Source organism: Lycium ferocissimum, unplaced genomic scaffold, assembly GCF_029784015.1.
Source record: "Lycium ferocissimum isolate CSIRO_LF1 unplaced genomic scaffold, AGI_CSIRO_Lferr_CH_V1 ctg12515, whole genome shotgun sequence".
Classification (NCBI taxonomy): Eukaryota; Viridiplantae; Streptophyta; class Magnoliopsida; order Solanales; family Solanaceae; genus Lycium; species Lycium ferocissimum.
In genome coordinates, this window is record NW_026714391.1 from 1 (window position 1) to 53,743 (window position 53,743).

Consider the following 53,743-nt stretch of genomic DNA (forward strand, 5'->3'; position numbering starts at 1 on the left):
TTTGTCAAATAATTACATGTATTTGAAATATTTGGTTGTATTTAGCATATGCAGTATGTATGTATGTCACGACCCAACCCCGTAGGCCGTGACTAGTGCCCGAGCTGGGCTCCCGTACCCGCCTACCAATTATAGTCAGATCACAGCATATATAATAAGAACTCATACGTACAGAAAGGCACGACGCTGCGCACACGTATATATACACACATCACATATATACAACCTGAGAATATACAGAACTCAACTGTACAGTGCTACCCACAACCCACGTACATGTCTACAGGCCTCTAAGAGTAATAACAGAATCATATGGCGGGACAGGGCTCCCGCCGTGCCTGGATAAACATATATATACATAGCAGAAAAGTACGTACCAAAACGTGGGCTCCGGACAAGGAGCACTCCCAACAACGAGTAAGGTCCTAAAGCGGCGGCTCACCGAAATAGTCATCCACAACGGGCATGAAACGCGACCCCGAAGAAAGGGGTCGCACGGAATATCCGAGTGTGTAAAGCACGGAATACAATAAACAAAATCATAACTGAACCGGGGTTTGCGTAACAAGCATAGTAATCGAAAAAATCGGATGACGTAAAATCGGAACACACTTTAAAACATATATCATGTATGTCCGTGTCATATCATAATGTCATCATATACACATACCGTACCCGGCCCTCTAATGAGGGACTCGGTGAGTGAAATCATATAGTCATCATACCCCCGCCATCACATAATCATATATATACATATATACCGTACCCGGCCCTCTAGTGAGGGACTCGGTGAAATGTCATATGCATACCGTACCCGGCCCTATATGAGGGACTCGTTCGTACCCGGCCCTTTCGGGACTCGGTGAAATATCACATACATGCCGTACCCGTCCCTCTAATGAGGGACTCGGTGAAATATCATATATATGCCGTACCCGGCCCTCTAATGAGGGACTCGGTGAAATATCATACTCAAACGTCTGTGCACGAATACATACCCGGCCCGGGACTCGGTGAAAGACATATTAAGCTTGCACGAGCAGAGTAGTGCGAAAACCATATGCAATATAAAACATACAATGTTTGCCAAGACTCAAAAGAACCATCCAGACAATAGATCATTTAAAGGAAATCAGACAATAGCCATAGATCATACCTTCCGGAGTTACGACGAATTATGTCAAAGACAAAACCTTTGGGATCGTTTGTACATGGCAAAATATATCATAGAGCTCAATGGAATAGTCAATACGATCACTTTTTTAATAATCGGAACTTAGTCAAAAGTCGTACTTGCATAACGCTCAAAATAAGTCAATTAAGTCACCGTGGAAAAATCTCGGAAACTCGGGGCCCACCTCGGGTCAAGTCGAGGTGGCGTACGTAAAATTACGAACATTAGGCTTTATGGAGCCACCTATGAAGGTCTCAAGGTAATTCGGTTCCATTTGTGAGAGTTATAGATATTTAAGCTATTTTTCCAACAAAACATAAAGTATCTAATTCAATTCCATTGAATGAAAAAGGGCCAAATCTAAGCTCGAATTCCTAGGAGTAGAGTCGTTCCCGAGGCTCGTATCAAAACCTATTATGCCTAGGACATGCCAAGAGAACAAAAGGTGAAGCTTTACATACCTTATTCGTCTTCCTCGCTTGTCCAAACTCAAGTCCCGATTTCCGAAAATCTACAAATGGTCATAGTTACCAAACATTACTATAGGCCTTTTAGGAATGCAATCTTAACTCAATATTTGTCTACAGAAATTTGGGCAGCATCTCCCCTGTAAATGCGCCATCCTCGAGAATCCAACTCGGCCAAAAATACAATAACAAATCCAAGAATTTAACTCGGCCACAATATCAACAACAATACCAACAATTATTCTAACAATATCCATGACTCGATTCAAAACGCATACTAGCATTAGCAACTTCTTTCCACAACTTCAACGGCGTCTCAATTATATTCAATTCATATTTGATCACACATTCAAGTATCAATCCAAGATCATGCAACATAATTCAAAAGCATTTTAAACAATCTACAAAATATTCAAACGATCCTACCGACTCCATATTCCACCCGAAACTTCTACAATGCAACAAAACTACAAAGTTGTATCGTCTTCTTCCAAATTCGTCAACGACAACAACCATTCACACTTTAGAGCCTCCGTTCCCATAATTACATAAGAAAAACTACATTAAAATCACATACTTTCCTATAGCAACCTACAACCAATTTAAATGCCAACTTAAATCGTTAAACCTCTATTTACATCACAAAGGTCACAACGACACAATTAACAAGCTAAATAAAATTAATCCATCTTTCCTTCACCATAGCAACATCACACGGCCACCTACACTTGTACACACCCACACGGCTCACACCACACACATCACCATTCCATGATTTCCATTCAATTCTAATCATTATAACACATACACTTCTTCCATAACATAAAAGGATAGAATTCTTACCTTTTCTTCAAAATCTCCACTTGCCACCAAAGTGACTTTCTTGCTAAAATAATTGCACCACGTTGAACAAGGACTTGAACTGAGTAAGAGTACTAGAAAATTATAATTTTTGGGTCAAGGATTAAGGCTTCAAGAATTTCTCTTCTTCTTCTTTTTTTTTTTTTTTTTTTTTTTTTGTGTTGGCCAAATGTGCTCCTTCTTTTTCTTTCAACTTTTGTGTTCTTGGTTGTTCTTGAAACTTCATAAAATGAAGACTTGGTGGCCTTTTATTTATCACATGGATTAAATCCATGTGGGCTTGGGCCATCTCATGGTCAATGGCCGGCCACCCCTCTTTAAATTGGGCCTTTTTTTTTTTTTTTTTTTTTTTTAATTTTCCAAGCCCAATTACTTTGTGACTAATTCTTGAAATTCATGAAACCATTTCCAAATTTCCAATTTTGCCCCTAACCTTCCTCGATATTTCCGCCTCCATAACTCCTATAACCAACTTGTGTACTAATCAAGGTTGGGATGTAGGCCTGCACTCCACCTCCCGCAATTGCCTTGAATTACCCGAATGCACAAAATGCGGGATATAACATCCTTCCCCCCTTTAGAACATTCGTCCTCGAATGTTTAACTAGTCTCAAAAAGCCGCATAAAGATCTCGGGGGTTTCCTTTATCACCATAACATGCAGTTTTCTCTACTGATTATATTTCTTTTTCTTTTTATCTTCAGCTCCTCAAGTCCTCTCCTTTCTGTTGTTATTCACTCATCTAGTACGCTCATTTTCTACTATTGAAGGTTTTTCTATTCCTATTTTTTCCTCTTACCGTCCCTAAGACGTAGCATCTTTAGCGACTAACCTTATTGCCCGTATCTCTGCCTTTAATCCAGCACAGTCGTATTTCTTTTCACACGTCACTACTCGTTACCCATTATCATTCTCTTGTCGTATTCTTTCCTGTAAACCTCCACTTTCTAATATCATTGTTATACCCGCGTTTTCAGAGCATGAGTTTGACATGTACCTCATCATAGTATATGTGGAGTTTTAAGGTGTTTCAAAATCCTAAAATGAAGTTCGTCGAGTCTAGTTTGTAATGCAACAAACCGTTCATTGATAGGACATCGGAGTAGAGAATTATAGACGTTACAAAGGCGAATCGTCGACGCGAAACAGCTTTCCCGCGGTACGGCTACGGTACGGTACGATCGTAGCTACGAAAATCGACTTCGGCGAGTCGTTTTAAGGGACAAAAATCTCATTTTTTTTTCAGCCAAAAGTTCCAAAACTTTCCAGAAAAATTCAGCAACAAAAAAAGTGGAGCAAATTTATGTTCTTCAAGTATTTATACCAATTCAAGTGTCCTCTTCAACATGGTATAATTATTGAGGCAAGAAAACCGTTCATTTTTGTAAGCTCACAATCATAGTCGTGTGAAAAATTTGAAGAAAAGGTAAGAATTTCTCTTCTTTTTCATGTTATGGGTGCTTGCGTATGTTGTAGTATGTGAAAGTGGTTGAAATTCAAAAAAAATATGGAAGTTGAAGTTGTAGCCGTGCATGGTGTGTGTGTGTGTGGCCGTGTGTGTGTGTGTGGTATTGTGTGGTGATGATGAACCAATTTTATTTAGCATTTTGGTTGTGGTTGTAATGTATAGAAGTGGATGAAAATGCATGAACACATGTATGAGGTTGTATGGCCGAATGGTAGGTTGTTTGGTAAGTTATGATGAATTGATTCTATTCAATATTCTAGTTGTTGTATTGTGAATCCTATGATGAAAAAAAAAATGAATATGAGAATTGAATGATTAGAAGTGAAGTTGTGGTTGTTTGTGGATTATGGGAAACAGTTAGAATGACATTGGTATGGTTCTTATGATTGTAGTAATGATATTGCTAATTTGTCGGGTGGAGTAGTATGTCGATGGAGTCATTTTGAATGTCATGCGAGTTGAATTGAATATGAATGGAGTATTGTTGAAAGGTTGTGCGGGTTGTTGGAGCGTTCTTGAATATTATTGAATGGTTTTGGGTTAGTATTTGAATATGCGAATTGCTTGAAATATTTTTGAATTGGTTGTTGAGGTTGTTATTATGTTTGTTGGTATTGTTGGTAATGATTTGGCCGAGTTAAATTCTCGGGGATGGCGCATTTACGAAGTGGGAAATGCTGCCAAAATTTTTGTAGATAAATGTTAATTCAAGATTGAATTTCTAAAGGCTCTAATCAATGTTTGGTAAATGTGACCATTTATAGATTTTGGAGAGTTTTGAACTTGGATTTGGAGAAGCGTAAGAGACGGAAAAGGTATGTAAAGCCTTACCCTTCTTTCTTTTGGCATGTCTTAGGTGTGATAGGTTTGAATACGAACCCCGAGGATGACTCTACTCTTAGGAATCCGCATCTAAAGTTGCCCTTTTTCATTCAAAAGAGAATTGAATTATACATGCTCTAAGTAGTTGGAAAAATGGCCTAAACATCTGTAACTTTCACAATTGGAACCGGATTGCCTTGAAACTTTCGTAGACGACTTCACAAGGCCTAATGTTCGTAATTTGTGTACGCCACTTTGGCTTGGCCCAAGGTGGGCCCACAATGTCCCTAACTTCCATAAACGGTCTCGAATTGCTTGGAAATGGTCGTAGATGTTTTATAATGAATGATGTCCATAACGATACTTGAAAAGCATTTAATTTCTCACCACTTTGCATGTGCATACGGTTGTTAACCTTTTTATGCTAACCCGCATTTACTTGAAACGTGTTTGCGGTTTATAAATGATTTTAAGGAAGTTTGTTTTGTATTAAAGAAAATATAAAGTTGACTTTTCAAAACCACTCCGAAGGGGGTGCGAGATTTTATTATTTAAACTTTTCAAAACCACTCCGAAGGGAGTGCGATATCTTATTATATTTAGACTTTCTAAAACCACTCCGAAGGGAGTGCGAGGTTTTACTATTTCATTTCGTTTGCTACTTATGTTTACATTACTATCACTACTATTATTACGCCCGAAGGGGCTAGGATTAGTATTATGTCACGAGTGGCATGCCCGAAGGGGGGGTAGCCGTATGTCACGAGTGGCATGCCGAAGGGGCTAGGAATATTATGTCGGGGCCGCATGTCCGAAGGGGCCGGGATAGACGTATGTTGGACCGGCATGCCCGAAGGGGCCATCATTTTATTTCGGGACCGGCATGCCCGAAGGGGCCAGGATAGACGTATGTCGGGACCGGCGCACCCGAAGGGGATTATTATCATTATTATCATTATTATCATTGTTGTTGTCATTATTATTACTATTATTATTATTATTATTATTAGGCCGGAAGCGGCTGTCCGAAGGGACTGTTGTGATACTATATTTAGATTGTGCATTCTAGAACTGGTGTATTTCGTATTTATATCGTGTATGCTTGAAGAACGTGTGTTCACTCGCATTATTTACTTAAGGATTGTTCTAAGACCCCATGTGTATATTTATGTTTCCTCCGAGGGCCGCATGTAATGAGCTTGATTGTGGTTTCTCTCTCTTCTAAATTAAGCTATGGTTATTATTTGTTATCGCTTTACATACTCGCACCTGTTCCGTATCGACCCTCCTTCTTCGGAAATTGCGTTTCATGCCACGCAGGTACACCCGGATGAAGAGAAGACTTTGCTAGAAGTTGTTCCCGCGGGATTGGCGAGCTCCATTTCAGTTCGGAGTGTTGCCGAGTCAAGTACTTATGTCATGGTAATTGTATATCCTAGAGACTTTGCGAGCGTTGTGTCCGTGGATTGGGTGTCGAGGAACGCGAATCGGTTATAGATGTTAAAAGGGTGTGTATTTTCAGATATTGTCAGATGGTAAAAGTTATGTGATTGACTGCAGGTTTTCATAATCTGTATAAAGACAGTGATCTCTATTTTGAAAAGTTTCATGTTTCTTAAAATTTTTCGAAATGACAGGTTTTAGTAACGCGAATGTTTAAGGGTTCGCTCGACTCTGAGGAGGGTCGGGTGCCCATCACACCCTAGTAAGGTCGGGGTGTGACAATCATACCGTTCAAGATCTCCACATTTAATTCTCGACACCATCCCAATTGCTCCTATCCCTTTTTTTTTTGGCTCATTGAATTTTTGCCAACTGGTCTCGGCGAGGAATCCTATCTGTAACCCGAGTATTCGTATCCAATATTTGGTGGTATTGATTGCCTCTGTCCGGTACTTGCATTTCCCGTATCCGCTTCCCCCCCTTTAAGGGGTGCACTTATATTATTACCTGATTATATTCGCCTCACGCCTGCATTTTCACTCTCGGTCGGACTGTACTTTTGTTTCAACATTCCGATTTCCCTTTACTATTTATCTGCTTACTACCTTTCTCTTCCTAACATCCTTATGTCAATACTTCCCAGACCTACCCTATGACAAAACGATATCAAATTGCCTTATGACATTCGTACCACTCATTTTTCTTTTCACTTGGACTCGTTGTTCCGTCCGATTAATGCCTTCCGTATACCGTCACGTTAGTTGCCGGAATACGTTCACCCGCCAACATAGTCACGCACAGAGTATCACACGCTTTCCGGTACACATATATAATTACCAACATCTTACTCACAAAAGGTCCCCCCAAACACTACTCAAACTGACCCTGACTCTAGTGCCGTGATGCACCTTCTTTTTCTTTACCCGTTCTAGTCCACTCCGGCCTACGCGACCTCCTAAGATTTCCGCCTACTCAGTATATTCTAAATCCCTTTAGACCACTCTAACTCCCCATTTGCTTCTTGGCTGAAGTTGTAAGACTTTCAGAAACTTCCCAGGGGGTCACCCATCCTGGAATTTCCCTTACTCTAGCACGCTTAACTTCGGAATTTCGATGAAATACGATGCTCTAACTCCAGTATAATCACGTTCAACTCACCACAGGACCTTCGTCACGTAATTTGGAGTAAAATAAAGTTTTGACAGGTTTCCGGACGCCCTCGTAACACAATTACCATTTTGCCCCTCTCTCGATTTTACCTATTCACCCATGGATATTACTATTTTCCATCCCCAACTCCCAGGTCCGTAATGACAATGAACACGCCTTAATCACCGTTTCTTATAAATACTTGGTCATCAACCCTCGGATTCCGCCTACCGCTATTAAGCAACAATTATACAACAGATACGCACATATAAGAATATAAATTCTAGTAAGGATTCATGTACCTGTAGCTGCATCTAGTGCCGCCTCTGGGTCCTGTCTACTCGCCAAAGCATACATGCGGTTCGAACGACCGCCAGAACTGGGAGCTCCGCCGCGGCCCCTACCACGGCCTGCTGATGCCGGCATATCCCGCCCCGTAGGGCGCATGGCTACTGAAGGAGACGAACCAGCGACTGACCCAGTAGGCTGGGCTGCACCACCTGAACCACCTCTGTACGGGCACTCCCGCATAATATGGCCTGGACGGCCGCAAAAATAACAAGCATCAGTGGCAAAACGGCACTCCCCAAAATGAGGCCTACCACAGCGAGAACACCGAGGCAAAGGTGGCCTCGACTGACCCGAACTCCGACGCGTCTGTGAACCTGAAGCCCTGGAGCTCTGTCCGACTCCTGAATACCCAGTACTGTCAAATCTCCTATCCGGGAACCGCGGGGGTGCACTCTGCGCGGGCTGAGAAGAAGACCCAGTGTACTGTCGCGGCTGCCCGCCTCGGAACTCCCCCGAATAACCGGCTGATCTAGCCCTCTTGGGCTGGCCCCTATCATACTCCCTGCCGGGCTGACGTCCCCTGTGCCGGTCCTCTATGCCCTGGGCATATGCCTGGACCCGCGCGATATCCACCCCTGGCTGGGCCGCCATCGCCGAACAGCTATCAATCAAATACTCATCCAATCCCATCACATACTGATGTACTCTGTCCGCCATATTAGCCACAATGGTAGGCGCATATCTAGCCAGAGAATTAAACTCGAGGCTATATTCCCGAACGCTCCTGCCGTTCTGCTTCAAATGTAGAAATCTATGAACTCGGGCTCGCCTCGTCTCCGGCGGCAGAAAGTGGCCAAGAAAGGCCTCCACAAACTCATCCCATACCGCTGGAGGAGCATCCGCGCCCCTCGATAACTCCCAGGACTCGTACCGCTAGGCCTACATCATACAACCGATACGACGCAAACTCGACCGACTCGGCCTCCGAAGCCTTAACCAATCGCAACGTACGCCGTATCCGTTCTAATGAACTCTCGGGGGTCCTCCTCGGCTTTGACCCGAAAAACTCTGGCGGATTACAGGTCAAGAAGTAGCGGGCCCTCTGACTGTCGCGTCTGTCTATATAATCACCCCCTAAACCGTACCTGCGAGCCTGCCCCACCACGATCCTAGTCAACAACTGGACCGCGTCTCGCATGGCCCTATCCTCCGCCCCTACCGGGGAGCTGGAGGCTCGGTGTGCTGGGGGTGGGGCCGCCCTCGTCCCGGCACCGCCGTCGCTCTATGCCACTCGATGGTGACGGGGTGGCGAACCGACCGACGGGGGGGTACAATCTCCGCTCGGGGGCCGGGCACGGGCCCTAGTAGTCATCCGGCCTCGGCTAGTCTCTCCCGTCGCTGTGGATTTGTCCTTCTGGGCAGCTGTCGCCTTTCTCGGAGGCATCGCTGAAAACATAACAATTCGTTAGAAGGGGATCATCCTGATAACACAGCTCTATCGCACGATCTAAGATAAAAAAGAAGGGTAGTATCCTAAATGTCCTGTAGCCTCCAGTTTATAGATGTGGTGCACAACACACCGATAAACAGGAATCTACTAGACACGGCCTGTAGACATTCCGAGAACGAACCGCTCTGATATCACTTTTGTCACGACCTAACCCCGTAGGCCGTGACTAGTGCCCGAGCTGGGCTCCCGTACCCGCCTACCAATTATAGTCAGATCACAACATATATAATAAGAACTCATACGTACAGAAAGGCACGACGCTGCGCACACGTATATATACACACATCACATATATACAACCTGAGAATATACAGAACTCAACTGTACAGTGCTACCCACAACCCACGTACATGTCTACAGGCCTCTAAGAGTAATAACAGAATCATATGGCGGGACAGGGCCCCGCCGTACCCCTGGATAAACATATATATATACATAGCAGAAAAGTCTGTACCAAAACGTGGGCTCCTGGACAAGGGAGCACTCCAACAGCAGAGTAGAGGTCCTAAACTGGCGGCTCACCGAAATAGTCGTCTGTACCTGCGGGCATGAAACGCAGCCCCCGAAGAAAGGGGGTCAGTACGGAATATGTACTGAGTGTGTAAAGCACGGAATACAATAAACAAAATCATAACTGAACTGGGGTTTGCAGAACAAGCATAGTAATCAGAAAAATCGGAAGACAGAAAATCGGAACACTTGCCTTTAAAACATATATCATGTATGTCCGTGTCATATCATAATGTCATCATATACGCATACCGTACCCGGCCCTCTAATGAGGGACTCGGTGAGTGAAATCATATAGTCATCATACCCCGCCATCACATAATCATATATATACATATATACCGTACCCGGCCCTCTAGTGAGGGACTCGGTGAAATGTCATATGCATACCGTACCCGGCCCTATATGAGGGACTCGGTCGTACCCGGCCCTTTCGGGACTCGGTGAAATATCACATACATGCCGTACCCGGCCCTCTAATGAGGGACTCGGTGAAATATCATATATATGCCGTACCCGGCCCTCTAATGAGGGACTCGGTGAAATATCATATATATGCCGTACCCGGCCCTCTAATGAGGGACTCGGTGAAATATCATACTCAAACGTCTGTGCACGAATACATACCCGGCTCGGGACTCGGTGAAAGACATATTAAGCTTGCACGAGCAGAGTAGTGCGAAAACCATATGCAATATAAAACATACAATGTTTGCCAAGACTCAAAAGAACCATCCGTACAATAGATCATTTAAAGGAAATCGTACAATAGCCATAGATCATACCTTCCGGAGTTACGACGAATTATGTCAAAGACAAAACCTTTGGGATCGTTTGTACATGGCAAAATATATCATAGAGCTCAATGGAATAGTCAATACGATCACTTTTTTAATAATCAGAACTTAGTCAAAAGTCGTACTTGCATAACGCTCAAAATAAGTCAATTAAGTCACCGTGGAAAAAGCTCGAAAACTCGGGGCCCACCTCGGGTCAAGTCGAGGTGGCGTACGTAAAATTATGAAAATTAGGCTTTATGGAGCCACCTATGAAGGTATCAAGGTAATTCGGTTCCATTTGTGAGAGTTATAGATATTTAAGCTATTTTTCCAACAAAACATAAAGTATCTAATTCAATTCCATTGAATGAAAAAGGGCCAAATCTAAGCTCGAATTCCTAGGAGTAGAGTCGTTCCCGAGGCTCGTATCAAAACCTATTATGCCTAGGACATGACAAGAGAACAAAAGGTGAAGCTTTACATACCTTATTCGTCTTCCTCGCTTGTCCAAACTCAAGTCCCGATTTCCGAAAATCTACAAATGGTCATAGTTACCAAACATTACTATAGGCCTTTTAGGAATGCAATCTTAACTCAATATTTGTCTACAGAAATTTGGGCAGCATCTCCCCTGTAAATGCGCCATCCTCGAGAATCCAACTCGGCCAAAAATACAATAACAAATCCAAGAATTTAACTCGGCCACAATATCAACAACAATACCAACAATTATTCTAACAATATCCATGACTGATTCAAAACGCATACTAGCATTAGCAACTTCTTTCCACAACTTCAACGGCGTCTCAATTATATTCAATTCATATTTGATCACACATTCAAGTATCAATCCAAGATCATGCAACATAATTCAAAAGCATTTTAAACAATCTACAAAATATTCAAACGATCCGACCGACTCCATATTCCACCCGAAACTTCTACAATGCAACAAAACTACAAAGTTGTATCGTCTTCTTCCAAATTCGTCAACGACAACAACCATTCACACTTTAGAGCCTCCGTTCCCATAATTACATAAGAAAAACTACATTAAAATCACGTACTTTCCTATAGCAACCTACAACCAATTTAAATGTCAACTTAAATCGTTAAACCTCTATTTACATCACAAAGGTCACAACGACACAATTAACAAGCTAAATAAAATTAATCCATCTTTCCTTCACCATAGCAACATCACACGGCCACCTACACTTGTACACACCCACACGGCTCACACCACACACATCACCATTCCATGATTTCCATTCAATTCTAATCATTATAACACATACACTTCTTCCATAACATAAAATGATAGAATTCTTACCTTTTCTTCAAAATCTCCACTTGCCACCAAAGTGACTTTCTTGCTAAAATAATTGCACCACGTTGAACAAGGACTTGAACTGAGTAAGAGTACTAGAAAATTATAATTTTTGGGTCAAGGATTAAGGCTTCAAGAATTTCTCTTCTTTTTTTTTTTTTTTTTTTTTTTTTTTTTTTTGTGTTGGCCAAATGTGCTCCTTCTTTTTCTTTCAACTTTTGTGTTCTTGGTTGTTCTTGAAACTTCATAAAATGAAGACTTGGTGGCCTTTTATTTATCACATGGATTAAATCCATGTGGGCTTGGGCCATCTCATGGTCAATGGCCGGCCACCCCCTTTTAAATTGGGCCTTTTTTTTTTTTTTTTTTTTTTTTTTTTTTTTTTAATTTTCCAAGCCCAATTACTTTGTGACTAATTCTTGAAATTCATGAAACCATTTCCAAATTTCCAATTTTGCCCCTAACCTTCCTCGATATTTCCGCCTCCATAACTCCTATAACCAACTTGTGTACTAATCAAGGTTGGGATGTAGGCCTGCACTCCACCTCCCGCAATTGCCTTGAATTACCCGAATGCACAAAATGCGGGATATAACAATGTATGTGTCAAATTCTTACATGTATTTGGTACATATGACTAGATTTACCAAATACAGTTAGTCAACTATGAATAGAATTAGCGGTATGTTTATGACTATAATGGTTTTATCTTATAAACATGAACTTATATGTATTTGAATATAAGTAATATGTGTTTTTATTTGTATTTGACTGATCTTTTGTAGGTCGAACCATCAACCGAATACTTTTACACAGTACATGCTATAGGAAGGCATTCATAGTTAACTTGGACAGCAAAACTTACAGTTGTCGGATGTTTCAAATAGTTGAAATTCCATGCCCACATACATGCATGGCTGTCATTAAAAAGAAAAATCTAACGGCTGATGATTACTGTTAAGAATTGTTCAAACCGCACCCCGTGGTGAAGACATATGATGTAGCCGTGGATCCTCTCCCTGATGAGCGTGAATGGAAGGTTCCCACATATATATCAGAGGATGTGGTTTTGCCACCGAGATACAAGAGACCTCCTGTTAGGAGAAAAAGCGTGATAAGCTGTTAGTTGAATTGTTTCTTGGGAAAAAAATACATGCTTGCAGTACATGTGGACAGACTAGACACAATAGACGTTCTTGTAGTAATGCTCCTAGAAGGAAGCAATTGTTTTTTGTTTGTAGCCGTTTACATTTGTTAGACTAAATACGTTGTTGGCTTGCAATATTTGAATAAAAGGGAAATCTGCTTGAATACTACTTGTGTGATATCTTCATTTAGAATTGTATTATACAGTTATCTTTTAATTTGTTCACAGATGAATATAAAAAGGATGATCAGTTCTTTAAAAATAATAGTCAATAATATAAAAAGGTGTATTTCAAAACTTCAAAAACAATGTTTAATAGAAAATCTTCGGTTTATTTCAAAACTTCAAAAACAAAGTTTAATAGGTAACTACAAAATGTATCTGAATGTACTTTGAGTAAATTTCACTGTGTACTCTGAGTAAATTTCACTGTGGCCCAATACATAAACTTGTTTATTATTGTTCAATCCAACATACAACAAATACATGTAATTGAATGTATCTGACTGTGTCATCTTATTAAATTGAAACTGTATTTGAGATATTTGAATGTTCATGAATATGGCACATTTAAATACATACAGGCCCACTTGTTCAGGAGATAACAACACGTACATCCAAATACATGTTCTTTTTGATGTATTTGAATATAGCTGACTGTGTCACGTTCAAAATATAGCCAAATATACATGTACATCTAAATTTCAAAAACAAAACACACAACATTGATAATTAGACTAAGCTAAATGTTCCAATTAAAACTTTAGGAGATTGATAAGACAGTCATAATCTGTTTTCTTAAACTAAATACATCTAAAATATTTGCTATAAAAATAGCCATAGTCTGAAATTAAAATTAAATATTACGACATCACTCCTAAGTAACATCAATTGTTTCAACTTTGTCATAATCTACTGTTGGCCTAACTGGTTTTGGTGGCGCCTCAATGTCGCTCATAGCATGTTCATCGATCTTCCGTGCAACGTAGTCCCAAAGGAGTGCACCGTATCTAGTGCGGAGCATCTTTGCATCGATTTGTGCTGGAATACCTTCACCAGAGCTTAGATATTCAGCGAATGCTGCAACATACACACCGCAATCCCTGCAAGATATATGATAGAATTATTAGAATGAATAACGTATATGAAAAATTGCAATACAATAAAAATACGTACATGCTGGTAGGGTCTTGTTGCGACAAATTTTCTACATACTCCACTTGAATGTTCTCATTCTGTGACATGTCCATATATGCTGGGTGATTCATCCAATTGATGCCAATTTTTTGGGTGTAGAATCCACTGATGTGTAGATAATGTGGCAGGAGGGCAGCAAGCTTTTGTATTTCCCTTTTAACAATTGCATTGTGGCCTGCACTGCCTCGGTATGAGTTGTACACATAAAGTCGCCTGTCATAATGAAAAGAAAATACATAAATACATAATTCATTAAACAGTTGAATCTGAAAAAACTTAAACTTAGAGAATACAGATACATAAAATACCTGTCATTGAATGAGAGTACAACCAAAATCCAATGATTATCCCTTTGATGTTGACAGGCATAAAAATATTGTCAATTGAATGCCACGGGACATTTGCATGCAACTTGTGACCCTTAACATATTGACATATGTCGTCTTCTTCGTTAGCTACATTGGCTGCAGTTTCCGGGTTGTTGTACACAAGATACGTTTGATCAACCTTTTGCATGAAGAGACAGTCAACTATGGTGTATTTGAAAGTGCTCCTTGTGTCATGCTTGCCCTTTTTTGGCAAGTAGTAGAAAATCACGTCAATGTGCTAAAAATCGAAACACACAAATAGTAAGAACATCAAACATAATCTAAAAATTGGAAAAGTGTATTTTACGTATCTATATATTTATTGAACCTCATCATTCCACTGCTGGCCACTCATTAATAACTAGTAGAACCAGTTTTTGTTTTCAACTACTGTGATGCAAAAATTATAGGTATAATCTGCATCATTCTCAAAAGCTGCCATCTTCTTTCTGTAATGATCTTCGTTGTTCTTTCTACAAAAGGAGTATGCAAAATACGTACAGTTAGTTGATTAAAATATATAAATGATATCTACAAATATTTAATAGGTGAAAAACATACTTGTTTTCATGCCTGACATACAGTCCCTTACGAATCCACTCCACGTATTTATCAAAGAGCTCTACGTCGACTGGGCCGGTGATGGGATCTTCCGCGAATAGATGCTTTTTTTAAAAAATGCAGACAGTGATGAATTGTGAACCACCTGAAATATACAAATACATATGATCAAAAAATATACTTTGGAATACACAATATTAAATACATTAACGCTTGTTTATAAATAATTTCCTGAAGTAGAGTCGTAATCCTCCATGAAAGGGGAAACTTGATATTTACTAGGACGCCTATTCCGGGCCACTGATGGATGCAAAACTATTCGTCTTTCGGGAGTTTGGCTTGGAAGCAGCTCGTCGGGCAAGAGAAACTGAGATAAAGGTATCATATTCTCACCAACTTTGTGCGATATCTCAAAAAACAGAACGATCTTCATGCTGTACAACACTCTTATCATGAGAGGGGCCCGAAGAGAAGCCTGTGTGAGAAATATCAGCTAGGACCTCTGCTATGTCGGTGGAGTTCGCTGATACGACTGGCGATTTGTCAGAGTTGGCGTCTTTAGGAAACTGAACTATGTATTCCTATTCATGAAATGGAAATACATTAAATACAAATATAGATTTTGAAAAAATTAGATGTATTTGATTTATTGTACCGTTGATTCCTTTTGTTCTCCAGAATTATCACCACTTTCTTGAATCTCTTCAGTAGATGCCTTTAATGTTTCCCCACTCCCGTTGCCATGAAGCATTCCAATATCAGGCACATCAAACTGTTGCATACCAACTCCCTTGAAAAAATAGAGAAATTAAACAAATAAAGAAGTCAAATACATTAAATCAGTTACATAAATAGATTATAATACAAATATGCCTATAAACAAAGTCATGGAAATACATGAATCAATAAATATAAGTATTTTCAAAGTACATCCATATACATGAAAGCAGAATTCAAGATACCAATAAACACATGACCCAGCAAACTGTATTTGTATTTGAAAAGTACAATCAAATACATGGATACTGAATTCAAAAATGTCAATAAATACTTGAACCAATAAACTGAATTATTGTCAAATACATCAAATATTAACTCTGATCTACAACCAAATAATTTGAGGGGAAAAAATACATTCAAAAACACCAAAAAAGTCTAAAAACACAACTAAATATAGGAATCAGAAAATACAAGTACGGTTCAATACAGTGAATTCACCAACAAATACCTCTGTTGACGCTGCATGACCCGTGTCCGTTTGCATTTGTAATCCAGCATCCTGGTGAATGTAGTCGTCGGCTGGCTGATGTACGTAAGAAAAATGTACATGAATCGGAGCGGCGTTGTCAGCACCCTAGCGAAACAGTATTTTTGTTAACTTTCATGTATCCATTGTATTTCAAAATTTCAAATAATTGTATATGTATAACTTTTTAATACCTTTTTTGAAGTTTGATTCACTTTCATATATTTAAAAACCTTTGCAAAGTTTTCATTAATGACTTTGTGAAGATCCTTGAATTCGGCGAAAACCTAAAATTTCAAATAAGAAAATCATAAAACTGCATTCCTTATTAAACAATAATATATTACATACATAAATAAGATAAAGAACAAAAAATAAGACTTACATTCTTCTTAAACTCATTAAGTTCTTCCCCCAGACCAGAGATATCATCAGATTTGCTGGTAGATGGGACGTCAACAGGAACAGCAGGGGGGGGGGGGGGGTATTGGAGCTAATTGTTCCCTTGTTGAAGCATACCGAGTTGATGTGAAACTAGGACATTTGGTCAATCGTCCACCACTCGGATGATTACCAGAACGTGTAATTGGAGATGTTGTCTTCTTCGCTGGCGATGGTACCATTGGCATCTGTCTTGGCTTCTTGTGAGGTGGAGATTGTGATACACCTTTATTTTGAGGTTGGTTAGCCGCAACCATATGGGGTGGTGTGGAACTAAAGTCATCATAGTCATCCTCAACCTGTTGTTGAAGTGTTGATGTAGACTTACTGGAGAGATATGGATGTAATCCAAGTTCCTCAATCTCGTTGATGGTCGGTACAATGTTCTTATAAGTAAGACGGTCCTGGAAAAGGATCATACTTAAATATGTCAGATACAAAATACTAAATAGATGTGAATTTATTTTCATGTATTTGATTTAATGGAGAATTTCATATACATTATATATGTTCAAATACATAAGTATGTTCAAATACATGTGGATATCTGAATTTGAATGACTGTGAATTTGATTGACAGTTCACTGTTTGGTTCAAAGTGCACAAATGCAGTCAAAAAAGATTTAAACATATGTTCAAATACGTGATTAATCAATTTGTTCAAACTCCATGTATTTAACAGAACTTGAACATACATGTTTTAAATACATATAACTGAAGTACACTTATATATTTGTCAGATAGTATATAAAAATAACTGTATAATCCTTGTATTTGTGCATTTAAATAATGAGTGAAAATTACCTCTGACTCGTCATCATTGAACATGCCAGTCATGAGATCTTTAAATGTGGTGATTCATCTATGGTTTTCCAGTTGAATATTTTGGGAATACGATCTCCATTTTTTACTGCCAAATTTGGGTAAACATTGGAGCAGCACTCGTATAGCCATGCTTGCATAGCAAACGGAAAACCTCGAAGACAGTAATACTGTTTTGTCTTATCCATCTTATGGTGAAGACTTCTGATGAAATCATCAAACGCTTCCTTTCCCCATGTATAGTCTTTGTACCGCCCACTCGCTAACAAGTCAAAATGAAGCCTTGGAATGATGACATTGTGTTTCTCACCGGATAAGATGTATGTATGGATAAAAAACAGTAGTGCAATCTTTACAGCATCTCCGTCTGCATCATCATCAACGCCCCAATTCTGATCCGTGAAGCATTCAAGCAGTTCACCCTTTTTCACACTTTTATTGGAACCCCCAAAATATGTAATCAACAGTCTATTTTTCTTAGTGTGAAAAACAATTTCTTCACCATAACACTTCAACCCAGTCATTAATGCAAAATCGAAAAGATTAAAATTCAATTTGAAACCATTAACATCAATAACAAAAGCAGTGGGAGTACTTTTCTTCAGCTCTCTGACCATAAAACACCTGAACATTTGTGGTTGAACTTCACAGTGCTAAAATGTCAAGGTATTTTCCAAATATAGTCTCGAAAAATAGTTCAAACTGTCTATCGGTAAGCTTGTCCTTCAATTCTTTTTTAATTTTCGGGTTCATGTACGAAGCATATCGTATTGCATGACTGGGAGGATATTGGACAAAGAATTTATCATCCTGAATAAATACAAACAGTTAATGAAACAGACATAACAAATATATGTATACGAATATCATAGGAAATTGATAAACAAAATTAGAGTCAACCATACATATATTCAAAATACTTGTATACAAATAATTAAATACACATGTGTATGTGTATTTAAATATGTCTGTAGTTGAATATCAATTGATCAGTTGTTCAAATACACAACTACCTTCAAAAAAAAAATGTATACATGTGTTTAGATACATCATTCGTTAATGTTTACAACTCACATATATTTTCAACATCACAATAAATATACATGTAACTCAAACAGAAAATTGAGATTCAACTACACTTACATTCAAATACATGATTTCTTAGTTCATCAACTTTTCAAATACACAAAATACATTAAAAAATATACAACATAACTTTTCAAATACACAACATACATTCAAATACATGATTCTCAGTTCATCAACTTTTCAAATACACAACATACATTCAAAAATACACAACATCACTTTTCAAATACACAACATACATCAAATACATGATTCACATATACATATGTTCTAATATACATATGTTCAAAATACCTGCTTCACCGCTGGGTCAAACTCTTCCTGTGCTTCTACTTTAGGTTGTACGACTTTTTTTCATTTTCATCTCTTTTCTGGTATCTATTTTCTTTGTTGATTTTCTAACTACCGGTTTTTTAAGCCTTTGCATGTGGGAAGGATCATGAATATTCTTCGTCCTTCTTTCAACAGCCACTCTTTCGGCCCAACCTGCAACAACATCATGTTGTTGTTGAGAAATCCCCAAATCAAAAAAAGGATAATCAAAATTTTGAAGAGTAGAAGGTATACCTCGAGCAACCATGCTTGATTTTGTTCCGTCTACCATTAATGTATAAGTTTGATACTTTAGTAGAAGGTATACCTCGAGCAACCATGCTTGATTTTGTTCCGTCTACCATTAATGTATAAGTTTGATACTTTAATTTGCTTGAAACCCTAACAATTTAATACTTCAATTGGCTTGAAATTGGTGGAAAGAAAAAGACTAGTAGAAGAAAATACACTAATGGAAGAAAAAATCTACCGAATTACACCTTCCCCAAAAATTACGGAATAATATTTTGCTGATGTTGAATAGTGACGGAGATAATGGAGCAAAACACGGTGAAGATTAATGAAGAATGAGAGAGAAATCAAGTTGATTAATGATGTATCTATTAAAATTGGGATATGGAATATGGGAGCGTCTAATACGGTAACTTGCTAAGTGTATTTAACCGTGTATGTGTACCAGTAACTCTAAGTTACTGATATAGTTATGGATGGTAAATAAAAAAAGTAAATTAGTTACTAAATATAAATAAATAAAAGGGTAGTTATTATCATTAAATAGGTCTTATAAGAAGCTACAACAAGTAATTATTCCTTTAAAAAACTGGCACTCTCTCTAGCTAGCAACCCACTGTTATCTTCATAAACTAGATCTAGCACGGGCTTAACACAAAAAATAGTACCACACCTTTTTTTTAAGTCTGTCTAAAGAAAATATGATATATTTTTATGTTTAGAAATTATTTAACTTGAAACTTCCCCTTTTATCTTTAATGAAATGATTTAAATCTACACAAATATCTATGACTTGTTTTAGACCACAAGTTTTAAAGATTTTTTCTTTCTTTATTAAACTTCGTGCCTAGTCAAACTATGTCACATAAATTAGGACAGAGAGAGTACCTTTTAGTAATATAATTATGGAATTTTTATTATAGAAAGTATTATAATTCGATTAATTGAAAATATCAATAAATTATTTTACTTAGTTCGCTTCTCTCATGTATGACTTTCCTAGTTTGGTTCTTCAATTGAAAGATTTGAAATACACCTCCTACCGAGTTTCATGCCATCATCTCTTTCTACTCAACAACACTAAAAAGCGCTTTCATATGTTAGCATCTGTTGTAGTCTTAAATTTTTATGTATATGTGTATACGTTTCTTGACCGTTTATATTTCGTCTTCTTGATGTTATTCCTCATTATTTGTGTGAGACGTATGTGTCTAAAATTAGTGCATTTTTATCCTTACCCAAAGGTATAAGTTTTAAATCTTTTGATTTTATGACTTCTTTAGCGGTTTTTGTGTTCAGTTTAAATCGTTATTTCTTTTTTCCTGAATTTCTCTAAGCGGACCTTTACCATTTTTTGAACTTATTATTATTATTATTTAAATGTCCTATTTTTTTATTTTTTGCAATTGTCTCCTACCTCTTCACGTGGACCCCGCCTTAATTTTTTTTTAAAAAAAACTATTAACTATTATAGAAGAGTGGGTTGACGACCAAACCAACTCTTTTATAATAGTAGAAAAATGTGAAAGAATCAACACAAGAGAGAATGACAAGGTCAAACTGATTCTTTCAATTTTCTTAGAGAAATATTATGAATTCAAGAATGTCTTCTTCATAGGAATTTTATTGTGATATATTATAAGAAAAATCATATAGTTCTACAATCTTAATGCCATGTTTAAGATTTGTTATTGTTCATGATTTACCCTCGGAAAATTTCTTGAAGCTTCTGAATTTGTTTTACAAAGCATTTGGAGAGAATTGTTTCCAGGAATGGATAAGGGATGTAAATGGTGGTTTTCCAACTTCTTAGAAAGCCCAATTTCAAATTTATAATTTAGTAATTACAAGATGCTGTTTAATATTGTTCACTTTAAAGGGAAGAATAATTTGAGCAAAAAAGAAAAGAAAAGATTAAATAGAAAAGAGAGAGAACAGGTGATACGGTATTAATTTGCGGATAAAGGCAAACAAAATGATGCTTGATTCTTGTACAAGATTTATAAAATAATTGTAGTCAATCAAAGTCCCATGTGAAACCTAGTTGCTATGGTCTAGAAACTAACACTTTAATATATCTTGAATGGTGTACTTCAATTAACCTTACCTTTTAGATAATTTATGGAACTTTATCCTTTTTTTTCTTTCACTTCCCTTCATTTCCTTAATTAAACGTTGTATTTTTATTTACTCCCTAGTTCAAAATAAGTGGACACTTAATCTTTAACACACTTCTTAAAAAAATATCAATTTCAAAAAAAAAAATAGTTATTTTAACTAAACTGCACTTAATTAATAAGACTTCAATATTTATTTTCTTGAGAAAATAAGAACAAATCTGAAAAAACAAAGCTAATTCCTTTTAAATTATGTAAGTGGACACTTATTTTGAATTAAAATAAAAAGATTAATTAGTGGACACTTATTATTTGAAAACCAGGAGTATATTAATAACTTCATTTATACCTTTACCTGAAGACAAGTAATAAATATATATAATTGAGATGATAACCTCACAAAATATCTGACACGATTAAAAAAAAAAAAGAAAAATTACGTGACTGACACCCGGCAGCACAATTTTCACTGAGGCGAATCCATCAACTTTGTGCATCTTGCATGAAAATAACTATATATTGAGATCCAGGTGTCTCGTATCATCATGCGCTAGTTTATATAGTTCAGTAATACATCATAAAATAACACGCATCAATACATTTATAGAAGACAAGAGAAGGATGTCGCGTCATATCTACCGAAAATAATATACACAACGCACTAGATATATGATCAAAAGCCTCTTAAGAATTGTATGAAATGTAATTAGACTGTGATTGAGAAATCTGTGTATTTAACTAAGAAGAAAGAGTACCTATTTATATATGTATCCAACTATGAATAAAATAATAATATTTAATCCTATACAATTTTATCCAAATTCTATTTGCTAGCTTATAACTAACTTTATTCCTTTACAATGTAATTTGAAAGTGACTCGTTCTTGTTGATCAAGAATAGTTGATCACACGGCTCATATCGTTTTGTTAACTTTGTGTGGCTGAGATATAATGTTGAGGGAATTTTGATATTGGGCTGAATTCTCTTCTGCTGAATATTGGACTGTGTAAGTTTGTTTGAGCCCAATTCTTTAAGCAGTCCAATATACTGAACAATTGCTTCGGCCCATATTTCTTTATACTGAACTTAGGACTTTGTTCGATGAGTCCTAAGTTCCTAACCCTTTTTCCTTTGTCTTCTTCATTCATCATCGAAGAAGATGATGATGTCGAAACCATGGTCTGTTGTTTATCATCATGTTGTATGCCATTAATTCCTACACCCCCCCCCCCCCCCCTCGCGCAAGTTGGAGGGGATAGTAGTGATACCCAACTTGCTAAGAAGATGATGATGAGACGGTCCGGATAAAGATTTGGTAAAAATGTCAGCAAGCTGATCTTTTGATGGCACAAAAGACAGTGAAATCAAGCTGGAGAGATATTGTTGCCGAACAAAATGGCAATAGCTCGCGTATTTCGGAGAGATATCGATGTCGCCTCTTCTTGTCGGAGTGAATATGAATCGGAAAATGGCGGTTGGAAATTAAATAGCTCAACGCCGTAGCGGTGTTCGTTCGGTGGAGGATAAAGAAGGCAGGCTTTGTTTCTTGGATGAAACCACCTAAGCGATAAAGAAATTTGAGGTGTCACGACATGTCGCCCAATCGGCATCGCAAAAGACGGATAGTGAAAAAATCGGTGAAACATTGAGGAGGATGTACATATACATGACCTATCCTTGATCCTCCACGAATAGTGAAAAACTCGGTGAAGCATTGTGGAAGATGTACATGTCCATGAGCCTATCCTTGACCCTCTACGAATAGTGAAAAACTCGGTGAAGTCTTTGATCCTCCAGAGATTTCGTTAGTTTAGCCTTTCCTTCACACACACATGTACATAAGCAGCATACAATTACATGGATTGCATCTAGTTCATCCGATAGTCTCTTGAGTTTGGTAAAGTACTTAGCAATGTCATCATTACCTTGAACCAGAATTGTGATCTCCTTTTTGCCGTGGAATTTTGGCACTAAAGAGACGGAAGTTCCTTTGCTATCTTTTTAGTGTATCACACTGTCAGTAATGTCTTTTGTTAGTGCATTTGAGATCCAAAAAATGACCATATAATTGACACAATCATGCCGTTTATATTCAGCGAGTTCGGAACCACCGTTGATGAAAACTTCTTGGTGAGAGATAAAAGGATAGATCTCACTTACGGGTATACTTCCATCAAACACAGTATTAACTAGTGTCATTCCTGGTGAATCTGAAATATTGAGTTGATAGGGGCGATTAAAGTCATAGGTGATTGCCTTCTCAAAAACTTCTAGTTTCAGCAGTAATTGGTGTTGTTTCAGGCATTTGGATTTACTAATCCTAATTAAGATTCCAAAGGCATCCGAGTTGAAGCAAGAAAGTAGTTAAGGGAATCGAGTTATAAGTTAGTATATTGGACGCAAACTAGGAGTATTGAGTTAATGATGCCTTAAGAATGTTGTGGAGAAGAGTTATGACGACCCCCCGAGATTCATAATGAAATGATAAACAAGTGCTAAGAAGGTTCCATAAGGATTAGAGGTCAAACGAAACGACGGGAACCATTCGGTGGAGCGTGAGTTCCACGACCATGTTCCACGGACAGCACAATGTTCCACGACCCGTGGATGTGTCCGTGGAACAGCCAGCAAGAAAGTGTGGCTGGCTGGTCGTGAACCACGACCAGTTCCACGGCCAACAAAGGGTTCCACGGACCGTGAAGCTGTCCGTGGAAGTCCCTTCGGTGAACATCTCCAAGCCTTTAAATGTTAAGTCCACTTCATTTTATTCATTCTCAACCACGACTTCAACCTCTCCACACCTCTAGAAACTTCCAAACATTTCATCCACAAGAAAACTAAGGAGATCAAGGATCAATAACAAGATTTGAGGAGAATCAAGCTTAAGAAACTCCATTAAAGCTACCAAAGGCAAGGAATTCCAAGAGAGAAGAAATAGGGTTTTGTGCTAGAAGGTGTATCATCATTCAAGGTTTATTCCTCTACCATTTGAGGTAAGTTTCATGAACTTTAGATGTTGATTGAAGTATTATTAAGATGAAACACTTAGATTATGAAAGAGTAAAGAAAATGGGTCATAAATGGGGGAAATAATGTCATTGTTGAATAGTAGTTGCGATGAATCACGAAAATGATTATGTGGAGATTGTGAGTATGTTATAAATGATATTTGGAGCATGGAATAAGTATTACAAGTGAATGAATGTGATAATAAACCTTAGTCATGAATATGGAGAATTTAAGTGAAATTATGAAATGCAAATCATGGGAATGAGTGACGATTGTTATTAGCGATATTGTGATGGTTGTTATGAGTGTTGGGAGTTGATATGGAATATGGCGGAAAGTAGTATAAACAAAGGAAACGCTGCCCAATTTTCTTTAGCCTTAAGAGGCATGGTTTTATAATTGCCTAGCTAACGACGATACGAACTCTCTTGAAGGTAAAGACGAGGACATCAAAGGAGGACGAGCAAGCTATAAAGTAGTTAACGACAAAAGGTATGTGAGGCATTACCCTTCCTTCTAAGGCATGAATCTTATATACGATTTCCCTCTTCCTTCCCGGATCTTTTATGTTCCTTGAGATGAAATGTTTACGTCCATGAGTACGATATTGGATAAGAAATACGCTATGAACGCAATAAAGGCTCTAGCGACCACGACATAATGTCCCTATGAGATCAATGATGAGATCACGATCCATTGGCATTTCTCTTATACGTACTCGCCTTAAATCGTAAATTCCTCCAAGGTGAGCTATGACTCTTATGCTAATCCATAACATGACCGGGGGTTTACGACCTTACGTCACCCCGATATAAATATAGCCACTCGTAAGCTTAATGTATGTACATGTGTATATAACTAAGAATGTTAAACTATGGTAACATCATGATAAGCCACGATATGTCTATGAATTGAATGTTAATGGTGACAAATGTATGAAATGCATGGTATGTGTGATAATATGATTCCACCGCGCCTAATTGGCCGGACATGTCACCGCTACGGCGGGCTGCTATGATTCCACCGTGCCTAATTGGCCGGACATGTCACCGCTACGGCGGGCTGCTATGATTCCACCGCACCGAGAGAAGGGCGGACATGTCACCACTAGTGGGCTGCGCAGGATGGTTACCGGACGCGGGTAACGATATAATGACATATGATTGATGTAACAATGCTTGCATGCTTTGTGATTATGTATGTGATGTATTTACGTATGATGAATGTACATGAAACTGGTTCATATGTAAAGATGGCACAGGTTATGCCCTCATCTCATGATTTACGATTTCCAGGTTATGTTTGCTTCATTTCTGCCTTACATACTCAGTACAATGTTCGTACTGACGTCCCTTTTCTTTGGACGCTGTGTTCATGCCCACAGGTAGGCAAGGAGACGGTCTTTGATCCCTAGGAGTCGGTGGGCTGATTTGTGAGCACTCCATCGTCGGAGGTGCTTTGATTATTCTTTTGGTATATATTTGTATATTCACATTTTGGGCACGACGGGGTCTGTCCGTCTATATGTCTAGTATTCCATTAGAGGCTCGTAGTCACGTATGTGTGGGTAGTATGGCCCCATGGTCTCCATGTATATGTATGTGTATTTGTATATATATTATTTTGATAGCCGAAGGGCTTATGTTTATAAAAGTTAACGTATCTCAGAAAATGACAGTCTTATATGATTACGAGTATATAGTATGAATGATAGCGAGATAAGCGTAATATGAGCGGTGTTCGGTGGTCGGCCCGGATGCCGTCGCGGCCCGTAGCTCGGGTCGTGACAAAAGTGGTATCGAAGCGATTCAGTCCTAGGAAGTGTCTACGAGCCGTGTCTAGTAGAGTCTTGTTTATGGTGTGTTGCGCGCCACGCTAATAAACAAGGGGCTACAGGGCATTTAGGAAAAATGACCATCCTTCTTCATATGAGATCGTGCGATAGAGCGTGTATAAGATATACTCCTCCCTAACGAATGTGCTATGATTTCAGAAATGCCGCCAAAAGCTAAAGCCGCCCAGAAGGGCAAGACTACGACAAAGAGGCGGGCGGAAAGAGAGCCGCCTATGAATATAGAGGAAGGGGAATCACATCACGAGGCTTTATCTAATGCCTCCACTACTCCTCCTATCACAGAGGGGCAAGAAGGGGGCACTGTTCCGGCTCCTATCCCTCCGGTTCCTCCCCGGTGCTTCGGGCCAACAAGTAGCCGAGGCTATTAATTTATTGACCCAATTGGTTGCTGCTCAGGCACAGAGGCAAAATGCGGGCCCAAGTGATCGTTCATCTAGTACTAGAGCCCGTGACTTCATGAGCCTTAATCCTCCGGAATTCTTTGGGTCCAAGCCGGATGAAGACCCGCAAGGCTTTATTGACGAAATGTTGAGGACGTTGCAGATTATTCATGCTTCGAGACCGAATCGGTGGAGTTGGCATCATATAGACTCGAGATGTGGCGGTTTTATGGTATAATAATTGGAGAGCATCGAGGCAAGAAAATGCGCCTCCTCCCGTGTGGCAAGAATTTGTGGATGCTTTCATTCGCCACTACTTACCACGAAGTCCGCCGAGCTAGAGCGGACGATTTACGAATTTAAAGCAAGGGAATATGAGCGCCCGGGAGTACAACCTTCAATTCAACTCTTTGGCTAGGTACGCTCCTACAATGGTAGCCGATATGGGCGACAGGGTATACAGGTTTGTGAGTGGCTTAGGACCACATCTGTTTAAGGATTGTTTGACGACTTCTCTACAAGACGGGATGGACATTTCCCGCATCCAAGCCCATGCCCAAAATTTGGAAGGGCAGCAGCCTCCGCAGAGGGTGATCGTGACGTTGATAGAGGGCAAGGCAAACGGGCAAGATCTATGGGCGCGGGAGGTGATTATAGAGGTGGATCCGGCGGACATATTCGGACACTCGGGTCGGTCGGTGACGAGTGCACCTCCCGGTTTACGGGCGGGGAGATCGATCGTTCCTATCGATCCCGACGGGGTCGAGTTCGAGAACCCCGGGTCCCCGGTTTGGGGGAGATTACGGTCGGGGGAGACCACCGGTTCCCGATGCAATCGGTGCGAGAAAATTGCACTCGGGGCCATGTCGCCGGGCACCGATGCATGTTACAATTGTGGGCGGGTAGGACATTTGATGCGAGGCTGTCCCTCGAGGTATGACGAGAGGTGGGGCTCGGCCCACGGGGTCGCGGCGGGTTCTTCTTCCGTACGCCCGACGGGGCAAACTCCCCGACTTCGTCGGGCCGAGGTAGGGGCCGGGGGGGGAGCATCTACGTCGGTGCCACCCGGCCCGATTATATGCTTTAGCGGACGGCGAGGATCTCGAGTCGTCCCCGGATGTGGTTACGGGTATATTGTACGTATTCTCTCATGATGTATATGCATTGATAGATCCGGGTCTACGCTATCTTATGTCACTCCATATGTTGCTAATCGTATTGGGGTGAAGCACGAGCCGATTAAACCTTTTGAGGTATCTACTCCGGTTGGTGATCCCGTGATAGCGAAACAAGTGTATAAAGATTGCATAATTGTCTTATGCGGTCGCCAAACCAAGGTGATCTAGTAGAGCTTGAAATGATAGACTTTGATGTAATTATGGGTATGGATTGGTTGGCCTCGTGTTATGCTAATGTTGATTGCCGAATGAAGTTAGTTCGATTCCAATTTCCGGGAGAACCCGTGCTAGAATGGAAAGGTAATACGGCAACTCCGAGAGGTAGGTTTATTTCCTACCTTAAGGCGAGAAAAATGATAGCTAAAGGCTATATCTACCATCTAGTCCGAGTGCACGACACGGAAGCAAAGTCCCCAACTCTCCAATCCGTTCCGGTGGTGAATGAATTTTCGGATGTATTCCCAGATGAGCTCCCAGGCCTTCCTCCGGAAAGGGAAATTGAGTTCACTATTGATGTGCTGCCGGACACCGAACCTATCTCTATCCCTCCTTATCGAATGGCTCGGCGGGCTTGAAAGAATTAAAGGCCCAGTTGAAGGATTTGCTCGAGAAGGGGTTTATTAGACCCAGCTTCTCTCCGTGGGGAGCACCAGTTTTATTTGTGAAAAAGAAAGATGGCTCCCTACGAATGTGCATTGATTATAGACAGCTCAATAAGGTGACAATAAAGAATAAATATCCTCTTCCCAGGATTGACGATTTATTTGATCAGCTACAGGGTGCCAAGTGGTTTTCAAAAATAGACACGAGATCCGGTTATCATCAAGTTAGAGTCAGAGAAGAAGACATTCCCAAGACAGCATTCCGAACGAGATATGGTCATTATGAATTCCGAGTGATGTCATTCGGGTTAACGAATGCCCTGGCAGTGTTTATGAATCTAATGAACAATGTATTCAGGCCTCTTCTAGATCTATTTGTGATAGTATTCATCGATGATATTTTGGTGTATTCTCGCACGGAGTCGAACATGCGGATCATCTACGTATTGTCCTTGGCATTCTTCGAGCTCGAGAGCTGTATGCTAAATTTTCGAAGTGCGAGTTTTGGCTAAACTCGGTGACATTTCTGGGGCATGTGATTTCGCATGATGGCATTAGAGTCGACACTCAGAAGATTGAAGCAGTAAAGACTTGGCCAAGACCTACGACACCTACAGAAGTTCGCAGTTTCTGGGTTTGGCGAGGTTATTATAGAAGATTCGTAGAGGGCTTTTCTTCTATTTCGGCCCCATTGACGAAGTTGACCCGAAGTCGGCCAAATTCCGGTGGAATGACGCTTGTGAGCGCGGCTTCCAAGAGTTGAAAAACGGGTTGACCTCGGCCCCGGTCTTGACACTCCCGAAGGACCGGATGGCTATGTGGTATATTGCGACGCTTCGGGTGTCGGGCTGGGATGTGTGTTAATGCAACATGGAAGAGTCATTGCTTATGCTTCAAGACAGCTGCGAAAACATGAAAAGAACTACCCAACCCATGATCTCGAATTGGCCGCAGTTGTTCATGCGTTGAAAATGTGGAGACATTACTTGTATGGTGTACATGTCGATATCTATACGGATCATAAGAGTCTTCAATATATTTTCAAACGAAGGAGTTGAACTGCGAGAGGCGGTGGTTAGAATTATTGAAGGATTATGATGCTAATATTTTATACCACCCGGAAAAGCTAATGTAGTCGCCGACGCACTTAGTCGCCGTTCAATAGGCGGCTCATGTGAAGTTCCCCCGAGAGAAGAAGAGGTGATTCATGAACTCCACCGGTTGGCAAATGCGGGAGTGCGTATAATCGACTCGGGTGATGCGGGAATTAGTGTTAATGATCCTACGGACTTCATCCTTGAATATGGAGATAAAGGAGCGACAATGCGAGGATCCCAAAGCGGAATATTATAAAGGTGTGAAATTTCCAAGAGAAAGGTCACCATTTGAAGTCTCGGCGGATGGGGTTCTTAGATATCAAGGCGAGGCTATGTGTGCCGAATGTGGCGAGACTACGCCGTCGAGTCCTAGAAGAAGCTCACTACTCTCGGTACTCCATTCATCCAGGAACAACAAAAATGTACCATGATCTTAAAATGATGTATTGGTGGGACAACATGAAAAGAGACATAGCAGAATTTGTGGCCCAATGTCCAAATTGCCAACAAGTAAAGGTAGAACACCAGAAGCCAGGGGGATTATTGCAAGCGATGGAAATTCCTACATGGAAATGGGAAGTGATCAATATGGATTTCGTTGTAGGACTGCCTCGTTCCCGAAGTAAGTATGATTCTGTGTGGGTGATCGTGGATAGATTGACAAAGGCAGCTCATTTTCTCCCAGTCAGAACTACGTATTCGGCGGAGGATTATGCAAGGTTATATCTTAAGGAGATTGTGAGGCTTCATGGTATTCCAATATCTATCATTACGGACAGAGGAGCACAATTTACAGCCAAGTTCTGGAAATCCTTCCAAGAGGGTCTAGGTACTCAAGTGAAGCTCAGCACGGCATTCCATCCGCAGACTGACGGGCAAGCCGAGCGCACTATACAGACCTTGGAAGATATGTTAAGGGCATGTGTTTTAGATTTTGGTGGTAGTTGGGATGACCACTTACCCTTAATCGAATTTGCCTATAACAACAGTTATCATTCCAGTATTCAAATGGCTCCGTATGAAGCTCTGTATGGAAGAAAATGTAGATCTCCGATTGGATGGTTTGACGTCGGAGAAGTACAATTGATAGGCCCCGAATTAGTTCAACAAGCGGTGGAAAAAGTCAAAATGATCCGAGATCGATTTGACGACGGCCCAAAGTCGCCAAAAGTCTTATGCGGACAACCGCCGACGAGATCTAGAATTTCAAGTCAATGATTGGGTATTCTTGAAAGTATCGCCAATGAAAGGAGTGATGAGATTTGGCAAAAAGGGAAAATTGAGTCCGCGATATATCGGACCCTACAAAATCATCCGTAAGGTGGGTCAAGTAGCATATGAGTTAGACTTGCTGCGAGCTCGAATTAGTCCACCCAGTGTTCCATGTTTCAATGCTCCGCAAATGCGTTGGGGATCCTACAAAGATTGCACCCGTCGAGGATGTTCAAATCACAGAAAAGCTAACCTATGAAGAGGTCCCTATTGCCATATTAGACAAGCAAATACGAAGGCTTCGGAATAAGGAAATAGCTTCAGTGAAAGTCTTATGGCGAAATAACAACCGAGAAGAAGTGACTTGGGAAGCGAGAGGAGAAGATGAAATCCGCATACCCGCACCTATTTCAAACCCCAGAAGAGATACATGATGAAACATCGGGACAATAAGGTATGTATGTTTTATTTTTATGTATATGGGTCGTGTGTGGCCAATCTATATTGCTGTTGTGTTGTAGCCCTGTGAGGCAATGATATTATGGGCTGTTGTGACAGGATGGTATCGCCATATTACAGGGGAAACTCTGGCGAAATTTTTCCAGAACCCTCGATGACTTAACATTCGAGGACGAATGTTCCAAAAGGGGGAAGAATGTTACACCTCGGAAAATTCCCCTTAGTATATAAGCGAGTAGGCTCGCGAAGGACAGGACGTATACGAAGTTGGATAAGAAGGAAGTACAAATTGATAGTCCTAATTAAGATTCCAAAGGCATCCGAGTTGAAGCAAGAAAGTAGTTAAGGGAATCGAGTTATAAGTTAGTATATTGGACGCAAACTAGGAGTATTGAGTTAATGATGCCTTAAGAATGTTGTGGAGAAGAGTTACGACACCCCCGAGATTCATAATGAAATGATAAACAAGTGCTAAGAAGGTTCCATAAGGATTAGAGGTCAAACGAAACGACGGGAACCATTCCGGTGGAACTGTGAGTTCCACGACCATGTTCCACGGACAGCACAATGTTCCACGACCCGTGGATGTGTCCGTGGAACAGCCAGCGAAAGTGTGGCTGGCTGGTCGTGAACCACGACCAGTTCCACGGCCAACAAAGGGTTCCACGGACCGTGAAGCTGTCCGTGGAAGTCCCGCTCAGTGAACATCTCCAAGCCTTTAAATGTTAAGTCCACTTCATTTTATTCATTCTCAACCACGACTTCAACCTCTCCACACCTCTAGAAACTTCCAAACATTTCATCCACAAGAAAACTAAGGAGATCAAGGATCAATAACAAGATTTGAGGAGAATCAAGCTTAAGAAACTCCATTAAAGCTACCAAAGGCAAGGAATTCCAAGAGAGAAGAAATAGGGTTTTGTGCTAGAAGGTGTATCATCATTCAAGGTTTATTCCTCTACCATTTGAGGTAAGTTTCATGAACTTTAGATGTTGATTGAAGTATTATTAAGATGAAACACTTAGATTATGAAAGAGTAAAGAAAATGGGTCATAAATGGGGGAAATAATGTCATTGTTGAATAGTAGTTGCGATGAATCACGAAAATGATTATGTGGAGATTGTGAGTATGTTACAAATGATATTTGGAGCATGGAATAAGTATTACAAGTGAATGAATGTGATAATAAACCTTAGTCATGAATATGGAGAATTTAAGTGAAATTATGAAATGCAAATCATGGGAATGAGTGACGATTGTTATTAGCGATATTGTGATGGTTGTTATGAGTGTTGGGAGTTGATATGGAATATGGCGGAAAGTAGTATAAACAAAGGAAACGCTGCCCAATTTTCTTTAGCCTTAAGAGGCATGGTTTTATAATTGCCTAGCTAACGACGATACGAACTCTCTTGAAGGTAAAGACGAGGACAACAAAGGAGGACGAGCAAGCTATAAAGTAGTTAACGACAAAAGGTATGTGAGGCATTACCCTTCCTTCTAAGGCATGAATCTTATATACGATTTCCCTCTTCCTTCACGGATCTTTTATGTTCCTTGAGATGAAATGTTTACGTCCATGAGTACGATATTGGATAAGAAATACGCTATGAACGCGATAGAGACTCTAGAGACCACGATATAATGTTCTTATGAGATCAATGATGAGAATCACGATCCATTGGTATGTTCTCTCATACGTACTCGCATTAAATCGTAAATTCCTCCAAGGTGAGATATGACTCTTATGCTAATCCATAACATGACCGGGGGTTTACGACCTTACGTCACCCCGATATAAATATAGCCACTCGCAAGCTTAATGTATGTACATGTGTATATAACTAAGAATGTTAAACTATGGTAACATCATGATAAGCCACGATATGTCTATGAATTGAATGTTAATGGTGACAAATGTATGAAATGCATGGTATGTGTGATAATATGATTCCACCGCGCCTAATTGGCCGGACATGTCACCGCTACGGGACATGATTCCACCGTGCCTAATTGGCGGACATGTCACCGCTATGATTCCACCGCACCGAGAGAAGGGCGGACACGTCACCACTAGTGGGCTGCGCGGGATGGTTACCGGACGCGGGTAACGATATAATGACATATGATTGATGTAACAATGCTTGCATGCTTTGTGATTATGTATGTGATGTATTTACGTATGATGAATGTACATGAAGCCGGTTCATATGTAAAGATGGCACGGGTTATGCCCTCATCTCATGATTTACGATTTCCGGGTTATGTTTGCTTCATTTACGCCTTACATACTCGGTACAATGTTCGTGCGCGTCCCTTTTCTTTGGTATATACTTGTGTTCATGCCCACAGGTAGGCAAGGAGACGGTGTTGATCCCTAGGAGTCGGTGGGCTGATTTGTGAGCACTCCATCGTCGGAGGTGCTTTGATTATTCTTTTGGTATATATTTGTATATTCACATTTTGGGCACGACGGGGTCCTGTCCCGTCTATATGTCTAGTATTCCATTAGAGGCTCGTAGTCACGTATGTGTGGGTAGTATGGCCCCATGGTCTCCATGTATATGTATGTGTATTTGTATATATATTATTTTGATAGCCGAAGGGCTTATGTTTATAAAAGTTAACGTATCTCGAGAAAATGACGGTCTTATATGATTACGAGTATATAGTATGAATGATAGCGAGATAAGCGGTAATATGAGCGGTGCTTGAATTATTGATTGGGTTAGCTTCATTAAGCATGGAATTGATGATTAGAAACTATTATTGCATGATTCCTTCCTAATTAGTGGCTAATTTATGGAATTGGAAGTTAGGGTTCATACCCAAATTTGGGGGTTTTGCCTAGAATCCGAATTTAAGTGATTTGTTAGTTCTTCTAGCTTATAATTGATGGGAATTGATCACCTAGAACATTAATTTCATGCTGAGACCTATAGATTCCTAATTTTATCTTTTTAGTTCATAAACCTCATTCCATAGGTTGGGATTTGGACCTTGAATAGAAGTAAGGGTTGAATGATGCTTCTTCTTGATTCTAATTTCATAATTCGAATATGTTTAGACTTCCATTATCTCGAGGTTCAAAGGAAGGGAAAGACTAAGGTTTGATTATTGGAGACTTTGTTGTTTGGCTCTCCAGGTAGGTTATGGTTTACCTTATGGTGAGACTTTGATTAGCGAAGCGTATGTTTAGATGATATTGTCGGAGAATGCATGTAAACCTTTGGGTATGAAGTTGGGTTGGATATTGTCTTAGGTTGGTCCTTGTTGTATGATTTGGGGCTATCTACCCCGTTGTGTTGTTGACTTATCTTGATCTATTTACTTATTGGCTCGTTGCCACGTTGAGACATTGGGTATTTGTGACTAGTGATATATCATGACTATGATATTGTGGTACTTTACTTGATTGATATTGAGATGAGAATTGTGATTCCATTGTGGCTTATTGTGTAGCCTTATTATTGATATTACTTGTGTGCCCTGTGTGGTATTGTTTGGGATTGAATTGGTTGTTGATATTACATTGCATCGTATTCATACTCATTTTCATGATACATTGATATTGCATTGTTATGGTGCGAGGATGATAAGTGAGAGAGTGTAGCCTCCGTAGTCTTTGGATGCGTAAAAGAAAGACGAGAGTGTATGATCGAGGTCATCTTATCGGAGCGGAATGAGTGTACGTTGCACAAGGTTTCTTCCGGGAATGAATGAGTGTTGATGCTCCGAGTGTCATCGATTGTCATCGGGATAGAGGATGTGTTGGATCCGAGTCATCTTTTTCTGCCAAGAGCGAGTGGTATATGGACTTCGCGGGTCCCCCATAGGGTTATATTTCTCCGAGATGTGATGTTCCATATTGTCGGAGTACACGTGTAAGGTGCATATGCATTGCATTCATCATTCATACATTATTGCATTGCATTGTACCTCTTGGTTTTCTATTATATGGTTATGATATGATTGTGATATATTGGTTCGGAATGGTTATACTGAGATTTCGCACGGTTGGGTTTAGATGCTATAATATAGGTGATGACTTCTTGTGATATGATTGTGATATACTGGTTTGGATTGGTCACACTGAGACTTGGCATAGTTGGGTTTAGATGCTATAACATAGGTGATGACTTGGTGGATATGACTTGTACTTGTACTTGTTGTTTTATGTGTTTATCTTGCTTTGTTGTCTTTATATACGTTAGCTAGTCTTAGTCGGCCTATGATACCTACCCGGTACTTGTTGTTTGTCCGACTGCACTTGCATTCTTTTATGAATGCAAAGTACCGTGTGGGATGGACTTCTACCTCTCGTGGCTGATATTCGAGGATTGTTGCCGATTCGAGTCTATTCAAGGTGAGCATGAGGACGTTCGGCGCCCGAAGACTCTTCTATTATTTATGTCTTATTTCCATTTTCGAGACATCTTTTGAGACTATTGATGTATTATTATTATTCGTACTTGTAGTATTTAGTTAGATGCTCTTGTATGACTACCGATATTGGGGTGTATTTCATTACTTCCGCACTTATTTATATATATTTTGAGACTTACGTTATTTTACTTCTTCGCTTTTTTATTATTTGTGAATTGTTTATAGGGTTTGCCTACGAGGTAGGAAAGGTCGTGAGACTTAGTGTTTTATTGACAAGTTGGTATCAGCCCTAGGTTTTATGTCTTTACAATGGTTAGTTGGAGTCTCGTGGATCGGATGAGAGGTACTATAGGAGGCTATAGGACATTTTGGAAACTTCACATTCTTTTGTGCCACTTTATTCTAATTAGTATCTGGAACAATCGAATTGGTATCTGGCTCACGTATCTTCTCTCACAGATGGTGAGGTCTCGAGCCACGATAGCCAGAGATAAAATGCCGGAGCCCGCCGTGGCGGCTGGCACCGGGGGACTATATATTAGAGGACACGCGGTCGAGCTAGAGGTATGCACACCAACCAGGGGAAGGGCTCATTCCCGCGGTTGGGTAGCGGCGTGCGAGATCTCTATCTCTCAGAGCCTCCATATTTCGAGGTTCATATACCGATTTGAGACTTTGCCGTTAGGATGATGTGGCTCCGGCACGGGTACACACCCCGAGGTCACTTCCCACACATCGATGCGATGGACACTATGGCTCATTCTATTATTTGGATGCCCGGCCTCGCCGGTATTACTTCTCTAGGTGGAGGATCGCAAGACTAGAGTTGTCACACGGACCCCGAGTAGAGGGCGTCACTCGTGTAGCGCATCCCCGCTACACCGTGGCTCCACGGATGGATGCGATGCCCGGCCGGGAGATGACCTTAGACCCATATGGTAGCCTTGTTATGACTTTGACCGATCGGAAAAATGGTAGGGAGGTTCCGAATGATGGATCCATCGAGATTCGATGGTACTTCTGGAGAGGATGCATATGAGTTTATATTGGACATGCACGAGTTATTGCATCGCATGGGGATTGTTGAGACCCACGGGGTTGATTATGTGTCATACGTTTCGGGAGACATGAAGACTGGAGGTACTTTATTTCTTGCAGACCAGAGGGTTCTCCTTCACATACTTGGACACAGTTTCATAGGGCCTTCCTTGAGAAGTATATGCTCCGGGCCTTAAGAGAGGCACGTAGAGATGAGTTCCTTCACTTGCAGTAGAGGGGATTATCTATTAATCCTTATGTGACTCGTTTCTTGCGTTTGGCCCGTTATTCAACACCCCTGATTCCTACTGAGCCTGACAAGATTTGACCATTTATTGGTGGGCTCGCTACTTCTTTTCAGATTCCATGCCTTTAGCTTAAGGCCATGGATGTTTCCTTCCAGTCCATTGTTGATCATGCTTCCTTAGTCGAGGCTGCTAAGGGCTGTACATTTTGAGGGGTTCGTGAGAAGAGGCAGCGACAATTTGGGGGTTATAGTGGTTCCTACTCGAGGGCGTCAAAAATCTTATTAAAAAATCTTCGGTCTATTAAGATGGCGGTGCTGTGCTCGGCAGAAAGACTTCTTCTAGTGGGCCATCCGAGCGAGAAAGCACCGAGAGCTTATTTTCTCGACCGGAGAGATAAAGTTGTTCGGTGGGTCTTCGTTTCAGTTCATCAGGCTTTGCCTTCTAAGGCTTGTTTTACGTGTGGAGCGTTTTGTTATTTTGCTTAAGAGTGTCCACGACCCATGCAGAGTTATCAGCCCCAGAGGACTCCAGTATCTTTAGGTAGCTGAGGTGGTACTTCTTCGAGAGGGGGTGCTCAGTCAGGCCGCGGTGGTCTACAGATTTCTAGGGGTGGGTCCCAAGCCGGTAGAGGTGGGTTCCAGAGTTCGAGAGTGGATCAGTTATGGATCCGGTCGTGGTGGGCCCGGTGTTATTCATTCCCAGTGTAGACCGAGGCGGAGGCCTCGAATCGTCATTTCGAAAACCGTTTTGTCCAAAACATAAAAGCAATATCTATTTATTTGATCCTAGATCCACTTATTCGTATGTGTTTGCATATCATGTTGTTGGTTGGGACTTGACTTGTGATAGCATAGCGGTACCTATTCATGTGTCTACTCCAGTCGGAGATTCTGTTGTGGTTGATCGAGTCTATCGGTCGTGCTTGGTTACTTTTATGGGTTATGACACGTGGGTAGACTTGATGATACTTGATATGGTGGATTTCGATATTATTTTGGGTATGACCTGGCTTTCTCCTTATCATGCGATCTTGGACTGTCATGCCAAGATAGTCACTTTAGCCATGCCGGGCATTCCTAGACTTGAGTGGAGGGGTACTCCTAGTCCCGCTCCGAAGAAGATTATTTCCTTTCTTCAGGCAAAGAAATTAGTCAACAAGGGGTGTTTAGCTTATCTGGCTCATGTGCGTGACACTACTATTGCATCTCCACCCCTTGAGTCCATTCCCATTGTGAGCGAGTTCACAGAGGTATTCCCGTCCGATCTATCGGGTATGCCACCCGATCGCGATATTGACTTTTGTATTGACTTGGATCCGGGCACCCGCCCTATTTCTATTCCACCATATCGGATGGCACTCGCCGAGTTGAGAGAGCTTAAGGAGCAGTTATAGGATTTATTGAGCAAGGGGTTCATTAGACCGAGTGTCTCCCCTTGGGGTGCTCCTGTGTTGTTCGTGAAGAAGAAAGATGGATCTATGAGGATGTGCATCGATTATCGTCAGCTGAACAAGGTTACTATTCGTAACAAGTGTCCTATGCCTCGTATTGATGATTTATTTGACCAGCTTCAGGGTGCTTTAGTGTTCTCGAAGATTGACTTGCATTCAGGCTACCATCAGCTAAAGATCGGGGCCGAGGATATTCCGAAGATAACTTTTCGGACGAGATATGGGCATTATGAGTTTTTGATGATGTCATTTGGGCTTACCAAAGCCCCGGCTGCATTCATGACTTTGATGAATGGCATCTTTAGGCCATTTCTTGACTCATTTGTGATTGTGTTTATTGATGATATCTTGGTGTATTCCAAGAGTAGAGAGGAGCATGAGAGCCATCTTCACACTGTGCTTGGGTTGTTGAAGAAGAATAGTTTGTTTGCTAAGTTTTTGAAGTGTGAGTTTTGGTTGGAGTCTGTGGCGTTCTTGGGCCACGTTGTGTCTAAGGACGGGATCATGGTTGATCCTAAGAAGATTGAGGCTGTGAGGGATTGGGCGAGGCCTACTACTGTGACCGAGATCCGTAGTTTCGTGGGTTTGGCCAGTTACTACCGTCGATTTGTGAAGGGTTTCGCTACTATTGCTTCGTCGTTGACCAGATTGACTCAGAAGGATGTTCCCTTCCAGTGGTCCGATGATTGTGAGGAGAGCTTTCAAAAGCTCAAGACCCTTTTGACTTCAGCCCCGATTCTAGCATTACCCGTGGAGGGTAAGGATTTTTCAGTCTATTGTGATGCATCTCGTATGGGTTTGGGTGCTGTGTTGATGCAGGAGGGTAATGTCATAGCCTATGCTTCCCGTTAGTTGAAGATCCATGAGAGGAATTACCCTACCCATGATTTGGAGTTGTTAGTTGTGGTCTTCGCTTTGAAGATCTGGAGGCATTACTTGTATGGTGTCCATTGTGAGGTTTTCACCGATCACCATAGCCTTCAACACGTGTTTACCTAGAGAGATCTTAATTCCAGGCAGCGCCGATGGATGGAGCTCCTGAAGGACTATGACATCTCTATTCTTTATCATCCAGGGAAAGCCAATGTTGTTGCTGATGCCTTGAGTCGCAAGGCCACGAGTATGGGGAGTTTAGCCCGTTTGGTTGTTTTCGAGCGTCCGTTGGCCATGGAGGTTCAGACTCTGGCCAACAGTTTCGTTCGTCTTGATATTTCAGCCCCAGGTAGAGTTTTAGCTTGTGTGGAGGCGAGATCGTCCTTGTTAGATCAGATCAGGACTCATCAGTTTGAGGATGCTCAGTTGAGCAAGATTCGAGATAGGGTTCTGAGAGGTGAGGCCAAGGAGGCCATGATTGATTCTGAGGGTACTTTGAGGATTAAGGGGCGCGTGTGCGTTCCTCGTGTTGGTGACTTGATTCATTTGATTTTGACTGAGGCCCATAGCTCTCGATATTCCATTCATCCGGGGGCGACTAAGATGTATCGTGATTTGAGGCAGCATTACTGGTGGCATCGTATGAAGAGGGATATAGCCAATTTTGTGGCTAAGTGTGGTAATTGTCAGCAAGTTAAGTATGAGCACCAGCGACCCGGTGGTGTACTTCAGAGGATGCCCATTCTCGAGTGGAAGTGGGAGAGGATTGCCATGGATTTCATTGTGGGTCTTCCAAAGACCCTGGGTAAGTTTGATTCGATTTGGGTGATAGTTGATCGGTTGACTAAGTCCGCTCATTTCATTCCAGTTCAGGTTTCTTATACCGCGGAGAAGTTAGCCAAGTTGTACATTCGTGACATTATGAGATTGCATGGGGTTCCCATTTCTATCATATCTGATCGGGGTACTATCTTCACTTCCCATTTCTGGAGAGCTTTTCATGATGAGTTGGGTACCCAAGTGGATCTTAGTACAGCTTTCCACCCTCAGACCGATGGGCAGTCCGAGCAGACCATTCAGGTGCTCGAGGATATGTTGAGGGCTTGTGTTATAGACTTTGGTGGTCATTGGGATCAGTATTTGCCGTTGGCAGAGTTTGCATATAACAATAGTTATCACTCTAGTATCGACATGGTGCATTTGGAGCCTTTGTATGGTAGGAGATGTAGATCTCCGGTTGGTTGGTTTGATGCATTTGAGGTTCGACCTTGGGGTACGGATCTATTGAGAGAGTCTCTTAAGAAGGTGAGGGTTATTCAGGCCAAGCTTTTGGCAGCTCAGAGTTGACAAAAGATGTATGCGGACCGGAAGGTCCGAGATTTAGAGTTTCCGTTGGTGATCAGGTTCTGCTGAAGATTTCACCCATGAAGGGTGTTATGAGATTTGGGAAGAGAGGTAAGTTGAGTCCTAGGTATATTGGGCCATTTGAGATCCTTGATCGTGTGGGCGATGTTGCTTATGAGTTGGCCTTGCCACCAGGCTTGGCAGGCGTTCATCCAGTTTTCCACGTGTCTATGCGAAAGAAGTATCATGCTAATGGTACTTTTATTGTTCGTTGGGACTCGGTATTGCTTGATGAGAATCTGACTTACGAGGAAGAGCCTATTGCAATTTTGGATAGACAGGTTCAAAAGTTGAGGTCTAAGGAGATTGCTTCTCTGTGAAGGTGCAATGGAAGTATCGTCATGTTGAGGAGGCCACTTGGGAGACTGAGTCCGACATGCGTAGCCGATATCCTCAGTTGTTTGCCGATTCAGGTACTTTTTCGTTCTTTTCCCTTCGTCGCTCGAGGACGAGCGATGGTTTAATTGGTATCTGATGTAATGACCCGTTTGGTTGTTATAGCCTTTTTGGTACTTTTGACCCTTTCTCGAGCTTGTTTAGCTCACATTTGACCCGAGGGGACCTTTGGCATGCTTCCTGAGGTATTTGGATATGATTTGGGTGACTTTGTGGGAAATTTGGGCTTAAAGCGAAAAAAAGTTGACTCAAAGTTGATTTTTTGGTAAATGAACATTTTTCGGGAATCTATCGATTCCAAGAGGTCCGGATGTTCTTTTAGAACTTGTATGTATATTTGATTTGGTTTCCAATGCACTCGGGTGCATTTTGGGACTTGGGTTGGGAAGTTAGTTTTGGGGTATCGGGGGTTGACTCGTCAACGAGATCTCCGTTGGGAATTTCAAGGCCACGAGTGCGTTCGTAGCATATTTTTATGTATGTCTGCATATATTGTTTGTGAGCAAATGGTCTCGGGTGATAGTCAGGATTTCGGGTTGAGTTCATGAAAGTTGGATAATGTTTCTTGGTTCTGGTGTCCGGCATCGAGGACACTAGGACCGATCACCGGTGGCCTTGCCGCGGGCTATAAGCACCATGTGTGCGCTTTGGTGGACCCGCGCAGGCCGTCAAGGGATAATTCAAGCGGAACCTCTATAGCGGTCTGTCGATTGCTATAGCGGGTGATGGGCAGTTAGATTCATTAAATGTGTGTTAAAAGCCCTAAGTCTTTCATTCAATACCATTCCAACTTTAGAGCTTATTGGGAGCATTCAAGGTTGTTCTTCACAGAAAATCATTGGTAAGTTCTTTCACCTTCCTTTCCATTCCTTGTTCCATTAATCACCTTAGAAATCCATTAATCATGCTAGTTTCATTAAGAGCTTGAGGATTGAAAGAGGGTTCAATGGGTTCTTTGTTCTAGGCTATAAACCTTGTATTATTGATTGGGTTAGCTTCATTAAGCATGAAATTGATGATTAGAAACTAATATTGCATGATTCCTTCCTAATTAGTGGCTAATTTATGAAATTGAAAGTTAGGATTCATACCTAAATTTGGGGGTTTTGCCTAGAATCCGAATTTAAGTTATTTGTTAGTTCTTCTAGCTTATAATTGATGGAAATTGATCACCTGGAACATTAATTTCATGTTGAGACCTATAGATTTCTAATTTCATCTTTTTAGTTCATAAACCCCATTCCATAGGTTGAGATTTGGGTCTTGAATAGAAGTAAGGGTTGAACGATGTTTCTTCTTGATTCTAATTTCATAATTCAGATATAATTAGACTTCCATTATCACAAGTCTCAAAGGAAGGGAAAGACTAAGGTTTGACTGTTGGATATTTGCTGATCGGCTTTCCAGGTAGGTTACGGTTTACCTTATGGTGACCTGCACTTGTTGCATTCTTTTATGAATGCAGAGTACCAGGTTGGACCTACTTCTACCCCTCGTGGCTGATTATCGAGGTTGTTGCCGAGTCTATTCAGGGTGAGCAAGAGGACGTTCGCTGCCCGGAGACTGTTCTTATTATTTATGTCATATTTCCATTTCGAGACATCTTTTGAGATCTTATGTATTATTCAGACTTGTAGTATTTGGTAGATGCGCTTGTATGACCAGACCAGATACTAGGGTTGGATTTTCATTACTTCCGCATTTCTTTATATTATTATCGTGAGACTTACGTTATTCTATTTTCTTCCGCTTTATTTATGTTTTATGGTTATTAGGATAAGGGTTCGCCTACCGAGGTGGGACAGGTAGGTGCCCACACGACTTAGAGAAAATGGGTCGTGACATTCTATTGGCTAACTTATAACTAACTTTATTCCTTTATAATGTAATTTGAAAGTGACCTGTTCTTATTGATCAAGAATAGTTGATCACACAACTCATATTATTTTGTCTACTTTGTGTGGCTGAGATGTAATCTTTGAGGGAATTTTAATATTGGGCTGAATTCAGTTCTGCTGAATATTAGACTGTGTAAGTTTGTTTGAGCCCAATTCTTTAAGCAGCCCAATATACTGAATAATTGCTCCAGCCCATATTTCTTTATACTGAATTTATGACTTCATTCGATGAGTCCTATATTCCTAACCCTTTTCCTTTGTCTTCTTCATTCGTCGTCGAAGAAGATGATGATGTCGAAACCATGGCCTGCTGTTTATCATCATGTTGTATGCCATTAATTCCTACAAGAATGTCAAAAGAATATGTCAATATGCTTGAGACACAGACCTACTACGCAAAAATAATGGTAATGCTAAAGCATATCACCCATAAGACATGTAGGCCTCACTATTGGAAGTATAACAGTCAGGCCTAAGAGAAACATACGAATTTGAAATCACAAAGTATCACTAAAAATCGTGATATGCATTTATAATTCTGATCATAATCAAAAGTTCTAAAGCATCAGAAACATAAGCGAGCCAAATATGGTCAACATAGTTAAGCATAAATAAATTAAACAGGGATGAAGGATATGCCAATACCCTTATAAGGCCATGTATAACATGACAATGACTTACCGTTGTATAACACAGAAATTTCAAGAAGACTAACACTACATAATACTGAGAAGGCACGTCAAGGCCAGACGCTTGGTGTTAATTAAAGATAAACACATGAGAGCATCAAATATAAAGTCGTGTACAAGGATAACTTAATTACGGAGCTTCATATAGTCCACCTTTAGTCCTTTGACCAGTAATAATGACTGGGACAAATATACTTGGCCGCAATAGCGGTTCAACATAGTGTCACCGGACTCACTCACTGCTTTTGCCCCGTACGTTTTGCCCGTAATTATGACAGTCACTCCCCAAAATGGATTGAGACGTGACATGATACCTTATGTCTACCAACTTACACTAAACATACCAGTTTAATGTAATAACTACCCATTTCATGCTCATTTGTCATGATCCATTTAATTCATAACAATATTAAGTGAACAAGGGAAAGTAATTTTCATTTGAATTAAAGTACGTCAAACTACAACTCATGACATGAAATAATGTAGTCATTCATGAAGCCGTTTCAGTACACATTTATAACTCAAAATATTACACAGGTTACCTATGGATCACTATGAATGAAAATAAAAGAACTAGATGGAGTGCTCCCACTATTCAAAGGTGGTCGAACCAAAATAACTATTGAGAACTGCTCATACAGTCACCATTGTACAGTTTATGAATGCCTGGACCTGACATCATAAAAAGGGCATTGGTTGGAATACTCAGTATACGTTAATCAAGCCACCCACTTTAACATATATATATAAGTGGCTGAGTGAGAGAGTGAGAGAGAGAGTTCAAGTAAGCAATTCAAGTTTCATTAATTAACAATTGTAAGTCTTTCAAAGAACGTCAAAAGAACCTTTCAATTGTGTAATACTCCATCTGTTTCAATTTGTTTGTCTTACTTCTTTTTTTAGTTCGTTTTAGAAAGAATGTCCCTTCCTTTTTTGCAAATCTTTAGTTCTAACTTTCCCCATGTTTAAGACCATAAAATTAAAGGACATTTTGGTGTATATTCTACATATCTTTAATTTAAAACTACAAGATTCAAAAATATTATTTACTTTCTTAAATTCCGCAAAGTTAAAACCAGACAAACTAATCGAAACAAAAGGAGTAAACGATAACAAAGTGCACAATCTCAACAATTGTTTTTCATTTTTTGTTCTCGTAAAAATAAATATAGCATTATAAGGAGGTCATCTCTAGCAACTGTCGTGCCAGATGATAGAAGCATCCATTCATGATCATCTTTTTTGTCCTAAGGAGTGAAATAAATCTATCCTGAGGCTTGGAAATGATATCCTTACACTACCGAATTGGTTCACTTGGAATTCAAACTTGACTGCCTTGAACGGCAATCTAGCCCATACCCATGATCACATCAAAGTCGATCATTTCTAATTCAATAAGGTCTAATCTATCAACCTTTAATTATAACCATATGATCCCTATACACGCGGAAAGTAATAATAGAATTCCCAGTAGAATTAAACAAACAGAATAACTCAAGTTGATGTTTCAGCTCTACTTTAAAATTTAAAGAAAAGTATGGGGTGACATAGGAAAGTATGGATTCAAGACCAATAAGAGAATAAGCATTAATTGTGAAAATAGTGAGTATACTTGTCATGACAATGTCATCTATCTCTACATTAGCTTTGAGAACTGGTTCATAAAGATGGACTTGTCCAACAGTATGCACCACCTCTGCCTGCACCCTGCCCAACTTGGGAAGTAGTTTCTTGAGCTAGGGGATGTGTAGCTGTAGTAGTTGTGGTCACGAACTTCTGTACTGAAGAACCGACTCTTCTCTTTGAAGAAGCACTTTTTGACTCTTTTATATATACTAGGAGGCTAAGGGCAGGGAGGGGGAAGGGGTGGAGTTATATATGGTGATAACTTACCAGTCTTCCCCGAGCGTGTCCCAAGTGTGCTGCCTTGAGTGGAAACCCCAAGGGCCGACCTGGGCACCTCTAAGAGCATCTAAGTTATCCATATAAGTTTGGGAGTTCTATGGACGGCCTGTGGCCTTGGTCCAACATCGGGAAAAAAATATAATAGGAAATTTTAACTTGAAAAAGAAAATGTTCCATACTAACTGTTATAACCCAACCCCTCATTTTACATATTTGCGTGCTATTATGTGATTTGAAGCTCACATAGGTGTCATCGTAGATACAACTTTTATGTCTATTACAAAACCCCAACCACCATTATTGTTACACCACGTAGTGTGGACGTTGAGTTCCGTAGGTGTCAACTGCTAAATTATGAACATTGGAGTGATATGTGCCCATTTTATGGTTATAAGGGTTTACGATCATCTATGAGAAGTATTGGAAGGATTGGAGGTCAAGTGGGCGGAAGATGAAAATTGGGCGAATTGGGCAGAATTGCCCTTCGCGTTCGCGATGGCCATGGGAATTCCAGACCATCACGTTCGCGAGAGGACCTCGCATTCGCGAAGGTCAATTATTAAGTCGGTTCAACCAACTTTGACCCTCTATATGAAGAGTAAAAACCCTCTTTTTTAAGCAATTTTTCCCTAAAAACTCAGAAAACAGTTGAGGGTGTGAGAATATCAAGAAATGAGTGATTTTCAAATGGCGGAGTATTAGTTTAGGTGCGGATAGCGCGTAGTGGTGATTGTAGTATCGTTTGGCGGTGGATTTTGGTTTGTATTCTAGGCGAACACCGAAGATATTGTTGTTTTAGTAAGAAAAAGGTATGAATCTCTCCCTATTGATATTGCTTTAGATCTATGTCACGCCCCGAACCATGGCCTGGTAGCGACATGGCACTCGGTACCTGACTGTCTATGACAGAGCGAACCCATGGTTCTTTGAATCTAACAGTTGTATCATGAAAGCATGCAAGATATAACACAAAGCAAGAGCATGCTCTAACTCAAATATAATAATGAAATGCAGAAACAGATGTTGTGAGGCAAAACCAACATAACTGACTAAAGTTTGTGTCTATGAAACCTCTATGATCAAAATACTGAAAGATTAACTAGGTCAGGACAAGACCCTGACATGCCTCAAATACTAATGAACTAACTAATACTCGAAAAACTGGGAATAGACGGGAAGCCCTGGATGAGAGGGCTCACCAACTAGCTGATGTGTTATTTGGAAGCTAAGCCGCTGCTGTATCCTCCTGAAAGTCAGACTCTGCACCGTGAAGTGCAGGCCCATGCATAAGGATATTACTACATTTGAATTGTACAAGTATGATAAGCAACTAAAGTAATGATAAGGGATACATGAACAATAAAGCATAATGAAACTGAATACTCATATCATGAGCTGATCTGTATAGAAACCACCTGTGCAAATATCATGTAACTATGACCTCAGGCCCAATGTATAATGAGATCTCAAAGCTATGGCCTCAGGCCCAAAATAATTACATATGCATATGAATCATAACTAGGCCTTAGGCCCAATCAAACATGAAGCAACGATGTGTAAAACGATTCGGCGCTCAGTAATCCGACCGATGACTTAAACTGCATTCTGAGACTCGTAGATTGAATTACAAGTCTTTTAGATTAATCTAGGGTCCATAGCATGCATAACAAGTATGAACATAATCAGAAAACTGAGCTCTAACCCTAGGTTATGAAAATTAAGAATTAGGGCAAAATCATGAACTGGCTGGATTTCCGAGAATTATGACAGTTGAGGTATGAGGATGATTAAACAATGTTCCTCATGTAGATAGTATGCTTAACATACCTGGAATTGCTCCCAAACTTGAATAATAATCTGGTCTTGGAAAAAGAGTTTCAAGGTTTTGCTCTTTATGCTCTTTAATTGGGTTTTCTTGAAAACCCTATGTTAAGAACATGGTTTTTGGGATGACTTACCTTGTTGTTTTGGATTGTTGGGAGAAGAATACTTCGTTTCTAGGGCTTGAAATTATGAAAAACTAAATAAAACAACTGAAGGCTGGTATTTATAGGTTCTGGTACGGGCTGGAAATACGGGCCAAAATACGATCCGTAAACTGATTTACGGTCCGTAAACCTGGACCTTATTTCATCATGCTCCAAACAGAAATACTGTTTTAAGTTTCCTTCTTAAATACGATCCCACTTTACGGGCCGTATTTTGAAATACGGTCCGTATTTAACAATATAAAATTCCACATGCCAAATTTCAGAATGCACAGTGATTTGGGGTATCACTTTACGACTTGAAATACGGGTCGTATACTGATTTATGATCCGTATTCTGGGGGCGTAAATCCCCATCTGACAGCTGAAGAGAAATTTCCAATTCTCACATTCTTTATCTGGTTTTATAAGTCTGGGATCATGGTCAAGGCTTAAGGTAAAGGTCTGAGGTGTTACAATATCTCCCCCTTAGGATCATTCTTCCTCGAATGATGGATTTTGGTCACAAGGGATTGCTAAGACATGTGCACACTAACTGTTATGAGCACATGAAAACTAAACTGAAAGGGGCTGAACTGAATTATATGTTAAACTGAGTAACTATTAAACTGACTGTCTAACGGGCTGAATACTGATGATGGAAACTATAGAAGGAAGGATCTGAGAGGGGAAGTATGATACCTTCACTGGTTTCTGCTGATTCTTCAAAGAGATAGGGATATCTGGACTTTATGTCTTCTTCGGCTTCCTATGTAGCCTCTTCAACTTTCTGACTTCTCCACAAGACCTTTACTGAGGTTACCTCTTTAGTTCTCAACTAGCGAACCTGACGATCAAGGATTTTCACTGGGACTTCTTCGTAAGTCAAACTATCATTGACTGCTATGTCATCAGTTGGGATAACCAACGAGGGGTATCCCACACACTTTCTCAACATGGACACATGAAATCTTTGGGTGTACGGCAACCAAGTCTTGTGGCAATTCAAACTCGTAAGCTACTAGACCAACTTTTCGCAGAATTCTATATGGTCCAATATAACGGGGACTAAGTTTCCCCTTCTTTCCAAACCTCATGACACCCTTCATAGGCGAGACTTTGAGAAATACCCAATTATTAACTTCAAACACTAAATCTCTCCGTCTCACATCTGTGTAAGACTTCTGGTGATTCTGAGCCGTCTTTAAACGTTCTTGAATTAGCTTGACCTTTTCCATGGCCTGATAGACCAAGTTTGGTCCCAACAACTCTGCTTCACCAACTTCGAACTAACCAATCGGTAATCTACACCTCCGCCCATAAAGAGCTTAAAACGGTGCCATCCCAATACTAGCATGGTAACTGTTATTGTAAGCAAATTCAATAAGAGATAGATGATCATCCCATTTACCTTTGAATTCAAGGATACATGCCCTCAACATATCCTCGAGGTCACGAATGGTGCGCTCTGCCCGAGCCATCGTACGAGGGTGAAAAGGCTGTACTAAGGTTAACCTTTGAACCCAATCCTTTACGAAAGGATTTCCAAAATTTTCTTTGTGAACTGAGCACCACGATTTGAAATAATGGACACTGGAGTCCCATGAAGTATGAAAATTTCGCGAAGATATAACTTGGCATAGTCCTCATTGCATCATCGTGGTCTTAAGCGGTAAGAAGTGCGGCCGACTTCGTAAGTCTGTCACTGATAACCCAAATTGAATCATGCCTCTAGGCTCGAACGAGGTAAACCTGTTACGAAATCCATATTTATCATTTCCCACTTCTAAATGGGAATATTAATATTCTGAGCCAAGCCACCAAGCCTCTGGTGTTCGGCCTTCACCTGCTGACAATTTGGACACTTAGCCACAAAATTCGCTACATTCTTCTTCATGTCATTCCACCAATAAATCTCCTTAAGATCGTGATACATCTTTGTGGAACCTGGGTGAATGGAATACAGGTGGTGAGCTTCAGACATAATCCGCTCTCTGAGCCCGTCTACATCTGGAACACATAATCTGCCTCGATATCTCAAGGTTCCGTCATCTCTCCCTTGTTCGAAAGCCGTCGTCTTATGCTTGTGAATCCCCTCTTTTAGTTGCAACAAGTAGGGATATTTATACTGCTTCTCTTTAACTTCATCGACTAAGGAGGAAAGGGCTCTATTCTGAACAACCACACCGCTATCCTCGGAGTCCAATAGTCGAACCCCAAGACTGGCCAAACGGTGGACTTCCTTGGTCAAATTTTCTTATCTGCATCAACATGAGCTAAACTTCCCATGGAACGTCGACTGAGAACATCGGCTACAACATTCGTTTTCCCTAGATGATAGAGAATATCCACGTCATAGTCCTTAAGCAACTCGAGCCATCTTCTCTGCCTAAGATTCAGCTCTTTTTGCTTGAAAATATCTTCTTGCAGGCTTTTATGATCTGTGAAAATATCCATGTGCACTCCATACAAATAATGACGCCATATCTTAAGTGCAAAAACTACGGCTGCCAACTCTAGGTCATGAGTCCGATAATTCTTCTCGTGAACCTTGAGCTGACGAGATGCATAAGCTACAACCTTACCATGCTGCATTAAGACACAACCAAGACCCACGCTTGAAGCATCACAATAAACTACAAATCCCTCGGTCCCTTCTAGCAAGGTCAAAACTGGAGCTAAAGTCAACCTTACTTTCAACTCCTCTAAACTGCTCTCACAAGCATCTGACCACTAAAACCTAGACTTCTTCTGAGTCAACCTAGTCAACGGAGCTGAGATGGAGGAAAATCCCTCTACGAAACGCCTGTAGTAACCAGCCAGACCCAAGAAACTATGAATATCTGAAACAGCGATAGGTCTGGGCGAACTCTTGACAGCCTCAATCTTAGTCTTATCAACTCGAATACCCTCTCTAAAAATAACATGGCCTAAGAATGCCATGGACTTGAGCCAAAATTCACACTTGGAAAATTTTGCGAATAGCTCACGGTCCTTAAGTGTCGAATGATACTACTCGAGGTCGAGCATGATGCGACTCCGCGAGAGTATACTAAAATATCATCGATGAAGAAAATCACGAAGAGATCTAGATACAGCTTAAACACTCTGTTCATAAGATCCATAAAGGCTGCTGGCGCATTCGTCAACCTGAAAGACATGAAACAAAACTCGTAGTGCCCATATCTGGTTCTAAAAGCTGTCTTAGGAATATCCTTTTCCTTGACCTTAAGCTGATAGTAACCAGATCTGAGGTCTATCTTAGAATAAAATTGGGCACCCTGAAGTTTGTCAAATAAGTCATCTATTCTAGGAAGAGGATATCTGTTCTTGATAGTGACTTTATGGAGCTGACGATAGTCTATACACATACGCATGGAACCATCTTTCTTTCGCACGAATAGAACTGGTGCTCCCCATGGAGAAACACTAGGGCAGATGAATCCCTGATCTAGCAGGTCTTTTAACTGAGCCTTAAGTTCTTTGAGTTCTGCTGGAGCCATTCTGTATGGCAGAATAGAGATAGGCTTAGTGCCAAGGAGTAGATCAATTCCAAACTCTATTTCCCTATCAGGAGGGATTCTTGGAAGGTCCTCTGGAAAGACTTCTGAAAACTCACTGACTGCTGGAACTGACTGAAGAGTCGGGGTCTGGGCATCTGCATCCCTAACCCGGACTAGATGATAGATATAGTCCTTAGAAATCATTTTTTGAGCTTTCAGATAAGAGACGGACGACGTCCGGGTGCTCCGAATCACGGACCAAACTAAGGCCGCTTATTTGGGAATTCAAATTTGGTTGTTTTGGTGGACAACAAGGCGACGCATAACAAGAATATAGCCAATCCATCCCCATGATCACATCAAAGTCTACCATTTCTAACTCGTGAAGGTCTGCTATTGTCAACTTATGGTACACTCTCACCGGACAACCCCTATACACATATCTGGCTAGAATTGCCTCACCAACAGGGTTAGACACTTCAAAAGGTTTGGACAATGGTTCTGGTTTGACTCCAAACTTTTTAGCAATAAAAGGGGTTACATAAGAAAGGGTGGATCCTGGGTCCATAAGTGCAAAAACATCGTAACTGAAAATGGTGATAGTACCTGTGACAACATCGGTACGACCCTCAGCATCCTGTCGAGCACCTAAAGCATACAAGCGGTTTGGACCACCACCTGCATTCCCTGATCTCGCTGGGGCTCTACGGCCAGCCTGAGTGTTCTTGTTTGCAATCAAATTGGTGGACTGAGCTATGGTCCCACCTATACCTTTCTTAGCAAATGGACAATCTCTCAAAAAGTGACCTGACCGGCCACATCCAAAGCAACCATCCATGCCTGAACGACATGTCCTTGAATGTCTCTTCCCACAAGTATTACAAACTGGGTGAAAGCTATGATTGCTCGAATTTCCTTTAGATTGTGAGCCTGACGCTCGAAAGCTTCCTCTCTTCTCCCCTCTGAACTTAGGAGCTAGAGCACTGGCTGATGAAGGAACGGGTCCAGATGACCTATTGTTAAAGAATTTTCTGTTCTTTCCACTATTCCCGCTGAACTACCGGGTTGACTTAACCCTCTTGTTAAACTCTTTGTCTTTCTCTTTTTGCACTGCTTCCTCCTCCTTGAGCCTTGTTTCATTTCCTTGCACAAATGCCAATATCTTGGTGGTAGTCATACCTCCATTCTGGGCTGCAATATTCGCCCCATCATATAAGTGAGAATCAAGACCAGTGACAAGCCTCTTTACTCTGGCCCTCATGTTAGGAGCAAGCTCATTAGCATATTTTGCCGGACTACTTAAACTCAAGTAGTAATCCCGAAACGATCCTCCCATTCGTTTTGAGCTTCAAGAAGCGCTTTCGGCTACGGCTTTTCGAACCACAATAGGCATAAAATGGTCCAGAAAAGCCTCTACAAACTCATCCCATGTGGCATCAGAAGCATCATGTCACGACCCAAACCGATGGGCCGCAACAAGTGCCCGACCATTGCCGGCCAAGCACTCCTTGCTTGCATTTACTTCCATCGACCGTCCGGGGCCCATATACGGTCTGTCCTCAGAATCGCGCTGTCTCTCCGAACAATCAACATAAAAGACATCGTACCTGGAACTCACGGCCAACGCACACATATAATCATAAACACTGAGAATAACAGCGTGAGACAATTTGGCCGCCACACATATATACTGTACAACAAAATACACGCCGACGAGGCTGCATAATATCACGACTACATATCCTTTGTCTACGGACCTCTATGGAGTACAAACCGTAGAAATGATAGGACAAGGCCTGTTGCACCCATATATATGTACATAACCGAATAGCATACAAAAAGGAGCGTAGCTCGGGATCGACGGAGCGTACCGGCTGTGCCGGCGAGGGAGGTCCTTGCGGCGTGAATCGTTCGGCGGCTACACGATCTGCGGGCATGAACGCGGCGTCTACAAAAGGGACGTCGGTACGTGGTAATGGACCGAGTATGTAAGGCATAAATAGTAACATAATAAGGGATGTAGAGTATGAACATATAGCAATGAAATATAGAGCATATCGTGAGATAAAGAATAACTTTGTACATGTGAGTGCCTCTTACGGCGGATGCCATGCATGCTAGCTTTCTTTTGAAAAACATTTCTTGTTCATATATATAGAAAATAGAACATATCATATTGCCGAGGCGTCGGCTCCGATCCATTTAATCACATATGTCCCGCGTCCGGGCATCCCGCGTTCGGGATGATATCATATTATATCAACCGATCGTGTGGTTACGCGTATATAACGCTACGGCCTTTTTTCCCATATTCCCCATTTACATATACATATATCATATAAGCAGCATGCAGGAGAGCCCAAAGAAAAGCTATAACTCTATCGGAGTGACGTAAGGTCGGTAACCTCCGATTATAATATGGAATGATCATCGCTCTATCTCACCTTGAATGAACAATTATTTTAAGGTGAGACTACCAATGAAGAATAACATCAAGAGAAAACATAGAATAAGGTCATAAATCTCATAAGGCGTCAATTCATATACTTTGAAGTCTTTAGAAAATAGAGTCATTATCAAGGAATAAAATTGAAGATCAAGAAATTACTCAACATTCTCATATTCATATTGAGTCCACAACTTGAGACTTTCAAACATGAAACCATTCTCATCATTCTCATCATAGACATATTCTCATCTTTGACATTATCGTTGTCATTACAAAAACATGTCCGTCGTTGCAGTCATAAAAGCTTACAAAATCATAAACCTTTGTTTGGAAAGATACGGACATTTTGGAAAACATTTACGGGTTTTCGGAAGGAGTTGGGAAAC

At 40.7% G+C, this 53,743-nt stretch overlaps 2 protein-coding genes across 2 annotated transcripts; both read right to left on the reverse strand.

Annotated features, from left to right (window-relative positions):
- Positions 1-13,739: 13,739 nt before the first annotated feature.
- Positions 13,740-14,362, reverse strand: LOC132041953 (uncharacterized). The gene is made up of 2 exons (XM_059432624.1): positions 14,128-14,362; positions 13,740-14,054 (listed from the first exon to the last, which is right to left on the reverse strand). The coding sequence occupies exons 1-2, from the start codon at positions 14,217-14,219 to the stop codon at positions 13,829-13,831; spliced, it is 318 nt and encodes a 105-aa protein (XP_059288607.1). The 5' UTR covers positions 14,220-14,362; the 3' UTR covers positions 13,740-13,828.
- A 932-nt stretch (positions 14,363-15,294) lies between these two features.
- Positions 15,295-16,378, reverse strand: LOC132041952 (uncharacterized). Its single transcript, XM_059432623.1, has 3 exons — positions 16,306-16,378; positions 15,733-15,867; positions 15,295-15,658 (listed from the first exon to the last, which is right to left on the reverse strand). Exons 1-3 carry the CDS (start codon positions 16,339-16,341, stop codon positions 15,488-15,490), a joined length of 342 nt encoding a protein of 113 aa, XP_059288606.1. The 5' UTR covers positions 16,342-16,378; the 3' UTR covers positions 15,295-15,487.
- Between the last annotated feature and the right edge of the window lie 37,365 nt (positions 16,379-53,743).

Excerpts from the sequence above, each read along its gene's own strand:
- LOC132041953 (XM_059432624.1), bottom strand. The coding sequence starts at position 14,219 with ATGAATCACCCAGCATATATGGACATGTCACAGAATGAGAACATTCAA. Across the intron at positions 14,055-14,127 it reads CAACAAGACCCTACCAGCAT|GGATTGCGGTGTGTATGTTG; the intron begins GTACGTATTTTT and ends TATATCTTGCAG.
- LOC132041952 (XM_059432623.1), bottom strand. The coding sequence starts at position 16,341 with ATGCAAACGGACACGGGTCATGCAGCGTCAACAGAG. Across the intron at positions 15,868-16,305 it reads GTCATGCAGCGTCAACAGAG|GGAGTTGGTATGCAACAGTT; the intron begins GTATTTGTTGGT and ends TATTTTTTCAAG. Across the intron at positions 15,659-15,732 it reads GAGAACAAAAGGAATCAACG|GAATACATAGTTCAGTTTCC; the intron begins GTACAATAAATC and ends TTTCATGAATAG.